The 72,089-nt window shown below is 50.4% G+C and overlaps 1 protein-coding gene across 1 annotated transcript; it reads left to right on the top strand.

Moving 5' to 3' along the window:
* The first annotated feature begins 20,769 nt into the window (after positions 1-20,769).
* LOC131264047 (zinc finger protein 853) lies at positions 20,770-66,852 on the top strand. The gene is made up of 5 exons (XM_058266337.1): positions 20,770-20,860; positions 21,017-21,088; positions 27,146-27,177; positions 64,816-65,052; positions 65,146-66,852. Exons 1-5 carry the CDS (start codon positions 20,770-20,772, stop codon positions 66,850-66,852), a joined length of 2,139 nt encoding a protein of 712 aa, XP_058122320.1.
* The last annotated feature ends 5,237 nt before the right edge of the window (positions 66,853-72,089 follow it).

The raw sequence follows: 72,089 nt of genomic DNA, 5'->3' as shown, positions 1-72,089 counted from the left end.
AAACCGTGAGTAAAAAATGACTTTCCGAAAACACACATTACTAACATCCGAATCCGCGGGTGGTGAACTTCAAGAACTGCGTCGCCAACAGCTAATCCTCAAGTAACCCCCCCCCCCCAAATAAGAAGAACTCCTTTCAACTCCAACGCTACATCTGGGGCGGACTTTGAGCTAGCAGCAACGACAGCCACGGGGAGCCAGCGAACACCAGATTGTGGGCAGATAAGCGCCCGACTCTTCCGTAGCCTCCCGAGCGGAGTTCGATATCGGTACGATATTTTCGGTTGGCAGGGACTTTATTTTTATTTATGTTTTCCATCTCAACTACCTCCTGCCCCGAGACCGGGCCGATGGAAGCTTCCAAGACCGCCGGAGGAAGCAGCAAAAGGTATAAAAACGCACATGCTGAAGAGCGCCAGAAATTGGAGGAGTTCCCATGGACACGGGCTTCCAATCTTGCGGGCGGGATTCGTATCGCTCCGGATCGCAGTCAGGAATGAAGAAGTTATGTTTTTGTAGCTTATCCGAAACTATAAAATATATACGAGCAGGCACATACACACACACACACACGCGCGCGCGCGCGAGGCGATGATGCGGAATGAGAACGGAAGAGCGCGGAGTTGGAGTTGTCTTTTCGGCGATCGACCACACCGGGGGGGATTTCTCGTTGGGCCGGAAAATAACTCCACCCCGGCTTGGTTCCATTTCCTCCGCTCTGTGCACATACACACGGGCGCACACGTTACAGCAGGTCCCATTCTGTCGTTTTATTTGTTGTCCATGCTTCATTTTTCGGCATTCGTTGCCTTCTTGGCTTTCTCGGAGGGGGCGCTGAAGTTAAAATTTAATTTCTTGATTATTTGCTCCGTTTCCTTGGTTTGGTCCGTGTGTGTGTGTGTTTGTGTTATGGTTGGAGTGTTTCTCGAGATCAGAAAATCTACCCCAACGAGATGCAGCGGCGCACCGGTCGGTAGGAGGAACGTTTTATGAGACATTCTTCACCCCCGAATACTGGAAGTCCCAGGACAGCCACGCGGGCAGGTTGGAAGATCCGAGGGAACAGAAGCATGGGAGGGCATCGAAAAGTTGCTCCCAATGAAGCGATGCTTATCTTGATCGCTACAAAAGCGGGTATAAAATACGATCGGGCCGTTCGATCGGGCGGATTCGATTGGATATTTTGTTAGCCGAATTTTAATGTCATTTCCTGTCCGCCCGGGGTTCACCGGTGAGGCTCCCGCGAGCCGGTGGTGCTTCCAAGCGCCCGGTTTCCCAGAGTATATTAGCGCCATCGTTTCGATCAACGCCGATGAGACCCGGTTTAGTGGGACCGGTATCAATCTTTGGCGACATTGATGGGAGGCAAACCCCGCACGAGAGAGGTATTCGCACACAGCCTCCAGCCTGCCGTTTAATGGGGTCCGTTTGGGTCGTGGCGACGGTGATGTCTTAATTCAATTAATTGACAAAAGTGTCGAAATGCGCCCTGGCTTTGCTGGCGCCCTCCCCTCCGATCGGAGTTGTATAAGCCCGTCCAATTCTTTTGCTTTCGTTCGCTTCGAGCTGCTATCAAATGCCCTCTCGCAAGTGCTGGGAAACTGGCGATGCGATCTTTATGTGCCGTTCGAGCCAATCGACGTGTCAATTATTGCGTACATTTGGCGATTAGCAGCGACGGCGTTCGACGGCGATCGGCCAGATTGACACTTTCTTTCGGCCGGGCCGTTTACGACGTCGGTCCGCACGATTAAGAGCCCCCCGATCTCACGCGCCCGGCCGGCGGATTACGCGCCGATGAAGGTATCGAATGCAAAGTGCGTGGGAAAAGTGCACTCCGATCGCAGTTTCAACCGGCGAAGGAACGGAGAATTGGGCAACGGAGTTATCTGGAAGGATTGAAGAATGGCGAAAGATACCTTAAGAAACACTCGGATAAAGCAACGGCGAGCTAATTTAACCGCGTGTGTCCCGTGGGTCGCATCTCCACTGGGCCACTTTCTTCGCGCCGCGCCGCGACTTAAAAGTTCATCGTTAAACAATTAAATACATGCGCATTGCCGCTGCGGGAAAACCTTCAGATGAGGGGGGTTTACTCCTTCCACCGGTATTTTAATACCTCTTACCAGTTCGCCGCATGAACTATGGTGACTATTCCCACCGAACTCCACGCGAGGACCCAACCCCGCACGGGTATTTGTGTGTTTTCGGCTGTTGTTTTGGGGTCGACCAAAAGAATTGGACACTCGTGGTTGCAAAAACCCAAAAACAAAGCAAAACCCAAAACCTCCCCAAAATCTCCCAAAAATGCCATGTAAAATAAAACAACCTCCGGTCTTGCAAAACACCAACAAACTCCCCACCAGGGGAGATAATACAAAACAAAACCAAAAAAAACAAACCTGACGAATAAAAAGACCTTCCCATTCGGGGTGGGTTGCTGGTGGGTATCTCCTCCGAAGGTGCTGCGTCGAAGGAAAAGATCCCGCCAGGGTCCGCAGAGTAGTTCCCACGTCGCGTCGGTGCGCAATCGGCAATCTTGCAAAAGAGCTTTCTTTCGCGGTCGCGCACTAATTTTACACGATCCTTATCCGCGCATGCGCAAAAAGGTGGAGAGGTCGGTCCATCCATCCATCCATCCATCCGTTCGTACCGACCGAATTGTTGAAGATCGACGCGCGAGGAAGACTTTTCAGATCCTCCAAAGTCGTCGTCACTTACCAAACCAAAATACAAAACACACCGAAAACCGACGCAAGGGGGAACGAAAAGGAGTCAGCGAATGGTTCCTGGACCCCACCGTCCGGGTCGAGTTTTTAACGGTGCCGTGCTTCAAGAGTAAGTGCTTTCGAAAGCGCAAGAAAAAAACAGGGTTAACAAAAACTTGCGAAATAAAAATCTCACCCCATCCCGATCGGCGCGTTGCGTTTGAAATCCCTCCGGAGAAAGATCCGGCCGGAAAACAAGGAAGGAAAACACCACCAGAGGAGTCATCCCGCGAGCGCATGCATTTGATATGATGGGCTCTTGAAAGGTTCTCTCACGAGAAAAGGAGGTCCTCCGAGCAGGCGATATCTCGCCGCCGAACGGTGCATTGCATGGCACACTGCGAACAACGAGGACGACGCAACAAGTGCAACATAACACGTCGTTCGCTTGTCGTTCACACCACCTCCTACGTCACCACCATTCGCTTTCCGTCGATTGTTCGCCGGTTTTGAGGCCAATTTTGGAATTGGCCCTGCCAATCGCTGGCTGACTGGACATTTTTTCGTTGCGTTCGAGGTGCAGGGCGTAGGAGCAAGGTACAGCGGACGGTGATGGCCTTTTTTATATGCTCTTCACCTTTATCAGTCTCCTTATGCTGGCTGGATCAGCCGACGGTAAAGGCGAAGTTCCACGCACGCAAAACCAATGCTGTGTGGGGTAAGAGCCGACCCTTACGAAACGGTACCGTTTGATGGTGCTGATTTCGTGTGAGGCAGGAGCAAAGTGTGCAAATACAAACCCCTCAGTTGTGCAAGTGATGAGGAATCGATGAGGTTTCAAAGTTCGACAGCTTCTACGCATCCATGCCGGCCTTCGGCACTTGACCTCTGGGTGAAGCAAACCACGATCCGGCTCCTTTGCTCTCTCTCTCTTTCTTTGTAAAAGGATGGCGGCGCTTTGCCGCAGCTCGGAGGGCTCGATATAAAGGCACTTGATTGAAGTTTCTCCCAGTTCCTTCGATCCGTTCCTCCGAACAGCCGCTTTTTGAGCTTTTGTGTGGGTCCCTCGCTGATGAAGATAACGCCAGTCGAAACACCCGCAATGACCCACCCAACATCGTCGGGTGCGCGGAGAAGGGAGAAGAGTGTCCTCGACACCATCATCATCATCATCTCTGGCGAGAGTACGCTGCGTTCAAGACAAGCTAAACCGTCGGGTGTCAAGTGCGGTGCCGAAATTGTGGGTGAAAGCTTGACGGCAATGAGAAGTGTGGTGCATTAAACTTACATTCATCACCCTGCGTCGTCATCGGAAGGCATTCCCAAAAGGAAACCCGAAAACAAACCCCACCCTAAAGAAGGGAACTTGGGGTACTAAAACCACACCAAATCAAACGGAGCCATCGACGAGCTGTCGGTTCGTGGAAGGGAAAACCCCCTCCGCGTCGGTGCAACAGTTTGGCGTTTGGGTTGTTTATAGGCTCATCAAAACGGAAGATGTCCAGAAGTGGTGGCGAAGGCCCAAAATTCCTCGATTCTCGTTCTCGGCAAACGAAGGACTCGGCTTTGGGAGTTCTCGAGCAGCGAAAAAGGCCCCGGAAGCGAGATAACCGACCCGGGTCCAGTTTTATGCTCACTTTTTTGACCCCCGGGTACAAGAACGATAAACTTACAGACAGACCGCCATTAAATTGTGCTTTGGGCTTAGTTTTTGGAGTTCCAAATAGTTTAATACGCATCCCAAGAGTTCAGGGATCATATGACGGTGTGGAGTATAGATCGAAGATGTCTAAACCTTTTTGTGCTCAGTTTTATTTTCTTCTTTTATTGCCCTAAAGCTAATTATTATTATTCTCTTATTTCTTTCAGGTACGTGTCCAACTCGAAGTTCGTCTCTTAAGATATCAATCCAATCCAACGAATGGAGGATGCAAGTCTTCAACTAAACTATCCAATAAGAACAAATTACCCTCACATCAAACAGCGCAGTTCAAACGCCACCATACCATGGACTTGATGATGAGCCTCTAGCATCTCGAATGACTAATTCAATTCACTCCCCTCCACGCCGCGGGTGATCTGCGCGCGGAAATATCATCGACCATCGGCCTTATCGGTTAATTGATATTAATATGATCGCTTCGCCGGGCAGCAAATCTCAGCCTCAGCTCGGTCTAGCTGTGCACGACAGCTTTCAGATTTCAATTGACATATTCTACCGTACCTAAGGGCTTCCACCGGAGGGTGTGCCGCGCTCCGCGACTTTTTGATGTCTTCAATGGTGATGGGAGAACTAACCGCTGCACGGAAGCACCACCATCAATTGAGTTCTCCATTGCTATCAATTAACCTTCCTTCTTGGGCGATTCTTCTTAATGCATCCGCGCTGGGCCTCCTCCACCGAGAGTGCGGGTGGGTAACTTCGTCAGGCCTGCCAGGCAATTCGTCGACCAACATCAATTCCGAGTTGGTCGTTTAGTTAACGCCGCATCCGACGGGTTGGGGGTGTGTGTACGTGTGCCCATGTTTGTGCGCCGGATCACATGTCTCCCTTTCCCACCGAACTCAGTTTCCCAGCTGTGTCTCCAACGATCCTCCACGGTCTACCACATGTGTGCTGGCGACAAACCCTACCCTCATGCTCTGCTCCACTACGCAGTCGCCCCTAGCGAAGCGTGTGATTTGAAAATAAGCATAAACCTTATGACATAAACGGTCATAATGTGGCGCACGGTGTTGAACGGGGGAGGAGTGTGATTATGGACGACTTTTGTGCGACATCTGCGATTGACGCGAAGTGTACGGCGTTGGTAACACCCGCAACAATCAAGTCTCAAGTGAAACTTTCATGCCCGGAGTTCCCGCTCGACGCAAGATTGGCATTTATATCACATCTGCCATGAGAAGTTGATGCTCGTTGACCACACGCTCAATTAGTTCGTCGTAAAACATGACGTTTATGTTTTGATTTACTTCCAGCTCTCACCACCGATTCGGGGTGGTTGTTCATTGGATTAGGCATTACTTGCTTCGACCATTTTCGCGCAAAGTCAGTTCTATGTTTGAGCAAAGCACCGAATAATCCACATCAAACCCGGTCCACTAGGGAGGTAGGATTCTCCGAGCTCCAGCTCCTTCCAACGCTCGTAACTCGATCGTCGCGAGCAAAACGACCACGACGACCGATGACGTTGGCCAGCAGCTCGCAGCAAAGAGTTCCCACGTCGCGCACACAACCGTCGCGGAATGGCGATGATTTGAGGCGCACGGACGTACATAAATATTTATACACTACAGCGCTCGGGTCGCAAACATTTTTACTACAAACGGACAAACGCACAACTTAACGAATTGATGTGGACTCGCAGGGGTGGGGATGCTGAGTTGTAGGTGGCAAGAGCAAATAGGACAGGACAGGAAACGAATGGACGGAGGGAAACAAAACTTGATTCTTGATCTCCGATCGAAATCAGAAGACACCGTCTGTATGGGGGATGGAATGTGGAGAGCAACGCGCTGTGTCTCTTCCCCGTAGCCGGTGAACTCAAGATCCAGAGATGCCACTCTCACTATCTTGCGCGGGAATTCCGCACCGAAATGCTTTCTCACCCGCACAACTTCAACATAAGGATTCCTTCCCGAACAGCTACCAGGTAGCAACGAAACGTGGAGAGGAATTTGTGGAGTGTGGAGTGGTTTTTCGGACGGCGGACTTGGTTCTGTTTGGATAGTAGGAGTATATGCTATATCGTTCCATCGACGGTTCACGTCCACGGCATATCCAAACTACCCTTCGCGGAAACCACAAACATCGGTTGATCGGTGCGCTAAATACTTTTCCGCCGAAAGCAACGGCAACGGAAGAAGAAAACAGCGATCCACTGGAACCGGACCGCTCCGAACGCTCTTCCTCGGGAGATGCTCAGCCCTTTCGAGGAATCACAAAACCACAAACCCGGACCTCGCCATGCCCCCGCTTTTACGTTCCAATGCCCTCGGCCGGGTTCGGTGCCTGTAGAATGGAGCCTCGAACCACCCTCGCTCGCTCGGTGTCGGTGGCTCACCTTCACTGAATTCGGTTCTATACCCCTGAGCTGAAGAGCATAGGTTCTTCGGTCCGTCTGTCTGTCTATGTTCTCTTCCTCTTTGGCCGTTGTCATTCCCATCGGGACGGTTGAGATTTTCTGCCCGTCGTCACACGACGCAAGTTTTTATTCCCGCGTTTCGGGTTAGGTTTCCGACGGTTCGGCCGCTCGCCGAGACAACGAGATGCCTTTAGTACTTCAGCTTCCAAGACGACGCGGTGGGCTTTTCTGCGGGGCTCGATCGTTCGTTATCCCTCGAAGCATTCCATGGCCACATACCTGCTGCTCCACGGCCTGCCTAGCTACACCCGCCGGAGCTTCTCTAGCAGACAGGCGAGTTGGTTTGTTTTGTTATTATGCCACCCGCATAAGAAGCCCTACAGTTCTTCCCGTAACCGAGAGAGGCGACGGGTGGAAGCCAAGAACCACGAGAAGTCTCATATTACCCCGTTTAGCTCACGGTTCGGCGTTTCCCCTTTCGTTCACTTGGGGGCGTCTGAATCCCACCCGCGCACCCCGCCTTCCCTCGCCGGGCCTACGTACCGGCATTGTCCGGAACCCGCCGAATGTGTCCGCCGGTATGAGATGGTCATTGCCGGACCGGTCGGGCGGGAGTGGAATTTTATACACTTGAACATCCCCCAACAACATCAACAATAACAACGATAATAACATCAACAGCAGCATAACAATCATCATCATCAACTTCGCGTCTTACGGCGTCCGTCGTCGTTGTCGAGACGTTGTCGTCGTCTTCGTCGTCAGCATCAGCAGCAGCAGCATCCAAAGTGGTCCGAAAGCTTCAATGGCAACCTTCCCGCACTGAGAGCCCCCAGCATAGGCAGTTACACGCCGACGCCACCACCACCATCACCATGCGACGTCTTCCTTCCCTCCCTCCTCATCCTCGAACGAGGCTCCGCGGAACGATTCATTTGAAACGAATTCAAATGAATATTAATTCTGATTTTCCCAAATTGGAGGAGGATTTCATTAGGTCCGATTCTTTCGGATCGCTTTCGGGTCGGTTTAGTTCGTGTGTTTTTTTTTTTTGTGTACGCTGTCTGCCCTCTTCACATCGGCAGCTCCTTTCGGTCTGCTTTTGTTTCTTGTTAGTTCGTTGTTTTGCTTCTCGTATCTTCTTAGCCTGTTAGTGAACCGTTTAAGAGCTGAATGTGGCGATCCAACTCAAGCCGACCGTTTCGTCCCATGGGAAAGGGATCTAGTTTAAATCTCAGTTCTACGCTGTGATATTCCGTTTTATTCTGCGACCCTTTTTCTGAGGAAGAATTGTAAGCGATTTTCGGACTTTATATTTTCCCCGATCCTTTCATTGGAACAATTCGGAAGAAATATGTAAACCGCTGTTTAAACTTGCCTGGAATTCCCGGTGGCGGGAACGGGAAAAAGTAGCCCGGTTTCGACAAAATATCCAGCGGGAACGATCTTATTCGTCCGATCTGTCAAAGTGAAGCTTTGTTTACGTTTTAGTTTGTTTACGTGATCTAAATTGGCGGCAGGTAAAAGTGGAATTGTGAGTCATTATCAAATATAAAGTTTATGAATGGTGTTGTTGAGTTCCTCCTCCAAAATTTTGCGTCGAAGACTACTCGCATTTTGGTTTCTCTCCAACAACATCGGCCGCATCCATATACGTTGCCCATACCGACGTTGTTGTAGCAAGCGAATGAAACTTTTCATGAAACGTTTCAATTAAGCAAATGCGTCCGTTCCCGCCGGGTCGTAGTTTCGCGTTTTTTAAACATAGCGGGAACGAAATCCGTTTTTTTCATATGGAGTTTCCCGTCGTCCAGCGGGATTCCCGCTGGACGGCGGGAATATTCGTGCGAATACCGGTGTGTCTAGCCGTCGCTTAAGAATAGACGATAAACATTTGCTGAATGTGTAAATCTACAAGCTCGAGAAATTGTCTGCACCCGTCCCGTGTGTCCACTCTTCACTAGGACACATTTTGAAAACAACCGGTGTTGTTGCCGACTGCAAAGCGTGAGCATCAACCTCTTGCTCTCGTTGGTGACGTGTGTTCATTTACCTCATTTCCTCGTCTATGGCGGTCGCTGTGGCTTTTATCGGAATGCTACCTCTGATGCTGCTGCTGTTGCTGCTGCTGGTGATGATCCTCGGGCTGTAATTTATGTAAATGATATCTTTACCCCTCGATAACCCGCATCGTCCGACACGACCGAATCGAACAGTAGTCTTTGTCGCCGGGTGGAGATCCGCACCGGATACGCCGGGCCATCCCCGCCATCGTCTGTGGTTGCTCCTCTAATCTCAACGAAGACATGGAAGAGAAGCAGAAGGAGTGAAAGAGAAGTGTGCTGCAGCGACGTCTTGAGCTACACCAAGCCATGCTCCTAGGGCTATCACGATCCGATCCGATCCGTTGCCCAACGAACACGTGTGGCCCTCGAAGACCAGGTGTTGTCCAACCGATTGGGATCGACTCCGCACGTAACTCCGAAGGAGTCGGGACAGCTTTTGTGCAGGTGCTGATTGGTTAATTAATCCCAACACCTTGGACGTACTTCCTCGCAGAGTATGGGGCTTGGATGTATGATTACTCAAATCATGAGTTTCGCATTGCTTAAGCGCTCTACTATGGCGCTTTCCTTTGCACTAATGAAGGCGTCAACTCGTATGGGTTTGGTTCACGAACGCACTTCAAGGCCACCCGTTCCCGTTAGTCCCGTGGAATATTAAAATCTCTCCCTTGTGGCTTTCAGGTGCGGTTCTAGGCCCGGTGGTAAGATTTAAATTCGGCCACAATTTATGCAACCCGCGATCGTTAACCACGTTTAGGTGGCCACTACTAGGAAGTTATCGGCAGCAGAAACACCGACGGTACATGCCACAGTTCCGTTTGCCAGCGAAGGTGCGTCCACCAGGTCCGATATACATCTTGGTTGTTGGCCATCGCGTGACGAACGCATCGAACTCGCGCTTCCACGAGGGCGTGTGATTTGGCGTGCGTTCAGATCGTTAAACGCGTTCGGTGAAGGGCAAAAGGATGATTCCATGCCCGGCACCGAGGGACCGTGGCCGGTTTTTGGCGGCAGAGGACTGTCATATGAAGTGTTTTACGATATGTGGGAGAGTGCGATATTTGTTTGCGAGGACAACTCAAACTCGGAATGTTTGTATGAATCTTTGCAACATAAATAAACATCTATCAAACACACACTCATACACACCCCTGGCCATAGGCAGGCATGCTCCCCACTGATGTACCCAAATCATAAATCATTAAACCAAACGCACCAGAATCGATCGAACAAGAATCAATTCCAGCTTGCAGTAATTTAATATCTTACCCAATTCGTGTTTCATTTTGCTTCCATCGGAATACTTTTGAACACCACAAACCGGAACGCGTATCGTCAACCACCATCGCCATCGCCATCATCATCATAATCATCTCTTATTTTATGACCCAATCGAAACAGATGGACATCAGATGGCAGTGGTCGATACTGGAAATTTTACAAATTACTTCCACCACCCGCAGAACGGTTCAAACCGTCCGTTGGAGGCGACACAAGATTCTCCTCCTCCACTCTGTGGCCGGATGGTCGAGGACGGCAGAAACAATTAAAAAACAAACCCCCCCACCCCTCCGACCACACTTCCGTACCGATAGAAAACGGTTGAGGAAGAGGAAAAAACCAACAAATCAAATTTGGATTGCAAACCAGCCAAGCGGCGGAAGTTTTCAAGCCATAAGATGCAAACGCGATCGTAGTGATTTTGTAGGTGGATTGGATGGCTAATTTTCGGGCTAATTCTTCCACCCCTTACCAGCACCACCACCCGCACACGGTCCAGTTCAGTTCAGTCACGGTGTGAGACGCCGGACCTGAAGACGGTCTCTCATTCGCGCCAAGGTTTCGCCACGAACTAATGATTTGATTGCGATCGAGAATAGTTTAGTAGGAGGCTATGGACGGGCTGGGAATGACGGAGATCAATTTGTTTGTGGAGTTGGTTTTCGTGCCGTTTTGTTTCACTGCTAGCTGCCAAGGACAAGTGCTGTTTGAAGGCTTCAAAGTGGACAGGAGCACCAACGGCAGCATACACATGTGTCAGTCGATTTCAATCTGTTGTTACGCATGACGTTGCTCGACGACGAAGTTCGATCAGTGGTGGCGGTTTTGCGCTACATCGTTTTGATTAATTTCATCTGCATGTTTTAACCGAATGGCGGTTTGAACTGACTCTTCCTTTGCCACAACCAAACAAACAAACGCTTCCGAAAGATTGATGATCAGCGGGGATAATAAATTCATAACTTCTCAACATTGTTCTACATACCGACCGGTGCAATTAATTACAATCAATACAACGATCGTTAAGGACGATGACGGTCCGGAATCGGACGGTTGATGATTCATCGCGATAAGATCGGACAAAATCGATTGCCGAAAAATCGATTTTTCAAAACCTTTTAAGAGGCGTTACCGCATGGCTGGGAAATCGAAGAAAAGAGAGAGAGAAAGACATTTTGTTTTACAACATTATCAGTAGCATGAAAATGGAAAAAAGCGCAAGCTGTTTTCTTACCTCTCCGGTTGGGTTACATTTGCGAGATGTATTTGGTTTTGTTTTGTTTTTTTAAATCGTCTCATAACGTCTCGATTGTTGGCGATTGTTTAACCAGTCGTAAAGGGCGTTCTCGTACCACGTTGGGTGGAGGTGGAGGCGACGGCTACCTGTGCTAACAATAAGGTCGGTACCTTGGAGTGGCTGGCAGGCCATCGCTTTTGCCGAAGAAAAAGCCAGCCAGTCAGCCGACATTCAAGCATACACTCAATTAATTAGGAGACGGCGAAACCGCGCGATACTTTCGAAGACGACGACGACGGAAGGGTTTCGCAAGTGAACGGAAAAGGGTCCCGGGCGGTGGCGGTGAGGCACACATGGAGGAAGCGAACACAAAAATGGATCGTTTTGAGGTTGGGCAAACGGCGAGGATCAACTCTCGTTTCTTGCGGCCCGACGCCGCCGAGGTGAACAAAAACACACCGGCACAGAAACCGGCCACCGTCAGGTTGATGCCGACAATGATGTCGATGCGGAAAAAGATAGGAAAAGAGCGAGGGGTGGAAGTGCACACACACATACACGCACACATCGTGCGACGCGCGGGGTCGAGAATATATAAAATTAATTGTTTTCGGTTTAATTATTTTGGGATCGTTCTCTTCGCGCTGCCTTCCGGGGACCCCAAAGGAAAAGCACTAGCATACCTTGCTGCTTCGTTTGCTTCTTGTTCTCGGGCACGGAGCATCAACCGAACACGGTTGCCGACAAACGATGGGCCCGCGCAAAACAGATCCCAACCCATTTGCCATTCGCCATTTGTTCGCCCTCGTTCCGGCGAGTTCTTTGCAAAAAAGTAATGAAAGTAGCGTAGAGGAGGGAGGAAAGCGAGAGAGGGGGGGGGAGGGTTGGTTGCAGAAAAGCACGCGGTTGCAGGTGCGGGAGGACAGGACCTCGCGAATGAAGAAGTCGTCGTCGCATCGCGTCGTTTTGCCATCAAAATGATGCCGCATTCGGTTCAAAGGAGGCAAAGCAAGATGCAGAATGTGTCGAAGAAGGGCCGGGATAGACGCAGGGCTACGAAAGATGGGGGAGGCGATGAGATTTCACGTAAATCGGCAAAGAATGTGGCCGTCGATTTTCGGGCTACCCTTCCCCCTCCCTGCAAGAACGGAGATATCATTAAAGCGGACAGCAACATATGGTGGTGGATGTCGAATCGATTTGCTGGCCGACGAAGGAAAACGTTTTGACAGACGAAGGGGAGGGGAAGGGGGGGGGGGAATTGGGCTGGAAGGTTGTGGGTGTGACGATGACGATGTTGATGTTGATGCGGTGTTGTTGCGACCTCTTCGTGAGAGTCACATTTTCCCCCCACCGGTCGAAACATTTACCCCTCCTTGGATTCGGTGTTTCCTTCGGGGTTTTCCTTTTCTACTCCCGCGGACGGTTCCCGAACGGTGTTTGTTTGTCCAAATACCGCAAATGTCCAGCCGAAATGGAATGGGAGATTGCATCGCTGGGTGTTGAAAGACCATCGCCAACCCTTTTGCTCCTGCCTTCCCGGCTGGAGAGGGCGAATGTTTTTCTTTTAAATAGTTGCCCAAGCGTCTCATTCTCAGACAGTTCTTTATTTTTCAACACTCCTCGCACAAAACATGTGGTGGAGGAATTCTTGAGGGCGTTTTTTTCATTATCATCATCTTCCGCCGAAGCCACGGGGAAGAGGGTGGGAGCGAGGGAATCCACCCGAAAGGCAACAAATCAAAACGGAAGATAAAATCGAGATGTTTAATGATGCGCATGCGAATCGTTGGGGAAATGGGCTGGAAGCGAAAGGGGTGGTGAGAAGCGAATAATTGGTGCATATATTTTCCAAACGTTCACCAGTACGACGGTTTTCCGTTAATCCTGATGCGCATCTGTGGGGGTTTAAAAGATAGGCTGCCCCAAACGGAGGCATTTAAAGATCTTGTTCAAAACAAACGAAGACGAACGAAACTAAGTTAAAGTTGATCCTCACAACGACCATAATTTACGTACAGAAAAATCTGCACACCACGACGTTAAGTGACGACTTTCAAAAAATCAGGAACAGTGTCAAGTGCCATTGCAAAATATTCGGCACTTCGTATTTTAGGCTCGGCTGCAGAAATCGTTCGGTTTCGCTTTATCCGATAATCCCTAAGTGGTCGAGATCGACGACACAAATCCCTTTCCACGCTCGATCGGCACACGTGCTTACGAATCAAACCCGGAAAGTAAACGGTCGATCATCATCATCATCATCATCATCTTCCACCCCTGGAGTGATGATCATCTTTACCGCATCTTTACCTTCACGAGCGGCTTACCGAATTTTTCCTTGAAGACGCCGCCATCCCGAAAGCCCCCACGATGCCGAAAAAGTGGGTAAAACTTTCAAATCAATTTTCGCTTACCCAACGGCGGGAAAACGTTTATCATCGCGTAAATCGCCACTTCGCGATCGCCCTCTCTCTCCCTCTGCCCCGTACCTCCTCCGGGCGGCTGTCGGCAATTAATCAGTGCAGCCAAATCTTGTGTTGCAGTAGGAGCCCTCTGGTCGAAGTTCAACCTCCCCGGTCTCCTCCTTCCTCGTGGGTGCGATCGGTACCGATTGTGGAGGCGCTGGATTTGTTGAACCGTCTTCGGCAGGGAGTGACCCCAGCGTGAAATTTCTCCACCCGGCATATGGGTGGTTGCGCAACCGAAGCAAATGGACCTCGGCCAAAGAATAATGAAAATAAATAAAACAAATTAACGCACACCAAACGGGCGGCCCGAAAGGGTGGATAATCAAAGCAAGATGCTGCGCGGCAGATTTCGCCACCGGATGGGTGGGAGGAGGGGGGGGGGGAGTGTTTGCGCATTTGATCGATCGATCGTCGGGAGCTGCACACGAACTTCGCCGCGAAATGTTAATTGGTTTCGAATTTCCCGTCCACACACTCTCTCGAGGGGTGAGACTTTTGTTTTGTTTGGAGGATGTCATTCACTCCAAAAAAGTTCAAAGGAGAAGACAAAATCTTCATACACCTGATGGAAGGATAAACAAGCTGCAATCCGCGGAGAAAACCCACATCTCTCCTGTTTTGCTCGCTGTCACCGAATTGTGGCATGCATTTCCAAAGTGTCCGTCTGCAGTGATCGATTTCGGGAGGACGAAATTAATTGGCGACTTGGTGGAAGGCTTCAAACATAAATAGTTTCCCAGCCGGCGAAGGATACGACCGTTTTAATGCTTTAACGAAGCAAATTTTTAACTTCTGACAGTCATCTAAATAATTGATACCCGTGCATTAACTGTCCTGGCCGCAAGGAGAACGGAACTTTACTACCAAAACGGTCCCCGATGCACGCTGCGGGAGCATTCAATTTTTACGAGCCCCGCTTAATTATCCTTCGGTCCCATCATTTTCGAGCGGGATCTCTGCTCGGGCCGAAGAATTCACCGATCGTTAGCGCGAAAGGACGGACGGACGCACACCGATAATGCACCGCCCGAAGAAAAAGTCCACTCCCAGAAGCGTGGAGCGTCTTCTGGATGGCTTCCAATTAATTAAGCAACAATTTTCGGAAGCGTTCGTTCGCCTTCGTTTTCTTTACGAAACCACACAATGGGAAGCTGTCATACCCGGGGGGGGCGGGAGACAAGAAAGTCCGCTGCATTGATCCGAGCGGAGGACATATAACAACGGGATAGTGCACCGGGGGTTGCTTTTCCCTCAATTTCATTCATCGACGGGGAATCGGGGTTCGTGATCGCGTGAGAAAAAGCCACAACCAGCAGCGGGGAACCTTTGGGAGAGAGTCAGATTCAACTTGACAGGAAATTTGGTCGCTTGTAGGAAGAGAGTCGTCGACGTGGTGTAGATTCCTGCTGAGGAAACTTTACTTCCCATTAAGCTCACCCATCCTGCCGAAGGGGTTTTAAATTCCCTGCGAACGACTGGCTGCTGTTAATTAAACGGAAATGAAGTTATAGTCGCCTTCTTTTTTCCACACCCTGTTTTCCTTCTTCCCGCCTTCCTTCTTCGTCGACAGCTTATCAAACGAGGGAGCAAACGACATCGGAAATCAATAAAACTTAGCATACAGACTCGAAAACAGCCCCACAAGAGACTCGGGAGGTTGGTACGAGACGAATAATAATGCATAGCCGCCGACCGGCGTTGTCGTTGTCGGAGGAGGAAATGTCCACCCGCCAAGACGGCTACAACGTCGTCCACGTCGTGGAAGACGACGCACAAGACCCGCGAGCCTCGGACCGAACCGCCGCTGGAGCCTAATTAATTCACGACGCTAATTTTAACCTTACCTTCGGTCCCGCGATCGCGATCTCGATCACGGTCAAAACCCTTTCGTCTGCACACGACGTCGACGTCGGTGAGGGTGCTCTGCTGAACTTGTTTTTTCCGCGTCCACCGGTTCAGATTTGATTTTCGTTCGTTCCCATCGATCGATCGAAGCAAGAGGACGCACGCGCGCGCGCGCGCTCGCACACCTAATCGTGAATCGGCGGGCGAAGGTGAAGAAAACGGTACGATCCTCCCGGTCGGGTGCGCCGGGGCGGATGCTGAATGAATTCGAACCGCAAAGGGCCATGTCGGGGCTGCCCTTCGATTATTAATGAGGCGAACGGACACAACCCGGTCCCGAAGCATCGGCAGGTGCGACCGGGCTCATAAATATGTTTCAATTGAATTATTTACAATCGCTTGCGTTCGGAAAACGAGCAACCTGAAAACACATCTCCCCTCGGACTGGGTATTCGACGTGTTTTAGGTTTTTTAAATTTATGAACCATTTTGTTAACATTGAGGTTATTTTGTGAGTTATTTTATTGCCTTGGTTTATGACAGATCATTTTTGTGATGTTCCATTTAACGCAGACTTAAAATTAATTAATATTGAGAAACATTTATCGATTGATTTCAATTCTCCTACTTCGTTTGTAAACTGCTTTTGTCTCAAGGATCTCTCGTTGTGCCTTGCAAAACCGTTTCATCATCCTTTTTCGAGCGAGGCATTAATGGAAAGACTTCTTCTTGCGGCTCTATAAAACGACATCCAAAACCGTCGCTAAACGCGTCTTGGTGACAGATCAGCGGCAAGAAGTAATAAAAGAGCTAAAAAGATCTCGATCTCCCCTCCTCCCCTCTCCTCTCCGCTTGATCTTGCCACACGACAGAGACCATCGAAGCATCATCCCTCCGCGCCAGTACTTAGTCTCGCCCCGTAGCATTTCCGCGAAATTCAAACCGAATGTGTCATTATCTGTCAACTTCCTTTCCGTCGACTCCTCCCACAGTCGCTGTTCCTTCGCGCGCGTCGCAACGGGAAACGAGAAATAAAAGAACGCAGGAGGGAAAAAAAACCGGTCAACCACATTGTGCGTGTGTGCGGAAAAGCGGTTTCCATGCGTTCGAGAGGAGGGCGCGCGCACCGCGTCTTTTTCGTCGAGCGTCGAAGCGCGGGAGGAGGAACACTCAACAATGTTGTGCCTCCGTCGAAGGGTCCGAAGGGTCCTCCGGCAATCAGCAGAAGCGGCATCCACCTCCCACCCGCCCCGTACCTCTTCGCGACCACCCCCTTACTCAACACGACAGCCAGTTGGGCCAACTGATCATCCTCTCTGACAGGTCCGCGGGGTCCGCGATATCTTTAACATCCGTTGCCGCGAGCGATATCGGAGTCCGGGGAGGGGCGGGAAGGAACCCGTCAATGGTCTTAAACCTGGTTCACCTCGCTCCAACCTCCTTCAACTCCACCACCAGCAAACCGAGATCGAATCGGATCAACCTTTGGGGGTGGAAAGGGGGAAGATTGAGTGGAGGACAAGGTGTACCTCCCGGCATGGCGAACTTTCATCACTCGAATGGCCGATTCCACGCCGATCCATCCATCCGTGGCGATCGAATCCCGAAGGCCCGAGCTTTCCTGCGTTTCCTTTTGGGCGGGTAATGAAAATGTGACTAATTGATTTGTACGTTCGTGTGAATGCTCCTCCGTCGCGGTCTTCATCATTTTCACGCAACTCTGCGGAGCCATCGTGGGTGTGTGTGTGTGTGCGTGAGTGGTTGTGCGTAGTGATTGCGATCGCGACGTCGACGACGACGACGATCGAAGCCCTTCCCAATCGAATACGATACGCGCCTTGGCGTTGGGTAAGATGGATCCGAACGTTTAACGACAATCAAGAAAACGTTTGCGCGCCCGGCTTTGGCTTTGATCTGGCGGGTTTTGGGATGATAAAACTCCTGGCCCACGGAGTTCGTAGTTCGTGGAAGCTATTTTCTAGGGTGGCCCGACGTGATTCAATAAAATTGATGGGCTTGTTGTAGAATGTCGAAGGTAATGGTTTCCCGGTCCAAACAAAACAGGTAAACTTTATACCATTTTTAACCTTCAGTTCCGAAACTCATCCGTAAGCAAGGGAATGCAGATATAAATGTCTACCTTGTTAACACTGTAATGAAGTCTAATCGATCGATATTTCCTGTCTAATAAAAAGCCATCCTCCTATATTGATTGAGTTGTTGAACCGATTAGCATAAACTAGTTTGCAACAAGCACGTCATAATTCAATTGGAAAGTTTCGCATTACTGATTCCGATTCGATAATTTTCAACCATTCCCCTTCCATTTGATTCATCGCGATGCCATTAAATTGCACATAATATTTCTTGCCCACATATGCGCGCTCGAGACAAACATCATCGGGCACGCTTTGTCCGTGTGTCATCGCATCAATCTCGGTCCGCTGCTCGGAAGAAGGTGATTCATGGTCGCGGCCCAGCGGGAGAGCGACCATTCTTCGGATGGTGCGCATTCGCGCCGTCCACCAGAGTACTGTGACTCATCTTCACGCTGGCATGTGTTCACCTGACTACGGATCTAAGATCTTGAGGCCATTTTTAATGCTTAGCGGAAAGTAATTGGAAAACCGTCCAACGATGGGTCAGGTTGTTTAAAACGGTACTGGCGTTGGGTATAAAGACCTTGTAAATAGGCGATAGGTTTAGCGAAAATTGATAAATCGATCGATCCGAACTTGGATCGCGTTGGAAACATCCACCACTCTTTGTTTGCTGATGCTCGATGTTTGTTGTCCTTTTGGTTCCATCAATTTAAACCTCATCAGGTTCATGCTCTCTATAGGCGAAGGTTTCTGCCGTCTATAGGTGGACACACATCTCACACCATCGGTAAAGTTACGAAACGTTGGCGACCTTACAATAGGCGACCCGAGGGACACACGCGATCACAAGGGACTGATACCGGAGTCTACCTTTTCGGTGAGACCACAGTTCAGTTCGGTCGTTGTAGAGCATCGGAGAGGGATGGAAGGATGTAGTTCTAGTGTATCTCCGAGGTGTCGCAAGATCTAGATGTGAGCGTTCGAACTCTGTTTGTGGTGGCAGTCTGTCTTAAAGGGTGCTTGATGGAGCAAAAAACCCATTGCAACTCCATTTCTCACATGCAAGATTCAGCTACACGCCCTTTGTAGATGATCCGCGAGTTTCGCCAAAGTTCTGGCAAGTACCATACCTTCAACATGCCCTCCAGATGTGACCCTCGGAGCAGCAGAACTAAGTCTGAGTTGGTTGGTCGAGCCCTCGAGCATAAGAAACTCATGAAAAACAAATTCCAATAGCCGCGCATACATTGATGCATAGAGTACCTAACCTTCCGAAACGCGAGCATATGAGCCTGAGCCACCGCGCAAAAGCCGCGAGGGGGACAAAAGTGGAACCTGCACATACAAGGGAAGTAGGATCGCTCCTAAAAAGCAACGTTGTGTTGGGTCTTGCCTTCGGAAAACAAGAACCGATCTGCAATGCAGCGCAGAACAGCGGACGTGAGACCGCGGGCTCACCGTGGTGACGGTTTCGCAACCTTCCAGACGAAGACGTCGATTGTCGTCGTGCTCGGTTCTTCGTAGGCGACAGTTACCTTTTTTTTTTGTTTTATTCTCCACCCTACGACGCTTGGTTCACTCTTTTATGGGCCTCCAGTACCTCCAACTCCACCCGCCGGAGGAATTCATGCACGAAACGCAACGAATCCGCCACATGTGTTCGGTGTCTGCGCGAGAACTTCTTGTGCTGTTGGCGAAGGTGGCGTTGGAGGAGGATGCAATCTCCACCTGCAGGGTTGCCTTCTTTGCGTCCGTTAGTAGGAATGCACTTGCCACTTGGAAGCTGGAACGCGATCCGCTTACGGAAGGCACCGCACGCACAGAAGCCTGCTTGCCTCAAGGGAGGACCACCGCTCACTCCCTACCATGTCCTCTTCTATCTCTTACGGTCAGTAGCAACGAATCGAGGCAGTAGCCATCGATGGTATCAATTGCTGATCGCTTGCGGCGATGGCTTGCAGCAGCAGCACCGCACGACCGGAGTGTGCACCAGCATCATCACCAACATCATCATCATCATCATCATCATCCACGTAGCCACGATTGTGGGTGAAGAAGAGGCCTCTGTTTCCCAACCCTACAACACCCATCCTTCGAGGCAGACAAACAGGTTTATTAGCTTGCCGAGAGTCGCCGTTGTCGCGCCGGACGCTAAAAAGAGGCTTGTTGCAAGTGGTTCAAGCTCTCGCGCACAAGAAGATCGTGCCCGATTTGCTAGCTTTTCTTTCACCTCGCTCCCTCCCGGGAGGCCCTGCTCCGTTCGCCTCAAGACATTGGTCTCGAACGGTTAGCGATTAGTTGGCAGGTTGGAAATTAATATGAAATGGTGTGTAGACGTGCGCAATGCCATCGCGTCCTCGCGTCTTTCCCCTTTCGGTCTGGCTCTTCTTCTGGCCCCGGGGTGGAGTGCAGCATCCAGCATGATGCTCCAGCCCTTTGCCCCACGCCACTTCTTCTGCCGTTAAAAAGATGCAGGTGGCGCACGCACATCCGCTTCGCGTCTTCGCAACTCCAGACGGTAGAAAAAAGGGTGAATGAAAATCCTGCTTGTAGGGGACGGTCGGTGGGGTAGGGTGGAGAGTCGGCTAAGGGGCAGATCGAGTGCATTTACGATTGCGTGCGTCGCTTCGAGTGCGGAGTGGCGAACCGTGCACCACATCCTGCGAGCCTGCAGTCGTCTTGGTCGTAATGACGGGAAAGGTATTCGCGGTGGTGATGGTGGTGGTGGTGTTGTGGGAGTGTCACCCAACCCTAACCGAGATGGAGCTCACCATCTTTATGGCTTTATACCGCGAACCGGCGAAGGAATTGGTGTAGATGTTTATAACCAAATCGGTATGGTAATTGTCGAGCCATTTGCCGACCGACGTCGACGAGCCACGATGACATTCGAACGATTAGTCGACTCTTGAGACTTACAAGTCTGTGTGTCTAGAGGCTCGGCGGTGGCAGAATGTAGCCATCGATGTATGCAATGCCGAAACCGCATGCTCGTGATCAGGTGTGCCCCATGATTCTGGCTTACCACGGATCGTTACCCGATAATGAACCGCTCGAAACACAAAGTATCTGCGATCGAACGTTGGTAAACGGACAGGATGTTCCACGAGCCACCGCTCGATTGCCGCTCGTTAGTTTTATGCAGCTCTAGGAGTTAAGGAGAATGTAATTATATTAACAGCCTCAACTAATCTTCTGTATTTCTCTCTGCTCCCTTCCAGGTATGTTCCAGTTCCAGCATTGGGACAAGTGTCTGCGGGAAAGCCAATCTTACCATTGCGATGAGTACTCGCGTAAGTTATACTACTTTATTCCTAGAACACGCCAGGACTTCGCTTAATCGGGGCCAATAAAACCGCCTCGGGGAAGGCTAATTTTCCAACCACGAGCCCACGAATCGATTCCACGCTCGCGGACTCAATGATTCCCGGTGTCAAAAGACTCATAACTTGGGCGGCTTTACGGCTAACCCCTAGAGGAGCAAACACTTCCTCCAGAAATAAGAAAAAGACAGCCTAAGTCCCGGATAGATCGCTGAGATCGCAATGTAAACTACTCCCCCGTAATAAAACGGCTCCGGAATGACTACATTAAACGCGTCACTTGAGGCTAATGTCCCCAAGGGAGGGAGGAGAGAGGGGGGACAAAAAGTGCAGCATTAGTGTCTACCAGGTGCAGGTGGGAAGGTAGAAGGAGACGTAGGGGATCATTTCTTCTTTCCTACCCTCGAACTCGAGAGCGCCGCCTTTACGAGCCCAAGGGTGTCTAAGTAAAATCGTGAATAAAACGAGTAAATTGAATTGAATGACATTATTAGCCGCGATGTTGCGCCGGAGATGGCCACGAGGGCCAGGAATTCAGCGGTGGGTTTCTCCTGTGTGTCCGCCGTGGCAAAGAGTGTGCGAAAGAGCGAGGACGACGACGTCGACGACGCTGGCTTTGGTTTACACTTTTCTCCAGAGTGCATTTGGCGTTTGTCGGTTTGTCTGATGCCCTGAACCAGTTTTCTCATCTCATCGCACTACTTTATCGCAAATCCCTTCATTCCCGCTTCGTCTCCCCGTTCTTCCGCCCTTACTGTGGATGGCGGGATCGAGGAAAGGGGGGGTTGAAAAGCGAGCGCTAATTTAACGGATGTTGACAGTTGAAATCAGATTAATTTATTGATGCCCCCTCTCTGAGGCCCTCGGGGGGTGTGTGTGTGTGTGCGCGCGCAATCGGCCTTTTCGTTCGGCTGTCGTCGCCTGGTGGCTGGTGACGGATTTTTTCACCCTCCGCTACCCCTCCGTTTCCACCCGGTTCGCGCAACCCGGGAAGCGAAGAGAAGGGAGCGCTTTCGAAGGGCGCCTCGTCCACCGCAAGCCACGTAATCGAAATGATACGCTTGAAAACGGCGCAGTTTTGCATTTTCGGACGCCTTCGGAAGGAGGGGCGGGAAGAAGTGTGTACCCTCCATCAGGTGCAGGTTGTTGTCGGGTTGTGAAAAATGGTTACCTTCCAGCCCTCGGCCTGGCATCCTGTGCTTATCCGGTTTTTGGTCAGCGCGAAACAAATCTCTGCCCTTTGTCGAACGACGGCTTACTGGCCGCAGGTACCGCAGGATAAGGACCGATTGGCTCAGGGGGGGAAGAAAAAGCGCCGTGTGAAATAGTCCAATAAATAAAAGTGAGCTTAATCCATACAAATGTCGGTCCGGGGCTCCGGTTTTGTGGAACCCATTTCGCCGCACTTGCTCGAAATAATTGGAAGCGAATTGTGATAAAATTGAATTGAATGTTATTTTAGCATATTTATCACACTCGACACTGCCATAGTCAAATGGCGCCCCCGAAACGAAACGCTTTTATGTACCGGCGCCAAAAACGCCGTCGACGCAGTGCGTAGAAATCGTTTTCCACAGAACGGCTTGCTCCCTTCGTTTTTTGGCTTGGCGTTTGGCAAAAATCTCGCCGGTCCGTTAACCGGTCGATTACCGATGACAGGCACGTCCCGGTAGTTGTCTGCATTGATCTCGGCGTTCGTTACATCACGCTCGGGCCGGATATCCTTCAGAGTGTCCTCCACGCCGAGTGGAAATGGTCACAGACCCGCATCGAACGACGTTACGAATGGGTTGACGTTCAGTGTCGACGGGGAGGAAATCCCACGCATCTTCTTTCGGGGGTTCTGTTAACACTAGATCCGCTGCGAAGGCGATGTATTCTGGGCGCGTATCTGTATCTATCTGGAAGGCGAACGCTTGGATGGGGCAAGGAACTCCAAGACGCTCGGTTGTCAGTGTGGAGTAATTGTTTTTACTACTTCTTCTCCGTGAACGGCGTCGAAGTTTCTGATCTTTGTCTCTCCCTCTATCTATCTCTGCAGCGTCTCACAAATCGTCAGCAATCGGCGGGCCTTAGATGAATCCTTTTCGAGGTCGAGGTCCTCCCTCGATTTCCCTTCCACTAACACCCGGAGACATGCCGAACTAAAGGGGGGGGGAAAAGGCGAACAGCGAATAAAACCATCGAACGATTTTCGAAAATTCGCATCACGAAACAGACCAACATTCTCTGTTTGCAGATGTGTTTGCTGGCTTGCCTTCAACCGAGAATCCTTTTATTGTTTCATAGTTTCTCCCACTCCCCAACACCCCTCGTTTGTCCCCTTGTGGGGTGGATGGTGGGCGTTTGGCTGATGCTTAATTTGAATTTATTATCCAACCAATAGTCATCATCGTCACCGGCAGCGATGCGGCATGACTCGTGGCAACCGGCAACGCTATAACCCTATCGCCTCGTGCCTCCCAACTCCCTTATCCATGGAGACACCAACACGGCAGTCCCCCCGAATGTTCCGTTGGAAGGGACCGCTTTTTTCTTTACATATTTTTTCGATTTCTTTCCCGCAAGTCTGGTTGAATCCGTAGCTCATTTCATAGTTGTCACATGGTTTGCTCGGTTGAATATGGAAATGGGGTGGGGTAGGAGGGCGTTGTGCGGCAAAGGATTACATCGAGGAGCGTGTGAGAAAAAGAAAGGTCACCGTCGTCATCGACACCGGCATACAGTTCGTGTTCAAGTGGAAAACATCGGGGCGGATGCTGGTCATCGCATCGATGGGGGAAACGCGGGTTGTGGGTGGTTCAATCCGTTGCCATTCCATTCATCGATACCGCAGTGTCATCGCACAGGCTCCCCCCGTCCAGTCCCCCTCGACTTTGCCAAACCCTTGCCCCACGCAACCCCATCGACCCCAACTTTTTTTTTTCTTCCATATTTCTTCGCCAACATCTTGACGTTCCATCGAGAGCACGTGTTTTTCGGGGTGGCCGCGTTGCGTACGGCGCGTGTGGAGCTCGGGCGGCGGCGATGGCGACGACGTGTGATGAAAACCGAAACGAATTGTTATTCGGCGCAGAAACAGCATCGCCATGAACCGTCGGACGGGGTCGGGGTTGTCGAAGGAAGAGAGAGAGAGACAGGGATACAACAATTGACAGATGCTTAGTATCACTTTATGGTTGCGTGCGTATCTTTCTAAGGGTGTGTGTGTGTGTGTCTATGCTAGCGATTATATGAGCGAACATAAATCAGACGGAAAAAGGGGGCTGATGAGATAAACGAGCTTGGGTGAGGAATGTGAATTTATCAAATTAAATTCTTTAACTTTTCCTGCGAAGCAAGATTGGTTTATGAGTGCTTAAAACAATTATCCACGAGGAAGAATTTAAAACCATTTGCATACGCTGATTAATGTATTTTTTAATTTATTTAAAACAAGAAGCGTGTGATATATTTTTCCCACATCGGCGCGCTACCGCTGAACTCAATCCACTCATGCCAGACAGGTTGGCTTATTTTTTGCGATGACGTCGAACGCTCAAGCCTCAAGCGCACAACGGAGGCTTCGTCGAAGTAAAAAGCTTCCCATCCCCATCCGGTGACGCATTCGCAGTCTCGGACCATCACCCACTACAAACCGCAAGCTTCATCTTATCTTTCAAGCTCGCTTCCTGCTCCGTTGCTTCCACTCACAAAGACACACACGCGCGCAAGAAACACTAGCAGGAAACCCTTTTTGTAGGCTACCACGAGGTCGTTCTGCGCGCCTAAGATTAACCGTTTCGATGTCGTAAAACTGTTTTCAGCTTTCTTTCCCACAGACACCGGCACCGGGGGCTTCGCCTGAAGAAGCAGCCCGATGGTTGATGGGGCCCGATGGTGGCCTGTGGTTTATGGGGCTGGGAATGAAAAATAGGATCTGCTTTTCGGGGGTGCCTGGTTCGTCCGCCTTCGTCCCTCGGTTTGTGGGATTTATGGAGAACCTTTCGCAAGCCATTCCTTCCACAAGCCGGACGGAGCGGGGTGGTGGCGCTGTTGGTTGGTTTTAGTTTTACTCAGTTGTGTGTGTGTTTTGTTTTTTTACTGCAATAATCCTCTTCACTCTCGCGGGGATGCGGATGGGAAAAACTAAATTCCCGACCGGCTGGAGGCGAATATCTTATCGCTAAGTGGAACTTTCGTTTTACGAAAACGAAACACGTTCGCCGAAGAAAACAACACATTTTCGAAAGGGACCAAATTGAATCGGAGCCAGAATAGGGGAAGAAAGGCTAACCGCACGGTCACAAAATCGCGTCACCACCGCGTGGATAGCGGACGATAGTGCGTGCGAGCTAATGAAATTAGTCAAAAACGTTTTGGGTGGTATTTTTGACGTTGACCGCCAGCAGGGTGTCCGGTGGCGAAACCGTTGGTTCCAGGACGTGTGGATGATATTTTTAGGAACAAAAACAAATTTAAACGCGACGTAGTTTCGTACGAAAATATAACACTTTACAGTGGCGGAAGACCCGCCACGGAACGGGCTGCAATTAAGCCACCATAAAGCCGTGCAATTATGATACTAAAACTAACCATCAACACCTTCCCCGAGAGCCACAAATTATAGTTGTGTGGCTCCGAAGCGGGCCTTCCCGAGTAGCGGAAAAGAAGTAAAATAAACTAGCCAATCCGCGTGACGGAACCGAGCAGCCGCACCACCTTCGCAAGCCCGATGGAAATCATCGCGAAAATTATTCTTCCATTGTAGCGGGCCACAACATCTCGTGCTGCCTTCACTTGCGCCGGGCCCGGGCTTAATGTTCCATACGCCACACACTTGTCTCGGACGGTGTGTTGAATGTTCACTGAAGACTTTTGCTCGTCTCTTCCGAGGTCTCGTTTTTCTTCCTTTACTGAAACCACTGTTTTTTGCGCCACTTTTTGCTGAGTTTTGGCAAAGCCTCTTGCCCGTCGCCGTCGTCGTCGATCAAAGAACCAGCAAACGACCGCGAACGACCCATTCACTCATCATATGGTTGAGTTCTTCCTTACGTCGAACTCCTAGAGACTCCCTCGTGGGGTTAGGTTTTTGTTTCCTTTTTTTTTTGTTGTTTGCGTTGGCCGGAGTGCGGTTTTCGGTTCATTAATTCCATCCAGTCTCCTCTCGTTGAATTCCCTTCTGCCACGTAGCTTCTTGAGGAGGGGGCTCGGTGGGGGTGGGGGGTGGAAGTCTTACAAATTCGCCTCTATTATAAACACGTCCACCGACACGACAACGACGTCTCGTAGTGGGAGTAGTGGGAAAAATATTCAATCGTTGAAAGGAGAGGCGAAACACAAAAACCTACCGCTGAACGAGCATCGTTCGCATAAAAAGCATAACTTGACGATGCTCCCTGTATGCGCGAACGAAGAGGGTAGGAGTAAGGGCACCCTCTACAAACATTAAGAACCCGAACCAGAAGCCCAAAAAACGATCGCCCGCGTGAGGGGGAAAGCAAAACAAACCACTTAACGAGTCACCAGAGACGCAACTAGCGATTGGCGAAATAAGCCTAATAATAATGCAAAAACGGCAGCAAAAAATGTACAACCGTCTTTCGCATCTCCGGCAGCCAGCATCCTTCTTGAAAACCCCGGCAGCACAGTTCTTGTGCCAACGATTTTGGCCCCCTTAACGTGTACGGCACGTAAGTACCAGAACTCGAGCACCCGTGCAAGCCCAGTGTGGAAAAACAAGCCCAGCAAAACCTAAAACATACGGCACAACAGATGGTAGATTTATGTTGCGATACACTTGCTCTTGCCGTCGCCGCGGTGTGTGTATGTGTGTATGTGGTGTTTTATTTTATATTTTTAATCCATCCACGAGTTGAGGGCAAGTGAGTAAGGGACCAAAAAAAGGTTTAAGCATAAAATTATGGTTTGCGTAAATAATTTCGTCTGAAGAGCAGCATCCCAAACGACGACCCAAACTGTCCGGCGTGCGTTACACTGTGTTTGTAATTCTAATACTGTTCTCTCAAGCTCTTATATATATTTTAGGTATCGTCTTTGTAAGTGTTATTGCGCTGAAGGTACGTTACCAACAGCCGATTAAGCATTACTTCCTGCGGACTTTAATCCATTGCGATCGCCCTAGACCTTCGCTAATCCCCAGCTTTGGCTCAGATTGTTCTATCGCGCGCTGTACGAGGCGTTTCACACCGATTATGGATGATAGAACGACGAACCTCAGCACCGCGAGATCATAATCGATCCGATGATTTGGTGTGGAGTGTAAAACAAATAAAACCTCGCTAAAAACCCGAACGCGAGCAAGCCGCTGGGTCTCGAGCCCATATCGAGCGACAAAACCGCATCCATAAAATGGCCAGATACCCACCCGGGTGACCACAGATCATGTCCGGCCCCCTCCCCGAGCTCGTTGTGGTGTCGTATGAAAATGGCAATAAAACGTGGGTCAGTTTTTCACTCCAACGAGTGGGGGTAGGTAGGACCTGTTTTGCCCGGTACCGAGGAGAGGGTGGGCTCCCTTTTTCGCACCCACCCCCTCCATTTCCTTAAGGAAAAAAATAACATACATTTTTTTATCCCATTCACGCTCGATTCGTCAGCCGTTTTTTGATCGCCGCGCAGCTAATCAAACATTCGTACGACCTTGTCAACCCTGCGGAGCACGATCGCGCGGGCAGCTGCAAGCTATGGCGAAGGGTTGCAAAGGGAACGAGGGGATGAGGGTTGGGAGGGAGGGAGGGATAGATGGAAACAGATCGACAGGTGAAACAAAACTGTCGTGCTCGAAACGCCGAGGGTCGTTCCTTGAGTGAATTGATCGAACACATCCAAAAACGTACACACACACACACACGGTGGCGGGAGGGAAAAGGACGGTCGGTTCCGTTTCTGTTTCGTGTCGCTAACTGTCGCGTGTATGTTGGTGGCCAACCTGCGGTTTCGAGGTTTCCGAGCCTAGGATTGTTGTTGAGCGCAAGCGGCGGCGGCCAAACAACCCGATCCGATCGAGCGCGCCGCCGAAAGAATGACAAAAGGGGACCTTAATTGGACAGGTGTGTGTGTAGGGGGGATGAACGGGGAACGGGGACCGCCCAGTGGTAAAATCATTCGCGTATGCGCACGCGCCCGTATGCGCGCTAATGAGTGGCCTTTTATTGGCCCACGGCGCGATAGAATTCCGGCAGAAAAAAAATGGTTGGAAAAAGGGGGGTGGGTAGGATTGTGGGGTTGTTTCAACGGAGTGATCTACGGCCACGGGGGTGGTCTGGGTTGCGCCCGCGGGGGGTTTGGTGAGTCGCTTGTATTTTTCGCTTTATTTGACCAGATTGCATGCTGCCGCTCGCTTGGTTGCGCCAAATTTATAACTATTATCATATTATTGTTGCACGATTCCTCCCGCAAGGCGACCTCCCGAAGACAAACCATCACAACGGCATGGTGCATTGCATTGTGTGTGTGCGTGCGAAAACATAATCGAACGACGCCGAGGCTCGAGGCGAAGAGGCACGCTGAGCTTCCCTTGTACCGTTTTTTCTCGTCTCGACGATTTTCGTGTTGTTTTATTTTGCACCCCACCCCCGCCGCTCTTTTCCTTCCACGAGCGGAAAAAATGCCGAAAAACCTGAAAACTAGACGCACGCCATTTTTGACCCCAATTTGTGTCGCTCGCGCGTCAAAGCGCCGCAGCGCAACCTGTTCAACCCCTCGGGAAGCCTTTTCCTAGCGCTCGCAATCGGAGAGGGATGCCCGCCGGAGAGGAAAGAAACCCAAAAATGCTATACTCCTTCGCTATACGAAATTCGTAGATACACACATCAATCTATTGTTGACACCCGCGGACAAACACCGGAGAGCGAGAGGGAACCATGAGGGTTGCGTTTGGGGCGGCGGAAAACAACGAAAAGGAAAGCGCCTCAGCCGCGGGCCGACTTGATGTTCCTTTTTTCACACCGGGCTCGGCTCGAGGGGATTGAAGCGTGTTCTTTTTTTTGTTATTTGGTATCTTTCCTTTTATTATTATTTTGAAGGATTAATAAATTCAATACACCTTCACTCGCGGCGGCTTCGTCCGGGTTGATCGACGTGCCTATGGCCGGTGGCAGTTTTTTTTTTGTGCGTATGCCGTTGTGTGATGCTGGTGGGTCAGTCTTGCCTTCCGCCCCTCCCCGAGCCCTCTTTCGTGATGTCCATCGACGAACGGTCAATCTCTTTCTTAGAGAAACCAAAACAACAGGTGTTTGATTAATCGAAGATAAAAAGGAACGCCAGTGGAACAACAACAAGCCGAGCCGACTTCGAAGCGACGTTCATCAGAGTGGGCCTCCTCCTGCTTCTTCCTCTTCCGCTGCTCTTTCTACCCTGCTCTATTGCTTTCCGCCTCTCTTTCACCTAACGAACGCCACAGCAACAGGTTGCGGGTGGATGTCTTGTTTCGCGGTCATTCTCCCAGCCCGACCGCGACCGAAAAACCTGCTGCCGGACCCGGGAGCGAAACCAGTTCGGAGGGAGAGAAAGGCGCAGATGAAGATGATGGTTAGTTTATGCCCTGGCCGCTGCCACCGCCACCGCCACCGCAACCGTTGTCGCCATCCTCATCATCATCATCATCGTCTTCGCATTGTCCTCGTCGTCGTCCGATGCCGTTTTCCTTTTGCTCTTCGATTCGTAAACGCTTTGTTTACAAACCGGGATACAGTTGTACCGACGAATTGTCCATGCTTTTACTACACACACACACACACTCATGCACAGCATCATCTTCTTTTTGTTCGAACGGTCCACTTGTGATGCTGCCCGAACCAGCATCGGTGCCATCATAAAAGCTTACATAAACCCAACCGCACCGAAACCCGGGGGGAGGTTCGTCGCTTGATCACGGATGGGTGAAGTCTTTCGATTTTGATTTCAACTCCCGCATCGTCGTGGAGAAGCTTCATCGCCTGCGCACCGGTATGTTTGCGTCCACGCCGGTGCAATAAAGCGCTCTAACAATTTCATTAGCCTACATCGATTTGCCATTTTTCGAAATGAAGATTTCTAATTTAACATTTTACAATTTAGTGTGGCAGCACATAAATGGTAGCGCTGTACGAAGTGTCACGGCTTTCCGGTAAATTTCCAACTTTTTTGCAGCTTTCAAACCCCGTTGAAACTTCTGTCGAAAGCAGCTAGTATTATATAAAAATGGGGGACGAAGGGTTGGAAATATCGAATTTCACACCTTCCTATTGTCGAGCCGAGATTGCTCCTTTTATGCTCGTTTGCGTCGCTCGTGCTTGTCGCAAAAGCGTTAGAGGACCCACACCAAACAAAAAAAAACGCATAATAAGACAATTCGAAATTAACTAGTCCGAAAACGGAGAACCTGTTAGCTTGTTTGCCATAAAAGGCCCTACACATTCGCTCCGTTCGCTTCTCCGCAGGATCGGTTTTAGGTTCGGCCTAAGGCAGGCAAAAACAACACTTCAGTGCAGAAGAGTTGCTGCGCTCTTTCGTGTGTGCGTGCGCAAGGAATGAAAACGGGGGAGGACTTGACAAAACACAACCGTGGTAACCGCCTGGAGCCCAAGCAGGCGAGTAATATTATTAATATATCATTATTATTGGGTCGAGCCAGCGCTTCGTCAATCGGTTTTTTCGTTTTATTTTGCTTTTGGCACAAAGAAATCTATCGCAGCGGTTTCCAAATGGGGGGCGGAAAACACTCGAGTTGGGGGTGTAAAAACTCGACGCCGCAACTCGCGAGGAATCGCCGAAGGGGAGGTAAGGCTTTCGAAGGCTCACAGTGGCACAACCCAACAAGGCCTTCTTGGCTGGACTAGCGGCCAAGAGAACGCGGGAGGTTCGATGCCATAGATGGATTGTTGATTTTTTTTCCTACTCCACACCTCTCCTTGGCCTCTCCACATCCAATGCCTCTTCCTATCGGACGGATTTGACTTGAGATCGCACAGTTCATGGTCCTGCGTTTCAACTGTTTAGCTTTTTATTCCCTACTCCACCGGGGGTGCTTATTGGTGTGCTTAGTTCATTCCTCCTACACTCTCGTCACCAATCCTCAACAACCAACCCCCTCAGCCATCCCTTGCGTCCTCACGGACCATCATCAACACCCGCACACCAGCCACAGGCCGCCGGGCCTTATCCCGATGGCATCTTCCCCCCCCCCCCCCCCCACCCAAGTGGATAATGCTCATCTTCTTCTTTTGCTTTACCGTCCCACTTTTCCACCATGCCGCACCCCCGCCCCACCTCCTAGGCACCGGGAAGCCCCGCGTAGACAGGTTCGCTTCGTATCATCGCTCAGCTTGGCTCATCACATTCTTCATTCTTCGTACATAATGGTACGGGTTTAATTTTTTTGTCAGTGTGTCCTCCTATAGCCGGTGGATGGTAGTGTTTTCTTCTTTCCTGTTTCATTTTTCTTGCGTTTTTCTTCGCGTTCTCCTCCACAGTTTTCAAATATATTTTCCCCTTTTATTTTATTACACCCTCGCATAGGCAACGCCGCACACCCGGTTTTCTTTCATCCTTTCGTCTTAACCTTCGGCACAAAACGAAACTAGCCGCGGAAAGATCTTTCAGGCTCATAAGAAGAGTTGGAATGCCGAGGCTTCAAATCGTTCTTTTATTGGTGATCATTCGATGTTTTTTCGTTATTGACTTTTTTGTTTTTAAGGTTTCTTTGGCTCCATGAAGTTTATGAACTTTCAAGGATTGAATGCGGCAAGGACTTTTTAGGTTAAGGTTGAACTGTTCGAAGCTTCAAACAAAATGAAAAAAAATGTGTGATCGAATTTAAATGCGGTTTTACTTTTTCTCATCTCTTTTTTTCGAAACAAGCATCATGCCCATGAACATAAACTTCTCAAAACCAACACTGTAAAAGAATGAAGTATTACGTAGTTGTTTTTAAACACATTTCGAGAGTGTTTTTTCTCTGCTGCACTTGTTGCTGAGCAAACGTGCTGTTTATTCAAACTATTGTTTTTCTTTTCTGTTTCTCCTCCTCCGATTGACGCAATAGCAACATCAGAAGCGGGAAGATGCTGTTGAGTATACGTATCGTGAACAGGTGAATGGAAGTAAAAGTAAGAGCAAACAGAAAACCACAAAAACAGGGCTCCTTCGGGAAGGCGTTCCTAGTAGGAGATTTGATATAATAAAAATCATAAACTAGCAAACGAAAATAAGGAACATTGTTTTAAACTCCTTCGATAAAACGTACCATATTCGTGTCTTCTGAAGGTAAAAATGGTTCGTGAATTGTACCTGTTTCACAACTATGTACAGACAAAACAAACTAAACCAAAGAAGCAATGCGAGTTCTTATGCTCTACTCCTGTTTTTGCCTGGTTTCTGTTCGTTTTTTGTTTACGGAGATGATCATGACGGTGAGCTAAGAAACGGTGTTCTTCGGCGCTAGGACAGCTCCGTTCTCTGAGCTTGAACCTCAATCTAGCATCCATTCTTTCACGTGTTCTCACCCTTCTTTCTTCGGTTTAGCGCACCGTGTGGAGGATACTTTCGTTGTTTATTGTTGTTTTATCGTTTTGTTTCCACTTCAGTTTGCTTGCTTTCCGTTTTGAAACGGAGACAGCAGCATCGCTGACCAACAGTTTTGGTTGTACCTGCCCCATGTAACCCTTTCGGAAAAATGATGACGCGTTTTCTTCCTCTCCCTCTCCCTCACTCGTATCGCATATCGCATGTCGCCCCCGCGGTCAACTCAGAAGGTTCGTCGTCTATCCTGAGTCTCCCATTCCCAGAGACAAACAAATGCTCGATGATGGATGAAGAATGGAACGGGACACAAGTGTATGTATGAATATGGGGAGGGGGGTTGGGTGGTCGATTGCCTAGGTAGCATCTGGTTTTCAAGCGCATCTGTCCGCTGGGCAGCAAGAAAAAGCATTATAAAAGATGAGAAGCCACAGCACGGGAAGGCCCCCGAAGGTGGATTAGCATATTTATTGCGTTTTAATAAAAATTTATGTTTCAGATAATCATTGGGACAGATTCCTGCAGTCGCGATCGCCCCAACCAATTCCCTCTGTGTCGCCCCCGCTGACTCACTCCATCCGGTTCTCGAGAGCAGCTCGTACGCATGCCACATCCCGGGACCCTTCTTAACGGACCTAGGTTTTGCGGTCGAGTACATGGTCCTTTCTTTTATTAATTACATGGGCATTTAATTTATGTGCCGTCCGGGTCAAACGACTGTGAATGTTTTTCTTCCGGCCTGGTTTATCCGATTCTCCCCGCCTTGGTGAGGGTGGCCCTTCAACCCTTGCAACCCTCCCGGTCAATGGACAAGGGAAGAAATTCATCATAGTCTTCCTCTGCGCAGCGAAGGTCAGCCTCTAGTGTGTTGGCACATTGGCAATATGGTTGAGAGCCAGCATCCACCCACCACCGGGCCACGGTTGTGCAATAAACTGGTGTCCGTCCGACGCGGGCCAAAGACCTGCTTCACGATACCTGCCGTTTAAAGACCTTACGTTATCGGGCTTCCCCGCTGCGATAGGAAAAATGTGACGTTTGTCACCGGTTTTGACAAACGTAGCATGATCGCACAAGGTGCACAAACACACACACCGACACACACACACAAACACAAGCAGGCACATAAAGTAGTAGGAGAGTTTATCCTCAACGAATTCCAACAACACATTCGCCTCGGGCCATGGATAATCGGAATCGTTTCGGTGGGAGATGGAAAAGAAGAGAAAAAAACATTAAAAGCCCAGCACGGGAATCCCAGTTTTCCATTCACAAATTTCGACCCCGCGGAGGGAATCAGAGTTCGCGAGGACTTTGTGTACCGCATTGCAAAAGGTTGCGCGGAAAGAAAGAAAGAAGAAAACGACGGGAGATGGAAAGAAACGGAGATGAAAACCTGCACAAAAAAAAGCAGCAGAAACAACCTCCGAAGCCTCGGGAAGGTTTCGCCAACGGGTTTCGCTTTGCGCGCCGAAATTTGATTAGTTAAACTTGTCAAAACTGTAATACTCTACCTTTCAATCATTTGATCGATAACTTTCCAGCACTAATTTCGCTCCCTTCACCTCCCGTTCGCCTCACCCGTGGGCCTTTTTCCTCACCTTCGTCTGCTTTGTGTGGGCTAATTTTTCCTTCCACTTTCTCGCCCGCAAGAGTGGGTGATCTGCTTTGGTGCTTCTGAATCATTTTTCGAACGCGCTCGGTGTTGGTGCGGCAAAGGAAATAGTTCAACCGTTGGTCGCGACGCTTGTTTGGAGTTTATGTTGCTTTATTTTTTGCTCACTCACCTTTTCTTGTTCATGTTTCTCTGTGTGGAAGATGGCAACCCGGTCTGTGGTTGAATGTGTTGTGGTTGTTGTTGTCTTTTTTTTTCTTTTTTTCCTTTTTTTTGTTAGGAAAATTATTTCCCAGCCCACCCAAACGACCTCCGCCCCTCCCGTCCGTCCCGCGTGCAACGTCCCGTCCTAGGGAAATGATCGTTTTCGGGGATCTCGACAGGGCTGTCGGGGTGGAGTGGGTTATGGTGGCGTAAGTAAATTAATTTTTCATCAGCTACGCTCATCTCGACTCGCCCATTCGTTGCTGCCGGTGGTGCTACGATTGATTGTGGTGGCCTCGAACAATCGCTCGGTTTATATTTGTTGCGGTCCAATGTTGCTGATGATCGTTGGCTGCTTCTTTGCTTTCCTTTCAAGCAGAAGGGTACGTCCTTCGGGGGTGGCTTGGGGTTTGCGCGTGTGGAGTGAAGTTCATACATGGACCATAAGTAGATCTGCTACTTCGCTCCCCCTAGCCTCCTCCTCCGTTCCATACCGTAGCGAAACATAATACTCTTCGACCGTGCACCGTAAAATAGATCACTAATCGGCCTCCAGCATCCTTTCGCCCGGCAAGATGGCATCAGATTGTTGTGGACCGGCCAGTTTTGGAGATCGGCTACACATATGGAATTGAATTATTATTACTTCTGTTTTCTGTTTTTGGAGGCATTCGGGAAAAGCTTCTTGTAAAGCTTTCCGCCGAATCAAATAAAAACCTTTAAAAATGATCATCGTCTGCACAAGCCAACACACTTCCACACAAAACGATACACTCACCACGCCACACGGAAATTCCCTTCGTTACGAAATCGAGAGTGAAGGGGGTGGATGTTTTCGGAAGCCCAACCGAAACGGCCCAAAATGGAGAAAAATGGAGCAAAAATCAATCAAAAAATCAATTCACCACCTCCGGTACGGCGATTGGCGTGCTCTGCGCAGACCGTTTTGGCTGCCCGCCCACCTTCGCGATTTCCACCTTCGCCACATGATTCACCGGGTTCGATTTAAACGATTTTTTATTAACCTCTACCCATTGCTATTCCGTAATCGGGCCGAAGTTTAACTCCCAGTCGGTTTCTTTGGATTTTGTTTCTATTTATTTGGGGCTAGGTGTTTGATTCAAAATCAATCTGAAATTGCAATCAAAAGCAAACAACAGTTTGCCAGCCGATTACCGAGACCTAACCATTTCAATTTGGCTGGGAAATTTACTGGTGCCCCTTTCGATCGGTTTGCAAAAATCGACAAGATAAAGGTCGTTAGCTACCTATTTTTTCCCCGTTCAGGAAGCTTTAGAGCACTCGTTCAAGCGCTTGATGGCTCTTCAATGCTGCTTCTGCTAACACCCGGAAATCTAATGCTCTTCTCGGCGAAGAAAAAAAAAACCACCCCTTGGGCTGTCCACCAACCACTTTCCGTGGTTCTCGGGGGAGTACGTGCGTCTCGGGCCATGTACGGTGGTATATTCTTTCGACCTTCTTTCGCGCGTTTTACACTCGGTCGAGCCTCTCGATCTGAAGGTACGAAAGAAGGGGAAAAAAAAGATCTAACATCGTCGACAAATTGTAATGACGGTGGCGCAGAAGCTGCGGGCTTCAGAACACCCCACCAACCCCTTGTACGTCGCAAACGTGACGATCGCCCGGAGTGGCGCGCGAACGGTCAGGCGAGCGAGAAAAATGACCAGATACAAATCATCGTTCGCCTCGCGTTTATTGCCGGTTTCGATATTTCCGCATGTGGTCAGATTTTCGCGCCATGTGTGCGTGTGTGTGTGTGCCTAGTTGTGCGTGGTTTTTCTCGCCACCACTGTCCGGCCGGGGCCCGGGTTCTTATTATTAGCGAATTAGAAATGAATTTGCTGCGAATGAACGTTTTCGCTGGCGTCAGCAGTGCCATTGAAATTAACTGCCTCGTCTCTTCGAGCTGGGGGGCCGTTGGTGGCATGATTCTTGCTACCATTTTTTTCTAACTCTTCTTTTTCCATTCTTCACCGGACCAAACCCCACCGCCCGTTCTAGGGTAGGTTGTGTCCTTCGCACAGAAGCGAATCGCTCCCACAACATGCAAGTCAACGACGGCCATCGATTGGAAACAACAAAGTTTCCGATTGGATTTATGGCCAATTATCGGGTTTGGGAAGCAGCTGTTCACTCAAATTGAACTGCACGCAAAGCAAAAGGGATTTATGGAGCGTTCGATTAACACGCCGTAGCCCTTAGACGATGTTGTGGGAAAAATCACAAACACACAAAATAAAAACAAAACTTAAATATTTGAAAACGAATCTTTTGCAGAAGATTCTCCGTTTGTCGGACGAGCGGACCTCGGGTCTGCTTTCGAAACGTCCTATTAATCATCCTAAAAGCTCACCCAGATAAAACGAAAAAACCATCCACACCCCGAGCTGCTTTTCTCACGGATGAACTAAAAGTTTATATCCTGCGGCAATTAATCTTCGGGCCGAAAAATGTGGGTCAGGAAGCCATTGAAGCTGTCAGCGGCTATAGCTTCATTTTTCATTTAGGTAGCAAGAATCGTTTGACTACGTTTTTGTCTCTTCTCCACTGTGACATTTAAGCATCGTGTTGACAACATTTAAAAATATAAGTTTGTCGAGCTGCAAGCTTCCGCCCTCTGGAGGAAAAGCTCGTTTTTCTACCGCCGTCGGAGCCAAAGTGCTTCCTCCCCCCAGTCACTAATTTCCAATGAGTCATTAAATCGGGGCCACAGTTCGGGAAATGGTGCAAAATTGGAGCAAAATGGTCTTTCCGGCCCTTCTCGGTGCCCGCCCACACACCCTCTCGATTTTGGGCGGTGAATAACTCATACCCCGATTGCCCCACGACGGCTAGGAAGGGCTCCGTTTCAGTCGCGTCGGTTAAATTTTAACCTATCTCGGGTGGTTTAGTTTTTCGCCTGTTTTCGCTTCTCCCCAGTTAAATTTTCATTTCGTTTCCTTCCACGTGCTTTCCTATTTTGGCTGCCAACGAACAGCCCCAAAAGACGCTCTTCCCAGCTGAAGGAAATGGAGAAAAAATAACCTCAAGCCGGCGAGTGAAGCCCGCAGGTGATGAATCTCAATATAGCGTGAAATTTTTAATACTTCCCTTACGCGCCGGGCGCACGAGAGCAATAAGCTGTACGGTGGAGTGGCCATAATTTGCCGCTGCCTGCCGGCCTCACGCTGCATCAAATCGGCTGCCCGAAAAGGCGGCGACGATGGACACCGCGAACAGAAAACACATCACCGGGGAGCACAAAACAAAAAAGTAAAAGAAAATACACCTATCCACCCACGAAACAACAAAGCGAAAACGAAACGAACAAGAGCAACTAGCCCATAAGAAGACGCTAGTAGTGAAGAATTAGGAATGGGTGGAAAAAGTAAAGCGTTTTCTGTGTGCCCACGGGGTGGCGTTAGTTTTTTTGCTCTCCGAAAATTTCCGTTTCGTTGGACGGAAAACGAAATAATCGATTTTGGTGAGATGGGTGGCGAGGGGAGGGGAGGGTTTTGGGCGATGGCATGGCAGGTAGGAAGGCCCCCGAAATGGAGCCTCATCGTCGTCGATGATGACGACAGCGACAAGCGAGAGACGATGGCCACGATGCCGCTAATAGAGGAAATCATTAAAATTAGATAAATAATTCAAGAAAACAAAACAACAAAAAATCGCGCTCGGAACCGGCGAACCGTGCGGTGTTGGTGGGCAAGGGGGGGAAGAAATATGTAGCAACAAACCACATCACACAGAAAAGAACGCGAGTGAAGGCGGAATGGGGAGGAACTGTGGCGAGTTAACAATTAAGAAGAAAACGCCGCGACGCGTCCGGTGGAGGAGGAATCTTTGTCGACAGAAATGTTGTGGTATTTTATAATCCTTCGCATCCTCACACGAGCGCGCTCTCAGGAATCGAGGTTCCCTGTCCACCCACTGCCAACGCACCGCTCGTTCCACCCGCGTGGCAATCGGGCAGCATAAAACGGAAGCGATCGAACGAACGGGCGAGGGGTTTGGTCGGGAACTCATAGGCGGCGGTGGCGGAGGTCATAAAACTGTCCCATACAGGAAGCAGCACACACGACGGCCACAAACGGCGTGCCAAGTCGTACGCCGCGAAACAAAACTCTCGAGAGAAAAACGAAAAAGATAAAAAAGGTAGTAGTAATGTTTCCCCATGTGAAGCCGACGCGTCGCGTCCATCAAACCGCGAAGGGAGGCTTGGGACCGTGAGGAGAGGGACATATTCCATACATTCACACATGCCACACACACACACACCACATATGGGGCGAATTTCATGGCCCTAATTTAACAAGTAGTTATATAAATATATTTTTTAATTACATTTAATATCGCATGCTCAGGTGCAGTAAACACTGGATCGGCCTGGCTACCGGAGCGCCATTACCGGACTCGTCGCCTCGGCGGGGAGAGGGGTTTGCGGGTGCTGGCGACGCTATATGGCCTCGTTTTTTTTTCTTTTTTGAGGTTCGCGTAAAGCCTCCTCACCTCCCAGGTGCTTGGACGCTCTCGGGGGAGGCCAGAGTTTCCGTTTGTTTGCCCGCCTTTGTGGGAGTGGAGCTTTGCGTGATCTCGTTCTAAAGAACGTCGATGTAGAATGGGTTGTTACTTTTGTATTTTTTATTTTTTTCGTGTATGCATTTTACTTTCCTTCGATTCGGTTGATTTGTGTAGGACGAGTGTGCGTGAATACACGCACACACATCTGCACGATGGCTGACGGCTAAGAGCCCGAAACAGGAGAAGGACGGCATTCCGGTTCGGGAAAACTATGCCTGCTATTTCCTGTTCCAATGGCCAACGGCATTATGATGCATTCCTTCCTGCGCTCGCTCGTTGTGCAAGTGAGAAAGTCGTCCAGGAGGCTGATAAAGTTTCGTCTCTCGATGGCTGACAAAAGAAAACAGTTGAATCTTACGAAAAGAAAAAGGATCTTCTACAAAAAAATACATTGATCAACTCAATTTATCAGAAACTAAACCTCTTTAACTAAAATTGTGAGAAAAAAAGTTAAACCTTTCTAGCAAAGCAAATATATGGTTTCTTTAAAACTTTATTTTCAAAGCGAACTCAAAACACTATCATAAAATGTCGTGACAAACTCATTAGCCTTCAAATGCATCGGATGAAGTCGTACGGTACCTAAATGAAAGCTATTTCCTCATAATCTCCCGCGCAATAAATTCCCTGGAGGATTTGAAGTAAAACAAAATCGTCCCCTTCAAAGTTGCCACCAGCGTTTCAGACGAATGCTGATTACAATATCTTTAAAGCGCACTCAAAGATGCCGGCGATGCATCGGACCTTTCCATCCCTCGGTGCCGTTAGTTTTCCGGAGACAAAGTAGAATTCCACTGCTTTTATCGGACAAAAAGCTTTTTTTTCAGCACCGTTTCCCAAGCCAGGCTCCGCCACCTTCGAGTAACAGGTCAGCTGTCCGCCACCTCGCTCCTCCAGCACACGTTGACGTTAATAGTTTCAAGTATTAGATTTAATTGCACTTGACACCTGGTGTGACAGATGTGATTGCGTCGGTCCGGTTCGTGCGCCGACCCCCGGAAAGATTTCCGGATGCCCAAGACGTCCCCAACCATGGGCACCGACACGCACTCGGAAGGTGTTCCGCCCTTATGGTAATAAAGAGAACTCTGGAGAAGACTCACCGGCTCCAATCAAGCGCAACAGACTCGTGGGATCTAATGAGATGTGATGGAGCTGAAGGGGAGGAGGTGGTTATTCAAAGACACACACACACGTGCACACACCTGTCACCCTAAAAGATTGGCAAACGTGTCGTGCTCGGAAAATCCCCCCCCCCTCCAAGGTGTGGTGGACGGGTTGGGAGGCCTCTCGACAAACCGGCAAAGAGTTCGAGTCAATGATTTATGGTCGAGGGATGGCAATAAATTTCAAATTTTTTCGTCCCATCCGCCCCAATCGTCGCTGTCGTCCTCTTCAGTGGTTCTGTGACGTCGGTGAGCGTCGATCGCGGTGGACACTAAGTAGCCGACCGCCTTCCACGACCGGCCCAGTGCCGGGAGAAGGGGTAGATTTTTCCCACCGGACCAAAAGCGGGAGGGCACATCCTCGAGAGTTAATCGTTCGGGCGGGGGACGCACATTAAATCTATGTCACACGGCACGCCAACAAGCAACCACGACACGGTGAGAACGCTCGGGGGATGCTGTCGGGTTTTCGGGCCTTTCGGGGGTTTGTCGGAATTGGGTGGTGAAAGTTTCCCGCCGTCGGACTTTTTATCCGTTTGTTTCTTGGTTTGGTTGATTCGTTTTTTTTTAGTTTGGTTGAGTTGCGAACCACTTCTTGGAGGAGGTTCGCTTGGGCGCGAGCTTTTCTGTCGCAGACGGAAAGGAAACTATCATTCGATGAGATTGGCCACTTCCCGGAACCATTTGACACGTTATATGGTGGGACTGCCTATTTTTTTTCCCTCTCCCCACACGGCCGTTATCGAGTGGAGGAAGAAAAAAAAAGCACAGGGAGTTGAGGTCGCTTGACCCCGCTCATTATCGCCATCCGCCGAGCCGGTACAAAGCGTTGGCCGACACTCGGGACGAACGCTCCGGGTTGGTATGGTAAACGGCACTTTTCGTGAAAAATCTTTCACCATCAGCCGGGCGCGTCTGTGTTTATCGCTCAATACTGGCGTCTTCCGCCCGGCGGGTCACAATTCAATCGCGCCCCAATCGCGAGACTGTACCCCCCCCCCACCTTTTCCCTCTCTTCCATGCTCTTCTACGCCTCGGTTTAATAATATCGCGATGACTTAAGGTACCGAAGGAAGGAAAGCAACTCCCGAAAAAAAAACACACACACACCGATTTGTGGTTGAAAAAACAATTTCCGCTTCCTGATCAGCTGCTGCTGCTGCAATCGCACGATCACATGATCATCATCAGCGTCAGCCAAAAACGGTTCGGTTAATGCAGGTTACGTTCGACCCGTACGTCCAAAATCAACACCGGCCATCTTGAGATCCATCTCGACGCCCGCCCTCGGGCTCACTAATCGCAGGTGGTGCCGAGACCGGTCCGATCATCACCCAAATATTGGCACCATGGCGTGCGTGCAGGACTCACGGGGAGTGCGCGCCGTTGTTGGGGTTTTTGGGTTGGGTTGCGTTGGAGCTGACCCCTCCGGAGGCGGATGTTGCGGTTACGCGGTTACGCAAGGTTTCCCTGCTGCGTGCGATTGTTTTTCGTTCGGGACGGTCCAATCTAACCTTCTTTTTTCAGCTTCATCCATCGTCATCGCCTCCCGTTGGGTCGAGCAATCGAGCGATGGAGCGTCTCATCTCGTGACTCATGAACGGTACGACTCCCCGGATTGGTGTTTGCATTTGTTCCTCTCCACCTCTTCCGTGCACACCATAATTTTGTGCCATTTTTATCAAACTGTTAAACAATGCAGCTGGTAACACCTCCACCTGATGGGGAGGTGAGTCGTGAGTTTTACACTTCATTCAAGAAAGATGGTGAAGAGCAGCAAAACCTCTCCTGCTTATGAAACGTCGACCAGGGTACACGGGGTTACGACGAAGGGATGGGAAAAAAGATGTGCGCGCGTTATGAGTTCACTTAAAATAATCGATCGAAAAAATCAAGGTCCGGATAAATCGATCGATCGAGTCCGATTACACATCGCCCAAAACCCAAACCCCGGCCGACCTGCGCTTCGAACGCCATCTGTTGCCCCGTGATGTGATGTGATTTTTTCCCTCGGAAAACATTCAATCATCGCTGGCTTCCCCCTCTTTTGCCGCTGGAGGGGTCACCAGCGCGTGGCGTTGGGAGGGCAGGCCCCGGACGATGGTGTCTGCTCGCCTTTCCCCGTGCGCTCCCAAACAATTACTGTTCGTTGTTGGTGTTGCTGTTTGGGGTTTACACTTTTTTCCTTCATCACATTTTCATTAAATTATTGCAATCGAATCACAACATTTTTCGATCAAGCAATGAGATGTACGCCCCAAAGCGCAACATCTAACCACCAATCCTCCCTCCGTCGTCCCTCTCACCCCTTGCCCGGCCTCGGATGCCGCGCGGTTGGGTTCCGAAATAATTTTTTGATCGTCCAATTACGTCGATTATCGGCGCCAATTATCGCGGGTGGTGGTAGTACGGTTGGTAATGGTTTATAGAATTACATAAAAAAAAGTAACACCCTGTAACGTGGCTGATCGAAATTTGTTTGCCTGAAGGGAGCGTACGGGAGAGCAGGGGGTGAAGAGTCGGATCCGAACGGATTGCATTGCGAGTGCCTGCCCGGTGACAGATGTTTAGGATGGGCATGATGGAAGAGGACATCGGTCGTTTCTTTTTCGTTCTCCTCTCCTTGAACATGTCTCGACGTCAAACTGATCGCCGGACGGACGTTTGAAATGAGCGACAGGTGCCTGTGTCGAAGGACTGAAGCGTCGCTCGTGTTCTAAACGTCATAGATTCCAAAGGCCTAACCTCAAACGGTGGAAAATAAGACAAGGCTTCGATCGATGCATGCGAGCGGGACCTTTTGGCGGGAACTTATTATATCATCCTCCAACCAGCTTGGGTCGACTTTGCGACCGATCCTTCCACCGGCGAGACTTCCTCGTTTTGATTAGATTCTAAAATCGCAACCCACACGAAGGTTGGCCACCTTCGCCACTGGAATAAAAAGACGGTACGCGTTCGCGTGTAAACCGCACCGGAATAAATGAATGCATAAACAATCGATGCGCGCACAAACCTTTCTTATACGTGGCCCTCCTGCGATGGTTGGTTCTGCAGTAGAAAACAGTCTGTGTGTCGGTAGCAAAGAAATAGTTGAAATTCCAACGCAAAACATTCGCGCAGGCCGGATGGGTAAATATTTTGAAAGAGGATTGAGTTCTGTGTTTCCCCCCCAAACGCCCAGGATAATATTTCTTCCTTTGTGACTTCAAAGAAAACCCGCCCGATTGACCCACAGATTCTCGATCGATCAATTGTTTTCTTATTTTGTGCCATTAACAGCATAACTCAAATCGGGTAGAAAATGTTCGGACGCTTTTGTGCGGCGGGCGGAGTCTTGCAAGACAAAAACGTCCGAGCTCCGACTTCGGATGCCTTAAGGTTGGGACCTCGAAGAAAAAAGAGAGGCATTCAACAGCTTCAGGCCGCCAAACCGTCCGTCAAAAAACCCGCTTTTGTTGTCCGGCGCGTCATCCGCGCGTCCACCGTGGTCAAACAACAGAAATAAAAACCGCCTTGGACTCCCCGAAAAAACACCCCTGTTCGAATTGCATTCTGGCGACCGGTATTCTGCCCTTTTGCCGCTTCTGCCTCTCACGGTCGCGCGAGGATACAGCGACGAAATCCTTGCGTTTGCGCAAGAATTCGGATTCGCATTCGCGGTTCGATGGCAAACCATTTCTCAACCGGTCGGTCATCAATCAGCCTCGGATTCGCACCCCGGCAGCGGGCGATTGTTGTTGTCCCGAGCCCTTGAGCTGCCTGCCGACTCCGCTCGCACTCAATACCATCCTCCTCCGACAACTACCTTCACCTGTACGCCTCATGGGGCTTTTTTCGCACGCTTCACACCGTACAGCCTCCTCGGAGATGGGTTTCAATAATGTCGCAGTAAGGAATGGCGGGGACCACGAGAGGGGAGAGACAAACGTCGCTCGCCTCGAAAGTGACGAACAAAAAGCCCCACGAGATCCTCCCACCGAGGCATGCAAAAGCTGAGAGCCTGCGCCTGCTGCCGTCGCGGAATCGATTTCAAATAAAGTGGGAAGCCACCATGAGACAGCAAGTGGCCGGTTGCGATGCATTACGTGGCGATGCATGCCGCCTGCACCTTTGACAAAAGGGATAAAGCCGTCGACTACCGGTAGCCCTACGCCGTCTCGGTCGTCAGAGTTGAAGAGTCACCATGTTTCGCAAACTTCCGTCGATCGTCGTCTTCTGCAGCGGCTACTGAGTTTCAACAATTCAAACATTCATTTACTGGACGCGCACCCAGTCTCCTGCAGCACTTGAAGAGAAACGCTTTGAGGAGCACCTTCTTCTGAGTAGGAAGCACCCTCCCGAAAGCCAAACAGTCCAACTAATCAAAGCCGTTTAGAAAGGTGGCGCTTCTTCGGCGCTACGAGATGGCGGCAACCGGCTACCGCAAAATGGCAAACATGCTTCTGCAAACACAAAACCAAACAGTCCCCGCACGCTGTACCCCGAAATGGCTGCCTTCCGAAAGAGTGGCGGGTGTGGCTTCCGGGAACATACAGCCCACCACACAAACACACATTCACGCTCAAGTTTGGAACTCACCACCTAATCGACTCCAAACGGGGCGAGGTGTTGATTTGATGTTGGAGTTCGCCGCGACTTCCATATCTGCCAGCATCGACAAAATAAATAGCAGCCGAATATAGGGTGGCAGTAGGAGAGGAGCGAAAAAAAACTCCTCCACGCCATCGAACGTGTTTGGCTAGTGATAAGAACGCTTATCATATTGCAAATAAAATACACGCCGCTGGACATCGGCCGTTCATCATGGGGTGCGATTTTTATGCGCACTGCACCTACATATCGGGAAGCGTTCGATTACGAAATGGCGCCAAGTTACACCCGTGAAGTCCGAAACCGCATGCACCACCTGATGGGGGACGCTGCAAAGTGGGATCTCCGCACCTTTTTTGGGGGAATGAGGGCACAAGTTTAAAGGGGAGCTCAATCCATAGCATCACCACGCCTTGAATGATGGTTCTTGTAAGCTTTCCAACGCCCTCTAAGCATTCTACAAACGAGCGGCCAATTTGTAGTCCCTCCTGATAGCGCGCGGTAGTTAAACACCTATCCAGTTGCTGCGGTGTGTGTAACCCGGGTGCTCAATCAACGTAATTACCATATCATCCATAATCTCACTATCCCATTCCACGCTAAATCTCACCGGTAACGCTTAAAGATTGCCGCGCGGGAAACGCAGATCCCTCAGCGATGCCTTCGAACATAGTGCAAGTTTCTTGCAGCAAACCGCAAGCGCGGACCGCAAAGCGCCCGATCAGTCCCTTCCAAACCCCGGGACCTTCGGAAGCGTGAAGAAATTTGCGGCAACCGTTCGCCGCGGCTAATCATCGCATTACTCTTGCCCGGCATCCACCACACAGAGGTACCACCTTTTCTGGTACGGTACGCGTCCGGTTCGCGCCTCCATCGTTGGTCTCGCAAAGTGAAGCCTATTTCCTCGCCTCGGGTCTTCGGTTGATGCGGCCGGATTCTGCAGATTGGCGCTACTCGATAAGCATGTACTCGGCAGCTTGCAAAAGCCTGCCCTTGGACCGGGTGGAATTAAGGGCCACTCGAACCATGGGCTGCGAAAGGTGGCAGCGAAGGTTAAAAGTTGGCAGAACTTATGCGCTCCCGAGCGTTTGGCTTGTGTGACGTTGCGGAAGCCCTGTCCGTTCGGGTCAATTGTAACAAATAGTAGCAAATTGAGCGGATTGCGGGACTTATTCAAAGGAGTACCTAATTTGACTTATTTACCCTCGGGAGATGTAAAACTTGAGGCATTCCAGAAACGACCTTCGGGAGAAATAGGTGAAAAATTATTCATCACTTTAATGGAACTTTCTTTCATCCTTTCTTTCCAGGTGAGTCGCGGTATCCAGAATTGAATGGACTAAATCAAAAAGGCATCACAACGACGCTCCTAGTTGATTTCAGTAAGTCCTGAACTTCAGAATCCCTCCAAACTTAAAGGTATTTGGACGCTAACTCTATTCCAAACGATCGACAAACCTGTTTTAAAAGTCCACTGTGCCAAACACAGACCCCTTAGAGCTTCCACTGTTTGCGTTCTTCTGAAAATCTTAAGCAAACACCAGCCACCAGAGTCCATAACCACCACAAACCACCGGCTTCAGGCAAAAAGTACCCGGCTCACCAACGAGATATTTATCAATTTTCACGCCATCTGAAGCAATCCGGCGCGATTCGTTCGTGCTTTGGCGACGGATTACAAAAAGCTCCGGCAACACCTAGGCACCAACCCCGCCTTCCGCCCCGAACCGAGCCAATGGACGGTAGTTAATTAATGTACATTAAATAATCGATAATTGATTGTGTACCTTTTTCGGGCGCACATACGCCGGGGCGCCAGTTTGCCTAGCGCTCATGAGTTGGTGGTCTCGGTCTCGGTGGCCAAGCAGACGGCGAGTTTGTGAGCTGAGCCGAATCGAAGCGGGCCGTGTGTCACCACACTTATCTCGTCGTTGTCGTTAAAATTTATGTCCCACACGACGCGACCACGACACGATGGTCGGCTTGCCAGCAGAAGCAGCATCCACAGGCAGAAGCTTGACCGTTCGTTGCACACGACGCCACACATTGTTACGTCCATCATGGGACCCGCGGGTGCGGATTTGCCGGGCTTAGGCCGAACTAGGAATCCGAAGATATGCGGGATCCTTGCGGGCGGTTTCTCGCCGGTTTCTTCGGCGGATCCCTGACGGGGTACCGTTTCCACCGCAAGCAGCACTTGATTACCGGCCCGGCGATTATTCGCTTATGGCGGTATTTGGATAATTATCTCTCCCTTTCGCTCGCCGCTGTCTAAACACCGCGGACTCGCGGTATCCTGCGAGGAAGCTCGCCACGGATGTGGCCATAATTAGCGAAACGGCCAACCGGGGGCCGCCAAGACTTCAAAAAGCCGTTGGGGTTCACGGGCGGCAATAAACTCCCTGCCCTAGCGCACGCGTTCCCGCTTTGCATGCCGGGAGCCTCCACGCAGCACCACGTCCTCAGAGTCCGACGGTGGTTATCTATTCCTAGTGGTGGGTTGGAAATTCCGCACAAATCCATCCATCAATGTATCTCCCTCTCCCCTGTTGGCTCATCTGCCCCCCAGGGAAGCTGACGAAGGGTAGCCGGATGAAATTCCACCCGCAGGAAATTTGTCTTCCACACACACACACACACATGCACCGCACCGGACCGGTTCGGAGCAGGTGAGTTAATTAACTTATAAACCGACGCCATCGCGTGAGCCATCCGAGAGGCTTCTGGTGGTGTTTGGAAAAATCCCCCCAGGTTTCCCGGGACCCGGGATGCCATTGTGGTCCTCGCCACCCCGCCGTTGCCCGTTTACATTGTGTTTGTGCAACCGCGCGGCGATGGTGAATGAAAATTCGGGAGCCCCCGGGAGCCGAGGAGCCCGTCGAGGAACCGAACAATAAAACCCGCCAACACACAATGCCGCAAAACCAATCGGATGTGTTATGCGGGGTGCACAGGGCGGGAGGGAACACTCCTCAGATTACGGCAACCCGCGTTCGCGTACCCATTTTGAAAGCATCCTTTCACCCGGCGAGCATCCGGAGCAAATCGATCCAACGATGGATGGACAAAAATCATACAATTAATCAAATCCGTACTTAATTACAGGCGCGCAACCGAACGGGGTAATCACCGCGCAAAAAGAAGGTACCCGGGGGTCGGTTGGGGAGCTCATTTGCGCCCGGATTCAAAACCCCGTTGGGAGGGGGGAAGTCGGGCCTCTCGCCCGCGGGGAGGCTGGCCACGCCATCGCGCCGTCATGGTCATTTGCCTTCCGGTTCGCGCGGTTACGACGTAACGCGCGAGCGGATTATGTGGACCAACGCTCACCAGGATCGCGTCGGGGTCCAACGCCATTGTTCACCGCAAGGAGGAGGCGATTACCGGCCCCATCGGGGGGATGTAAGCGCACCCGGTCGCGTTTTCCCGCTACCAGCAAACGGGCGGATTTTTCGATCAACATCGATCATATTGTGACGCGGCGTGCTGGCTCCATGAGGTGCCTTTGTTTGGGGCCAACGAAGTCATCCAAATCAAGCGTCGATTATCAATCATGGCAGGTGCGAGGTGCGGGCGAACGGGTGGGACATCGTGTGGAAAAGCACGTGCTCGCACGGGGGAAAGGCTAATGGCGTACAGCATGGGGAGAAAAACAGCTCAACTCCTAGCTCCCGACGACGACGACGACGACTCCCCCTTCGGCTTTGGCCCGAGGTGGTAGAAGAAATTATCGTATTTAAACGTCAAATGATTAATTTGACCAAGGTGTTGACCACCACCGCCACCACCATTGGCAGCCATTGCCTTCATCATCATCAACATCATCGCCGAGGTTCAATCAGTCAAAATCGGGTGGTTGCGCCTAGGTTTAGACGTGGCACTCCACTTCTCGCCGCTAACGCGTTAACGAATGAGCATTGCCATTTCCCGCCCCGCACCTTCCCTCGATTGTTCGGAGGATAAGACACTCGCACACATGTACACAAACTCCCAAATACTCCTCGCTAGTCGTCGCTCATCAGTCCACAAAACCGCCATCCGGAGGATTAGCGGGGCCTTTATGATGACGCTAATTTGGCTGTAAGCTTTTATAATCCGCTCGTAAACCGGGCTCAGCTGAACCGCGCACTCTCCGATGCGTTCATTGTCCCCCTTGGTTCCTCCCTCCCTCCCTCCCTGCATTTGGGGTCATTTGAGCGGATATTTCTCATCCCATTGCGGGGGGTTCCATCTTAGAAGGGGGCGCTTTTCGGAGTTTCTGAGGGCCGAAAGGGTCGTCAAGTTGCGTGGTGATTACTGCCAGGTCCCCCCCATCTTGGAACCCTTCTCTTCAGCCAGGGCCAGAGGTTCAGAAGAGGTCCCGCAAAGGTCCCCCGGGGGTCCTCGGACTAAGCCGCTCGTACCTGAACCTAACAGGTGTAAATCCTGTGACCCTTGCCCGAGCATCGGTTCGAACTCGTAACGAATCGAAGCCGCGGAGCGAACCCACTACGGTGTGGTGGCCTTCGGACGGCAAATAAGTTGTCGAAAATGTTGTATTTCGTCTCGTCGCTCGCCGCTGTTTCGGTTTCCTCGTGGTTTTGGATTCGCGCAACTGCAACACTCGAATGTTGTTGTGTGCAATCAACCCAAAACCCAACCCCTTCTTCGAGTCGAGGAGCGATCGGATCGATTGGAAGGCGAAAAAACCACTTGCCCCCTTTGCTGGAATGGTGATTTCGTCCGGATCACAATGTATCATCGATCAATCATCACGGTGGAAGAGGCGTGTAGCGAAATCCGTCGCCAGGGACGCTGACTTCAAATTCATTTAGACGTTTGTTGGGGTGGCGAAACGTCAATCCGTGTCGATAAAAAAAAAAACATGCAACTAAGTTAATACAACTGGAAAGGTCTGAAATCCGATGTGCTGGATTATTGGACGATGTTTCCCGAGGGTCAGGGACATTTTGGACAAAAAATTCGTTAGAAAGTTGACAAAATTTGACATTAGGCAAGAAGGCCAAACACAAACGTCATCATTTTACCACATAATGTCATAACCGTACATCAATCGAGATGCGTTCTACTTTTGCTCGTGGGTTGGAAAATGAAACAAATAAAGGAAAGCGTAACTTTTCTGCCTACCCACCTACAACCCCCCGATTGCCTTCGGTAATGTTCTGTCCAAAACATTTGCGATTTCTATTTGCCATTACTGATCGTTTATACAAATATGTTCTCGTCGCAAACGATCGTCTTCTGCCGTTTTTTCCGGCGCTCGATGCGGGTGCAGTTTGCAATTGCACTTCACCACACAAAATCCATTAGCGCAGACGTGCTTCACTACATCCACCCACCCCACCTCCCATTCTCGGCTGCCGGGTTTTCCGGTACAAACACCATCGGATCGGGTTCGATTTTCCTTCCCCTTCGCAGCCCTTTGTTTGATTTTACCCTCCCACCCCGTCCTTGTCCGTTTGTTTCCACGACAAAATTCTTCTCCGATGTAAATCACGCTGGCGCACAGGCGTCTCGTGCTAGGTAAATATGCACATGGTACCACTGCATCCCCTGGCGACACAAGATCCACCTCCATCTACAATAAATACACACACACACACAAAGAGAGACAAACTCCCAACAATTCCATCTTTTTCCTGCCCAGCTTGCCAATTATTAAAATACCATTGACGATGAGATGGCGTGCCCCTTTTTGCTTACATGAATCTCTTCGCCTGTTTACATGTGTGTGTCTGCATCGTCTAATGGGTGTCGTGTGTGGTGTGTGGCTGCACCTGATCAGTGCAATCTGCACTTCTCGTGCAAGTAGGGGCTTGACTCAATCTTGTGTGTTTTTGTTCCTCTCATTTCGTTGAGCTTGCTCAGCTCGAAACTGCATCCAATGCAACCTTCTCGGCAGCTCCTAGTCAATGGTATTGTGCGGTCGTTTTTGTTGTCTTTAATCCTCCCCCTCATGTGTCTTCTAGTGTTCCGTTTTGTTCCACCGCTAATGCAATAGCGTCTCGGTGCAATCGCTTACGAGACTCGCGTCTTTTGCGCAGCGAAACGTTGGAAAAAGCCGTGGAAAAGTAAAAACCCAAATCGACACGCGATAAAGGGATGGTGAGACAAGTTTGTGGTGGTGGTGGTGTCGTTGACAAAACAATAATAAATTTGCATGCATTTTAGTTGGGCCCGTCGCACCCGCATGCTCTCCCGTTCCCGCAATCAATCGCTGCTTGTCGATGCAATAGAGAACCGATAGCAAAGGGACGCCCCACCACAGGATTAGCGACTTTCGAGCCGGGTTAAAGAAAGTGCATCGGGCGTATTTATTTGGCGCTGTGAGCAGCAGTGTTTTCGCGTGCCACCTCCCATTTTTCACGGACGATGGAAACCGACGCCCGGAATGCCTTTCTAAAACGTTATCCTCGATCGGGTGGGAAGAAATGCTACTTATTAATACTAATCCACCTGGAGGGGTGGCTTTACTTTGTCCTTATCGGCGCTGATTAGTCGCGACATGGGTTGGAAAATCGCGCTAAACACTAATTGTGGGAAAATGTTTATCGTGGGATTAAATGAATATAAATATTTTCTTGTCCCTTTTTTGCTGGTTCTTGGTCTTAAGATAGGTAAAAGTTGGTCAGCCAACAGGTCGACCGCGGGATAGTTAATTTATTGAGGTATTAATCCATTGTACTGGCGTTCCTCGGTCTGCGAAGTCAAACCTTAAACTTCGTCCACTACCCTAAAGATTTCTTCCCTCACCGATGGTTTTGTTTTGTCCGCTTTTGCTTCACCTTAGTTTTTGCAAATATAAACCAGTCCAATGTGGGACCGCCCTAGCATCGTCGGACAAAATCCCGTTGCACTCCCTCCTGTCTCCATCAAGCAGACGAGATTCTTCGAGGCCAGAATGTGTCGCGCGAAGCTGCCCACAAGATTAACGATCTTCCATTAGATTTATTGGCATTAATCGGTTCCGATAATGGTTAAATTTAGACAGCTTCTCCGCGCAAACGATTTGCGGTACCTTTCAGGCGTACAACGCCAGGTTGATGGAGGAGGGTTGGCGTGGTTGGTGGCGCGCGGGTGGCGATTGAATTCCAAATTCCAGCCAGCCACTCCACCGAAACCCGTCGCAACGGTGCATACCCGGCTTTTCCTACGCGTGGTTTTTCAATGTGTCCCGCGATGGAGGAGAGTTTGTTGACTTATTTGGAGGTGTTGAACATATTTAGCATTTGTGTTGTGCTATTTTCTCTCCCGCGACACTCTGTCACATAGCATCGGGTCGTCTTTTCCGTCCGCTCCCACCTTCGAATGCAAATAATTCCGGCCCCGGAGACAGTTTGTCGCTGAACCATCCACGTCGTCGTCGTCGTCGTCGGCCTAAGTGTGACTTGTTGCCATTTCTTTTTCGTTTTTCTTCCTCTTAAGGTACTTCAAAAATTCCACCCATCCGAGTGAGTAGAGGCGTTAATAAAAAAAAGCAACACCCTTCTATCGATCGCGTTTACCAGGCGTGTTCGAGCGTCGATTGTTCGCTTCTTTGTCGCGCGAGCGACGATCTGCGAATTTCTCCCTGGTTGCCCGCAGCAGACTGAAGTACTGATCCATGGTATGTGCATCCCCCGAATGGGAACTACACTACACCCGGCCCGAGCTCGGCTTTAAATTAATTAAGTTCTATTAATAATTAAACCGGCTTGCACCAGGAGTCGGTGGGGGAGGTGAGGCGGTGAGGCTCCACGGAAGGTGGCGAAGCAAGCGGACACATCTCCAAGACACTCTCGCCTTGTGCGCGGGCACGTTGTAGGACGTTTGTCAAAGTCCATCCGAGGAGGCCGGCGGAGAGTCAGACTGAACCCGGGCTCGATGGCGATGTTGTTGTCGTCGTCTGCTAGAATCAATTCACCACGATCGAGTCTTGATTCCGATCGAACCCGACCCGCCCGGAAGGAGGGCGTAATGTATGATATTTAGCGCAGCTAATGACGAGCATCCGTTGCTGACGGAGGAGAAACGGCAGATGTAGAGAGCACAGGTGCAGGTGCTTAAGGAACCGATGTCCGCAGGGAAGGCCACACACGGTAGATCATTACAATTCTCGGTTCTACCGAGACAATTAGAAGAGACGTGCATTGTCCTCCCGGTAGGAGTCGCGTCCAGGGAATTCCACAAGACGCTGGTAAATGGCAGCAAAACCATCCGGAACTATAATTAGTCCTCAATGGCATACTCTGGCCGTGCATAATTATGTCCACGTAAAGGCAAGGCAATGACATTTTGCCAGTGACGCTCCTTCCCTCCCCGTTTTGGAGCACGCACTCCGCAGTAATCTCTCGCCATATCGCAGACGTCTGACATGGCCTCACTACAGCGTCACCAAAATCGCAAAGAATGGATCCCACGAATCCGATCCTGCCGTCGCAGATTGTAGACTCTGTGCGGAGTAGGTTGAGGTGTATGGTAAAGACATTCATCTTTTGCGCTGGCGACAACGCCGCGTTGAGAACGAAGTGCGCCGCCTAAACAAAGGAGCGAGAACGTATTCTCCACCCGCAACGAAAAATGCAACGGAGATGCATCCAACGTCGAAGTCTGCAGCCATGGGTGGAGTATGTGTATTTCATGTGCACAGTGTTTTTTCCCTCGTCTGTCTTTACGTCTTCCCTCCTTTCGACGACAGCACAAAGGACACCGAAGACGCAGACATTGGAGGAGCGGTTGACACAAGGCACGGCTACAGCGTTCGCCTCTGGACCGGAGTGCAGTTTTATAATAAAGCATAATTTGTACCACCGTGAAGGTGCACCTGTTTTAACTCTTTGCGAGACTCCTTCCGATGGCAAAACCCACTCGGCCCGGGTCTCAAGATATCGAGCCAGCATTACAAGGCCTTCCGACGTCGTTCGTTGGTGGACGGGATTTTTCACTCCCTCCTCCGAGATGCACCACTTGCTTTGTCTTTTCGACTCTTCTACTGGGTTTATCGTTTGCAAAAGGCCGTATCCTCCGTCTGGCCGGATAGCCAGCTCTGAAATGCACTTTTGCTTTTCGTGCTTCGTCTGATTTCCAGTTCTTGGGATACATTGGGGACAGATTGTCTGTAAGATGGGTCTTCCTGGTCTTGTCGTTCTGTTTCTTCTTTAGCCGTTTCCAGCAAAATTCTGATTATGAGACATTGAATGAAGCAGAAGATCGTTCCAAATGTGTGTGTTCTAATTCTTGCAATGTTAGACATATCATAATCATATGTCAATATGACACCACCAGAGTCCACGGCCCGACTCCTGCTAAAGGTTCCCCAAAAGTTTGGTGGCGTACACGAAGCACAGCAAGTCCCGCCTGATGCCACCCGGAGCCGATCCGTTCCGAATCTTTAGCGTTTGCAAATCGCACACGGAAAAAACGGTCTGCTGATTCCAACCATCATTCTCGTGTGCCGGCATTCCACCGACGCGCGAACACAAAGCACAAGTATGCGCCAGTGCGGAATTCGTTTCTTCTGTCCCCGAATGGAGGCGGGAGATCGTGACTGAAGCAGGGAAGGCACACTGGGGTGGAAGGGGGCAAGATCGACCATAGATGATCGTCGCTTGCGCGTGAATCATCGTGACTCATCATCGTCTCCCGAGCGCCTTCAACCCGAACGCGCCGGACACCATGTTTGAACCTTCATGTTTTGCTCGCAAACTGCTGACGGAGGAAAGACAAGTAAAACTTCACGACTTCGTGAAGAACCGGTCGGAGGATCCTTGCGTGGCGTGGGCGGAAGGAGCGGGATGTGTGAGAGAAATTGACTTGCCAGAATTAATCTACGTCACCGGGAGGTTGACTTTTCGGTGGGAAAAGCATCCCGAACGATCCGCATACTCCCGCATAACCGCATTCGCAGACGGACCTCCACCGATCGTGCGCATCTGTGTACGGACCCTTCTTGGCCGCTTCGGGGTCTTGTCGTGCTGTCAGGACACCGATTCCCCTGTGCCCCGATTAACTCTCCCCCACTCCCCACTGCTGCTGTTCGGATCCCGACTGGTGAAGACGTAAATTGAATCTAGCGTGCATACTAATTGCACTTGCCACATGAATAATCTCATCTCGTCATTAATTAATTTCGAACACGCAGAACGCACTCGCTTACCCTGCCAGTATCACCATCCCTCCCCTCCCCCGCTTCCCTCAAACTTCCAACTGGCAACAGCTGGCGTGGAGGAGGCAGGAATTCGGCGTTTTCCTTCTCGGCAAAACCCCTAGTTTGCGCCGCTCAACACTGTAATGGAACATTTCCTCCCGTCCCGCGGGCGAAGATTAGCAGATAAGACCTTTTCCTCATCCGGCATCCGCGACGGGACGATCGCACGCGGACGACTTGATGATCAATTAAGCCCGGGTAACCGAGCTGCTGCCGAGGGAAATTAAGTCTTTTGACATTTGAAACATCCACCGGGACCGAGCGAGCGAGCGAGCAAGAGCGCGCGGACACATTTGGAAATGAGGCTGGCTGGCACCCACCACCCCCGGGGAAAGGAAAATTTGTCGTGCGTGTGCGTGTGTGTGTGTGTGTGTGGGTTGGGTTTTCTTTTCGTTCCGTTTTCCTCCCATTGAGACGATGGGACAACAAGGCTCATCTAGCCGCTCGGCTTCGGAGCAGTTCGCGGATGGTTAAGCCCATGCGAAAGGTGGTAGTTTGTGGCTTCACGCTCGAAAGGACACGAAACACAAGAAGGAAAACCCCGTGGCACCGTGGCGTGGCCGTGCGGCTTCGCGAGCAGATGTTTAGTGGCTTGTTAAAGACGATCACGGCCGATCGCGGCCACCAACCTTCTCGCAGACGCCGGCTGCTGGCGCCATCGCTCAGATGCGCAAATAATAAATATAATCAGCGCCCTAACCATACGGTGCGCCAGCCGGCGAGCGAAGAAAACGGGGCTAATGTTTGTCACCCTCGGCGGCAAGGTGAGAACTGTAACGCAAAAGGGGGTTTTCCGCGTCTTCTCGATGCATTCGATCGTTTTTCGATCGTGCCCAAAGCAACCCCGTGATGATAAAGGGTGCCCCTCGACGTCCATTAGGGATGCGTTCTGGTCGTGGGTACGCGGAAGTAACGATGGTGATTAACGAATCGTGACCACTCGCTTCTGCAATCGAGCTGAGGGTGTTGGGCCTTGGCATCGGCGGCGCAAACCAATGACGAGGTAAAAGGTGATCCCAAGATCGTGCGAGATCGTTTCGGACGACACTTTGTTGGTCGTAAAACTGACACTTATGATATGTAATTACCTTCGTTATATGTTCATGTTTTTTTTACTAGAACTTGTCTGCAACACATTCTGCTCAAATTTTGAAGGTTTTTTTAATGTCTCTAAACTTATATTCAAAATGGGTTCTTGTTTCTTAAACTTGTTCTATCATTTTTTATTAATTTTAGTTTCTTTCATTTGTACTTCGTTTCGTTCTGATAAATTGCCAAAAGAGAAACAAAACCCCCACGGTAGCTGGCGAGTTCTTTGGCAACGCGCCTACCGTCCTACTCGGTCGGCCCCTTCCCGTTCCACTCGTGCAGCAGCAACGCCCCCTTGCTCCACTTCCGGTGCTCCGCCCCATTTTTCGTTTCGCATTTCGGTACCAACCACCTACTTATTTCTTTTGTTCTTTTTTTTACTTTCCACTCCACTTCCACCCTGACCTGTGTTTCGTCTGGTTGCCTGTGGATGTAGGATTTTTCGCCCGGGATTTTAGTGTTGTGCATGGAGTGTACGTGTTTTTTTGTTTTGACTCCCTTGGACACTTTTTTCGCCACTACCCGCCGGTTTTCCTAGAGGCCGCCGCAGACGCTGAGCGCCGATTGCCCGACTTTTGACGCCAGGCGAAACTGAGCGACTTTGGGGGGTGGTAGGGAAATGGAAGAAAAACAAAACACACTACATCACGCGGCAGTTTCGTCCGCATGCGGAGATGGAGCTGAAATTGAAAAGAAAAACAAAAGGATCAAAGCAGGGCAGTGGAAGGAAAAGAAGAGAAGACAACAGAGGAGACACGAGCAAAAAAAAAACGATAGCCCACAACGACGATGCACAAGGCCACACAGGCCAGGTCCACGTATGTACGTGCATCGCGGGGTGGTGAAGACAGGGGGCGCCCGGACCGGAGGATGACAAGAAGCAAATATTTTTATTTATTGTTTTATGTTTTATGCTTTTATCTTTCGTTGCTGCTGCTGCTGCTGCTTGTGGGGTTTGTGTCTGATGGGACGCCCTTTCCCCAAAAGGGATTGAAGGGGGAAGGAGAGGTGAGGTGCACCTACAGGAGCAACGTCCTGTCGCACTTCTTCTGCGCGTCCCCCGCCCAAAAGTAAACCCTGTAACAATCGTCGGTCGAGTTATTTCAACTCTTTCGCATTCGAACCACCCTTACGTTTTCCACTCCCCTGTCTTCGGGGTGGCATTCGCGAACGTGTGTGTACGTGGTGTGAGCGTGTGTACCAAGGACCGAGGACATGGGCTACAGCCCTTTTTCCCCCCTCACCACGAACCGTTGTGCTTTGCTGAAATCATCTTCTCTTATTGATCATATTGTCTGCAATGCGCTGCTGGTGCAATTTTCGCGTCCATCCATGTGTGTGTGTTTCGGTGCTGGCCAGGGTCGGGATTTTGGCTCCCCCTCTACTCGCGGCACTTTATGCTACTTTTATTACACTTCGCCCGGGCAAAATTTGGCCAAATCCCGTGCTGCTAACCACCTTTTATATCCTTGGAGTGACAATTGGTTGAGTCGAACGCACGAACGAACGAACCAAAAAAAAACGATTTGTACCAGCGTTCCGTGTTTGTATGTGTGTCACGACGATTGTAAAGAAATAAAAAAATCGAGCATAAGATGCCCCGCACGAAGATTCTCCCTCCCCCAGAGCCTCGAGGACACCCTCGCGAGCCGTTCCCAAGCACGAACGAATCGTGATTTTATTATTTACATCGCGAATTGTTCGGCGTTTGCAGCCGCATATCAACATATGCTCACCAGTCTGCAGTGGCCGTGGTGTACTGACACACACACACCAGTAGTGGATATATATGCCTTTGAATGGGTGCTTGCGGTGGCAATGATGGCGAATTTATTTTCAATAAATTTTACAACCCCTCGGTAGGATTTTATATCGCTAACAAATCAGCCGATGAATAATTTACCCAGTCTCCCTCTCTCTCCCTCTTTCTCTCTCTCTCTGCTATTGTACGATCAAAGGCGGTGGAACAGTAAATTTTGATGACTTTCGCAGTCTAAACTGTCGGGAGGATTCTCTCCCTTGATCGGTGAATGCAGCAAAACGACAAAAGACCGTTCAAGGAAAATTGTCGTTTTTGAGAAATAAAATCCAGATTACTCAAGTATCCAACCCGAAGAAATGAGTTGCACAGTCAATATTCCTCATTTGGACAAAAAACACTCCCAAGTGCAATAAATGGACATGAAAACACCCGTTTTTGAAATGCAGGTCGAGTAACCGTGGCCAATGGGATTCGTTGCGGCAAGCGGATAAACAACCGTAAGGAGAATTGTCGCACAGTTGATTGGGATTTTCATCAGTCATAAACATTGATTGAATCCTTAAGGTTCTGCGTTGTGACCGTTATCGTAAAATGCGGCATCATGGGACGCGGATGGATTGGAGCGTAACGGCATCCTCTGCGATTTCTTTCGCTTCATGGACGATTAATTTAGTCCCAGCTCGAGTAAGTGGCCACGGGATGCAACCGAAACGCGCACTAGTGCGGAAAATATGTTTACAGGCATTTCGTTTGTTCGTTGTCGAGAACAATTTATTGACTTCTCGCCCGAGATCAACGCCTCTGCGGCTGCGAAAATGCTGCAGCCGGTCGCAGACAGAGAGTCACTAATCAAATTTAGCGCTCGCCTGCGCTGGCGTTTTATTAATTAAATCTTCTGCTATCGTTGCATCGTGATGCCTGGGGAGTGAAAATTTCCCCCCCAAACGGCGGGGAGAAAGCCTTGCCGGTGCCGTTAGAAGTTCGGGCTGAAGTAGTAGATCACATTTTCGGCCCGAAACGGTTGCGCATAAATCAAATTCCGTCCTTGTCGACAGTCCACCGGGGCGAACCCGAGGCTGACTGCTTTATGACAAGGACGCTCTCGAGATGAGTTTGGGCCGGTTTGACAAAAAAAAAGGAAAACTTTCTAGGTGCCACCGGGCAGCGAGTGGAAAACGGCGAAAAATCTCGTTCGGCCAACTCGGTCCACAACGATCACCCTTTCTCTCGTGCTTTCCCGTCCCTAGACCGCCTCCCAACAACGTCGCACCGGCTGCTAAGGCCACATTTGGTGCCAAAAACTAGCCTGGCGAAAGCGAAAGCAATAAAATTAAAAATATATCGTCCTTAACATTCAACTTTGGCTGTCAACAGAACAACCGTCCTCCGGACCGTTGTCCCGCGGCACTTGTCTTGGTCATCCAGTAAACGAATCTTTTCGGTCGGATCTCATTTACTCACTCACTCACTCGCTCATGGATTATCTCGCCGCTCGCCCCATGTGGGTTTGGTCGATAGTCATTAAATGGAGGCGCATGGTCACCCACGGAAATGTTCGCCCATTCCCACTACAACGATGATGAAGATGGTCGTATTTATGTGTACAAAAGCGTGGAGGAGAAATAAAACACCTCCTCCTTTTGTCCAATAAAATTATAAAAACTGTTCCCACAAGCCGCCCAAACTTGGACGGATGGATGTTTCAAGGCAAGACGAAATGGATGTTTTTCTTTTAATTCTTCTCCACCACAACGGCTCATGTTACGAAATGGAACTTTGCAATTCGTTTGTCGTGTGAAATCCTTTCTTTCTTCCCATTCTTCATCGCTCGAGCTCAAGTTCACTGTTTGTAGTATCAAGATCGAAGCAAAAGCTCTGAGAATATCAGCATGATAGAATGAAAAAAAGCATACTAATAACTCTGGAGAAAAGAAGTGGTTAATTTTTGCCACCCATCGCCATCATCGTAATCATCTTGTTCGAACTTGAGGTCAGGGGCAACGCGCCAATGGCTCGCCGGCTCGCCCGGGACGCAATAAATCAAAATGCAAATGGTCCCCCGGGAATGATAAATCTCGACCGAACCACGTCGCGCCCCGCTTCCGATTCCCGGTTTTCATCCGTTTCCAAGTTGGTGGAAAACCCCTTTTAACTTGTGGAGAAAGAATCTTCAATATTCAAAGGTTTTCTGCTTGCAGTGGGTTTTTCTCGCCACCGAAAATAGACCGTTTTTGTCCGAAATGTTTTACAACCAGCTCCGGTTTCCCTGCTGATAGTTGCTGTTTCGATTATAATTTTCCACCGAGCAGGAAAAAATCTCGGTTGCGTTGCGCTTCGTTTTGTATCGAGAAAAACACAACGCAAGAAATGTTTCGGTCACTTTTGCTCCATTCTCATTTTTCTTCTCCAGCTTCCGGTTCGAGCTTCCTGTCGTTTTGTTACTGGTGTTGGGGTTTTGATTTTTCCAGACCATAATGCTATTATACACAAAGCAGCCCCGAACCCTAATTCATTCGTTACTGTTCTTGCTTTCTTCACTTCACATTTTCCGTAACACAAACGGACAGCAGTAGTCGACCGGAACGATTTTCCAGTACCCTATTTTTTCACACAAACACACTGCATGGCCTTTGGATCAAGATGGTCAAACATTCTTTTTTTATCATGCTTCTCTTGTAGTACAAGAAGGAAAGGAGATATCCTCTCGCCAACGCCAATCTCCGAAACACATTACGGTATTGTGTGACGTTTGTTTTTATTTTTTTCCGCACATTTTCCCACTTCCTGACAAACGCGGGTTTCTTGTTGGGTTCCCTGGGAGCTTTCTATACTATCCTTTTCCTGGAAAGTGCTTCTTGTTCCCCCATTTGGCAATGTGACAAATGCAAATGTGAGCAAATTTCTTGGCAAACCTTTCAGCGGGTTCTGAATCCTGTTTGAAAGGAGCTTTTTGTGAAACCTTTCTTGATGAAATTAAATAAAATCATTATAAAATTGTATGTTCTACATGAGAATGGAAATATTTCTTCGAAAAAAAATCCGGTTTGGAACGTTAAAAATGGAAAACTCATTAATAAAAATCAAAACAAAAATCTATCCTTAATAAAGTACCGCATTGACACGAGCAACCGTCCTTCCTCTGTTCTCCCCCGTGCTCCACCATTCCGAATGGGGCCACTTGCACCTTTTCACTCAATTTGCCAATCGCTCAAAAAACCCGGTATGCCCTCCGCAGTCATTATTCATCCCGGAGTTCATCCACGGAGACACAATCAAGATCGATGCAGATTTTCCAGGTCGGGTGCGAGGACGGGGCAAAGGGTCGGGGTCGACCAGCATGCACCAGCACCAACGTCATCGTGCAAAAACGCATCAGCATACATCATCCTCATTCGTGGCGATGCGCTCGTTCGGGAAAGGAGCAGTAAAAAGGAAAAATTACTTTGTGCTCCCTCCCCCCGGAAAGATAAACTGTCGCGAGCGCGGGGGTGTTGTTGGGGTGTCCAGCGTGTCGGGTGTTTGTGTGCGTGTGTAACAGTGGGCCGAAAAATATTACGCCCGAGAAGAAGGAAGAAAGCACCCTTCCAACCCTCCCCCACCCATCGTCCCCGTTTTGGGTCGTTTATCAAAAAGCATTATAATTTCCAGTTGCTGGTTGGTGGAAGAGGTGAGTGTGAGGGGTAAGGGAGAAGCATTGACAGCATCCAACACGAACGGAGTTCCGCTGCGTTGCCGCAAGGGTCCGCTACCAGGAGGGCACCACTTCTGTGCCGGCGTAACGTAACGTAACGTACGAACGTGTAATTATCTCCGGTGGTTCGTTCGCAACGTTCGTCCCCCCAGTCCCATCGCCCCGTCCCGACCGAGGCCCCGGAGGGATGGGTACACCACATCAACCTGTCGCGCCCGGTTCGATTGGCAACCCACGAAAGCGGGGAAGCACAACCTCGACGCCGCCGGAGACAATGCGCCTTCGAAGTGGTTGGCCACTTTATCAACGCCAGCATCGACAGCATCGAATTTGTATGCTTCGTGCAAGGCCTCGGCCGCATCCCTTTCCTCGGCTCTTCCCCAGCTCGGCCGGCGGACACCATTGCGTTTTATTATTATTTTTGGGGCTTTTGAACTCGCAGCATCGCATTTCGTGGCCTCTTCGGCGCTGGTAGCGCCCAACGATGATCACGCACCTTTTATGTACCCGCGGGCTGTTTTTGCCCATCCTCCCACATACACACACACACACGCGCGCTCTTGGGTGCGGCTACCACCACAGCGATCCACCGGCAGACACCCACCCAGATTCCAGAAGCCACGAAAGAGCGTGGAACGCAAGAAAGGAAGGCGGAGTGCGCCGTTCGCTTGGGCTGAAGGATGAAAAATGGAGGACTCCCGAGTGGAGATGTGGCAGAAGAAAATGATCGACACCCGGAGGGACCGCGCGGCCTTCATTTTTTCCCGCACGCCCAAAACAGTAGACGGCGACGCCAGTCCTTTTGTGCCTCCTCGACATCTGCACTTTTCTTGTATCGGCTGTTTTTCCCTGTTTTTTGTTTTGTTTCGTCGCTCAAAACATTTTATCGGGTATTCACCCAATCCCGGCGTCGTCTTCGGGAGGGTGGTTGATAATTCCCTCCCCCTCCCCACCCGGAAAACAACGTACCCATCGCGTGTGAGTGAAAGGCACTTGTAAGAGTGATCGCGCGCAAGCAAATTATCGACCCGAACCCGATCGTTTGCGCCAAAAGCGAAAAAAAAGGATCCGAAGACACCGACCGGATTGGGGCGAATATTCTCAAACCGCGCCCGGGTCCAGCGGTAATGATCCTTGAAGTGGTTTCGAAAATATTTGCTGGGAGAATTTCCCAATCACTCGATCGATTGATTGTTTGAACGGCGTCCGGTGGTTGTTGTTGTTGCTGATGGTGTCGGGTGCGACTTCTTCGGCACCGGCGCCCAAATTATGCTGCCGAACTCGAGAACCCGTTGGCAAAGTGGGGTGAGGGGGAAGGCCAGCAAAGAAGCGCGGGGGAACCGCTTAAGCCTTCGAGTGTCAAGTGCAATCGAAGGCAGCGGACGAAGCGCCAACGCAGCAACATATTGCCACGATAAAGCTTCTTACGATAATATTTGACTTCGAAACATTCGTAAATCATTAGGGGTAAGGGGGGGGGGGGGGGGATGAAGAAGGTGTTGATGTTGATGGAGAGGCTCCGGGGCAAATGGGTTTTTAAAGGTTGTACGTCTACCTGTTTGACGAAGAGGAAGCGGCACTCGGTCTGGGTCGAATCGATGGGAAACCATTTTCTAGTTATGTGGGAGTACACCTCCGTGTCGGTCTTCGACGACGTGTAGCGCATCTTTCTTCAGCCCCACCACCACCACCACCACCACCGTGGGCACATTAAACACGGCATCATACGAAACATTAGAGTGCCATCGAGATAAATGCACATGGCGGGAGACGGGTTGTTTGCGTTGGGAGATTTATTTGACTGACTGACTCCGAACGTTGTTTGAACGGCGCGCCGTGGTTTGTGTTGGGTGCAAATTTGTGAAACGTGACTCTGCATTAAGCCGTCCTTGCCGGTGTTTTGCTAATGATCAGGTGTTTCGCATGTTTTCCGGCAAGTGTACTTTGTTGCTTCTTTTCGATTGCTGGATAATGGGAACTCAAACATGTATTATACCGTAGTGCTTTGAAAAGCCTTTGATCCGCAATGTGGCAATCACTGAGCTAGAAGCTTTCAAATCAATATGTTTATTTTTTGAGTTCACCTGAAATGTAACCAATTTTAAAAAGCATACAAAAATGATATGGGAAAAATTCTTTGCCGGTCTAGGAAGAACAGTGCTATTTTATTGGAATAAACGGGACCCCTTTTGGACCAAAACGAGTTCCCCTTCGGTATTTCCCAAAACCACCATCACCTTACCACTGTGATAAACACCAGGGAAAAACTTCATCCGAAATCATTGAAATCATAAATCGAATAATCCAAAGTCTATAGCCACCCTCATTCGAATCGCCGACCAATAAGGAGCCACCGACAGCCGATTGGAAATCCCAACGGACTCCGGAGCTCCCGAGGCCGATATAAATCTGGCAACGTTAACTGATTCCACCGTTTATCGTAAGCCGTAAGGTTTTCGGCTGCCAGAAGAAAAGAGATGCGTTTTCTCACTTAATTAACCGGTTTGTCCACCCCCCCCGCTGGCCGCATCGACGAACCGCCTTTTATCATGCGACGCCATGTCAAGTGTTCGCGTCCCGCCTGTCGCCGCTCCTTCCGCGTTGGTGGGACGTAATTAAAAATGCGCCGCCATCGCCGCCGACAGCCGATGATTGAAGCGACCACACTCGCGCCGTTACCGAAACAACGACGACCTCAAACCCCGTGCAGGGAGAATATCTTAATTATTTAAATTCCCACCATTAAAATATTGGCCTAATTCTCTAATTTACCACCCTGCTCGACAAACACCGGGCACAAGGGGGAAAGCTGGTGTTCGGGATCGGAAACAGAATCGATCGGGCCTGGAGAAGAAGCTTGAAACATTTCGGTCGGCTGGTGTAGAAAGTGTTCGATAATGGCGTTGCTTTCCTCGTTCATTCAATCATCGAGAGATTTCTTTATGTCTCACACACACACATACACACCTGTCTTCCGGAGGAACCGTTCGGTCCGTTTGAGCGATGCCGAACATAGGTTCAATTTGGGTTTTTTTATGAGTCCTTAATTTGTCCTCCCCCCCGGGTCCCCAAAGTCGCCGTGGTGAATCTCTTCACAACGAAACAATCAACCTAATGAGAATGTTCGATCTAATCTGGTCGCCATTGACCGGACATCCTTTCGGTTGCTGCCACAACCGCGGGCCCGAATAATGATGCTCGTTCGGGCGGACATTTATCGACATCGTCGATTTCCCGCCCGAACGCGACGTATCGAATGCTGGGTTTACTAATCCGTTCGCTTGTGCCGTGTTTCTCTTCCGCAGATCGATGCCCTTGATTTTCACTTGATCCACCGGCGCTGCAGCAGAACGACAGACCTAATGACTATGGCGGATGGCAGTTATGACCCAATGGGGCACATCCAAACGGGTCGTCCACACGCGTACTACCTGTGCCAGGCGGCAGCGGTCGCGCTGGAGCAGCAGCAGCAGCAGGAGCAGCACCATCACCGCCATCATCACCAACAGCAGCAGCAGCAGCAGCAACAGCAGCAGGAACACGCGGAGCAGGTAGATTCACAACCTCAGCAATCGGAGCAGCAGCAGCAGCTGGAGCGACGAGAGCAGGCCGATACGCCTCCGTCGACCGATCAGTCGAACCCGGTCCGGTCGCGCCCATCCTCGGACGATGGACACGAGAACAACAACAACCTGCCCGCGGCCGCCAACAACAATCTGTTCTGCTCGGAGCAGAAGAAGCACAAGCGGAAACGGCTGTCGGCGGTGCTGGACAAGCTGCACAACGGCGGCACGGTGGTCAACCACAACAACAACAATGTCGGCGAGGGTCAGCCGTTTAAGGTCAAGTGTGGCGATTCGCGCTCGAGCGCCGAAGACTCCGCCGAGGACTCGGTGTTTCCGTACTCCGCTAGTCCGCGCATCAGCGTCAGCCCGTTGCGCCTGTCCGAGGTCGATGAGAATGTGCCACAGCAGATGACGAAGAAGGTGCAGCGCGCCCAGCACCAGGCGCTGCCGGTGGGCGGCCACGACCAGCAGCTTCCGTCACCTTCGCAGCAGCATCAGGCCAAGCTGAATGCGCTCCAGCAGGCGATGGTGCCACTGCAGCCCTCCCACAACAAGCAGGACGATTCGCAGAGCATGTACAAGCAGCTGCAGTATTTCAACCCGCTGGCCCTGTTCAACTACCTGCCCGAGCCGACGAAGCTCCTCTACCAGGAGTTTGCCGCCCGCCAGCGAAGCCATTCCGACTCCGACCTCCAGCAGCAGCAGCAACTGGAGCAGCAGAAGCTGCAGCAGCTGGACCAGCGGAGTCTTCAGTCACCGACGCAGGCCGGGCCGAAGAAGAAACGGGCCAGCCATGGGAGCGCGGGAACCGGCGGCCGGGGTTCGCAGAAGCGTCCTCAGGCGGCAAGCAGACGGAACAGCAATGCGAGTAGCAGCAGCGGAAGTGCCCCACTCGACCCGCAGGAACATCCGCTCGATCTGTCCATGAAGTCGACCGGCAGCGGCAGCCGGCCCTCGCTGCACGCCGAGTCGCCGACTCTCCTGACGACTGTGATCAAGGAGGAGCCCGTGATCAAGGACGAGTCTCCTCCGCCGCCCCCCATGCCCGGCTCCCCGTTCCCATCGGGAATGATCGTCAAACGCGAGCACTTCCCCGAGCTGCGCCAATCGCCCGCCTTCGAGCATCTCACCAACGGTGCCGGCCTGTCGGTGGTTCCGTCGATGACCGGCCCGGGTGGCTTCAACCTGAACGTGTCGCCCGTCGTCGAGGCCATGCCACCCGGGTCCGACGTGGCTTACATGTGTCCCGTGTGCGGGCAGCTGTTCTCCCTGCAAGACCGACTCGCGAAGCATATGGCGTCCCGGCACAAGAGCCGCACCGGTGCCACCGACATCACCAAGTCGTACATGTGCGAGGTGTGCCAGCGGTCGTTCGCCCGCTCGGACATGCTGACGCGCCACATGCGCCTCCACACCGGCGTTAAGCCGTACTCGTGCAAGGTGTGCGGGCAGATCTTCTCGCGATCGGACCATCTCTCCACGCACCAGCGGACGCACACCGGCGAGAAGCCGTACAAGTGTCCGCAGTGCCCGTACGCCGCCTGCCGCCGGGACATGATCACGCGGCATATGCGCACCCACACCCGGCACGAAATACAGCGCGGTGGCGGCGGTGGTGGTGGTGGATCGAACGGTGGCAGTACCAGCCCACTGATGGACCAGAAGTCACTCCTGCTACCGCTGGTGAACCTCAGCACGGGCCGGGGCCTCAAGAAGGAGGGTGCGTTCGGAGGTGTCAGCGCCAACTACGCCCTGGAAGCGACGACTGAATCGTAGGCCCGAGCCGAGCGTCCAGTCCACCCCAGGTGGCCCGGCCAGCGCGGGTTTCGCGTGCATTCCTGAAGACTTTCATTTGATTTCAGCTTCAACACAAGGCTCACTTTGATTTAACGTTTGCTTAACACACAAAAATGGTAGTTCCTGGTAGTAGACGCGTGTTTTCAACATACTATTTAGTTCGTTTTTACTTTACGATTTGTGTATTTGTGCGTGCGTGCGTGTGTCGTTGCCTGGAGGAGGAAGGAGTGGACCAGAAACCTCAGCCCAACTAGACTAGAGCTAGGCATTTTGCGAGTCGGCAAATAGATATTAGGTGCCAGATGGGGCCATCCAAAACCATGGAGTAACTAGTTTAGTATACGGTATACTGAAACCTGTAGGTTCCATATGTAAGCCGGGACGGGTTCGGTCACCAGTGTTGTGCCGGTGTGTGTGCGGAAATCTCGATGGTTGTGATTATTTTGTGTCTCCCCAACAAGTGCACAACATCGGTGACCAGAACCGAAGCCGTTCCCAGTTTTAAGTCAACACAAGAGGAGGACTTCCTGAAAGAACCGTGGAGGCGTAGGAGCGTGTGTGCGAGTTACGTTTTGCATTTTAACTTACGCGTGCTAGTCTGTAGAGATTTCAATGGAGGGACTCGCCGACTCGGTGAGCCCGAACGGTCCTTGACTCTTTTCACCTTCTCCCCCCGTTCGTAACGCAAGAGGTGTACCGTACGGCTTCGCCATACATTCCCCGGGACTGTGTTTTATTCCTCACCACGAAGGTGCAAACATCAACGGTTTCAAAGCTAGAATAGACAGCGATTGAACGATTTCAAACTGACCGTGTTAGTGGATAACGCATATACATCCGTAGCTCATGGGAGTTTAAAAACTAACATAACCTGACAAACACACAACAGTAGAACAGATGAACATGAGTAGGACGAGAAAGTAGCAATGAGTACGCCTTACCAAACCGTGTGCCTTAATTCGGTGGAAACTTCACGTACAGACTCTCACTTACACACCTAGAGCAGAGACAGTTAGAACTAGGAAATCCAACACCAAGCACAATAGTGCAGCATCCTGGAAAAAAAGCCGGAGAAAATTGTAGAATCCGTAGAGTGTAGTCCAAATTTTTACACCCGACAAACAAAGATGGTAGATGGGATAGAACTTTATGAAACACACACAACACCATTAGATTAGGATCGGAACCGAAAAGCAAACACACCACAAACAAAAAAGCACCAGATACGAGCGGATATCGACTCGCCCGGAAGTCTTTCCTCCCGACAAAGGAAAAAGCTAACACAGTGTCTTTGATGGAACACGAACGGAAAATAGTGCACGCGCATCTTACCAGCCAGCATTATCCTTTTGCAGCTCTCTGTAAAAAAAACAACTTCCCGATCCATTCCCGTTTTTCCCTTTCCCGGTGGGCAAAGTAAATCGGAACGCTCCCGTTCAGGAGCCATCGTTCAACGGATTTCTTGGCTTCGTTGGCTTTTCAAGAAACGCCATTACGCCAACGTTCAAAACCCCCGCAGGTTCCTTACCCCGCCGGAACACGCAGAGAGAGAGAGAGGCAGTAAAAGATTTCACAAACTACCGCATGATCTTAATTTAAATTTGCAATCATGCAAATTGAATATTAAACCTACCTACTCCGCTTCTGCAAACCATCGTCAAGTCAGGATTTCTTAGCCTTCACTTTATGCACACTGCATTGTGTGCTTCTGCCCCTTTGCCTTTGTTTTCATACTTTCAGGGTGCCGGGTTTTTTTTCTGTTTTTTGTAACTTCTTGTAGAAAGACGGATCCTTTCCCCTTGCCCCAGGTGCCCCAGCAAGTCCTACCGGCTAGCAAGTTTTCATTTAACCACCCGCTAAACCATAAAACCGTGCACTGAGCGCCACCCGCGATGATGTTTGGTGGCACGCGGGACGCGCCATAATGGACATAATTAGCGTTTTCCTTGCCGTTTGGTGCATAAGCCTGCCCGGGAACCTGAGCGTGCATAGTTATTACCACCCTCATGCGAGGTTCTGGGGGAATCGGCGAGGAATGCTGGACCGGAACTAGGCCCACGCGAACACGAACCCCCTTATTCGAAGGCCTATAGTAATGAGCTCCTTGTTGAATGTTGGGGGAGCATGCAAAACTTTGAGAACCTTGAATTCATCCTTTGTGGATTTATTGTTTGCGAACTTAGACTGACATGTTTCGGTTCTGATTCATACGAAAAGTCGTTGGCCATTAGTTCGATGTATGACGACTCTGCTTTCAACCATTCCCGATGCCTTTCGGGGATCTCTCGTTTCGGACTAACAACCGCTGAACAAACCGCCGACGTGGTCACATCACGACACCGTCCAGTTCAGGCCGCGAGGTCGCGTTGAAAGCACCTCCATATAAGCTCGTGGGTTTGTGTGTGAGTGTATGGCGCAGGCAGGCCAGCCAACAACAGCCGCAATCTGCATTGCACCCAACCGGGCTTGTTGCAGTATAAATTTGGCGTGAGTCAGTGCCTTCATGTCCAAAGGAACCCAGAGTCCCAGAGTCGGTGGAGCTTTTTTCGTTTCGCCTTTCGCCTGTGTGGTGGTGAAACAATTTCCTCGCCTTTTTGTATTAGTCTTTCATAACTGCAAGTCCCCCGAGCCGGTATGTGTGTGTTTGGGGAGGGAGGGAAACTAAATGGTAAGCCCCCGCCACACTTAATGTCTACCATCCGATTGGAAAAACGAGGACCCAACCGACCACCACAGGGCCAGGCATGCAATCGAGCCCCATGCCTTGGCAAGTAACACCGATACACCGAAGCGGAAGCCTCCTGTGCACTATCCTTTGTCTTTTCCACACCCCCAAGCTCACCTCCCTGGCAATCAGTGGGTGGACAATGAAACGGTACCGGGTCCTTTCAGTCGCGGAAGAGTTTTACCGAACGGAAAGAGAAAGGATCTCTTTAGCGACGGTGTGTTGAGTTTTATACCGTCGGGACGGTTGGCTTTGTCCTTTGCCATACCAGGACTGGGAAACAAAACTATCTTTCCGCCCATCTCCCATCCCACTCTCGTTCCTTCCATGGAGACTCGGGATCGTTCGCCCGAAAACGTCGGGTGAATTATGGCTTTTCAGGCAAAAAGCTTACACTTTAGGCAGGCGAGAGAGATATGGCTCGGGTGCCCTGGGAATGAATGGCCTCGTGACTAGAGGTCCCACACGCTTTTTACCCGTCGCTTACAGGATAGAGGCGCACCGTGTAGGAAGCAGAGGCCGTTTGGTGCAATTCAGAAGGAGAGAGCATTGTGCGAAAGTGCATTACGGTGACGCCATACGCCACGGTCGGCACTTTCACGTTCTCCGGAAGTACGATGATCAGCGGTTCTGCCTATGTACGGTGTCCCCAGAACCTCCCGTCTGCTGTGTAGCATAGGTCTGCCCGGAATGGTCAATGTTTCGGGGTGGAAAATTATCCGCGAACCAGTTCTGAGTTCTATCCCTCTCTTCGCGTGGTAAAAGCCGGTTGGAATGTGCTCCCAAACGCATCATACAACACGAAACGTACGGTCAGGCCGGAGACCTTGGCGCCAAAGATATGGCAGTGCGTACCGGAAGGGCCACGTGGACAGCGATCCTGGGAGGTCGTTTGTGGAGGTGAATAAATGCTCCAACTTTTTCCCGTAATTACTTCGACCGACCGGGCGGACGATGACGCTGGCGACGATTTTGCCAAGTCCCTCCCGTTAGCAGGGCGATCCAAAGGGTTCGCTTGGGATGTTTTTTTTGTTTTCGAGGCAGGACTCCTATCCGTAGCCGAGATATGGGACAATGCCAGAACTCCAATGGATTCCCTGACAGCGCAACGTCAACGCAACGGCGACCAGGCAACGTTAACTAGCAGACTCTTCTGGGCCAAAAAGGAAATTGCATTTTTGGCTGCGTCCCCCAAGGGGGGGCCTTTCGAACGCCGACCGGTGGACACCGTTGGACGCCCCGAAAATTCCCGCAGAGATGCGCAAAAAAGAACTCGTACGCCGCACACACTCCGTTTCGTCCAAGATTGGGGAGTTTCGTGATTGTTTTAGGATGATTTGCGACCATTGCGCACTAAACAGTTTATCGGTAGGGCAGCGTTTAACTAAAGGATGGAAGTGCGGCCGGGGACCTCAGCTCTGCCGCATAGCGTTCGGTCACTGTTGGTTCCCTCTGGGATTCTCGAATACGTAGACGCTCTAAAGCGATTTCCGGTGCGAAGAGCGTTTTCACCGTACCTTGCGAACTCTGGTCCATAGTGATGTGTCACCATGTCAGCAGTTTTTTTTCTTCCTTGGCGAAAAGTATAATAACTACGCCACGGCGTTCAGGAATCGCTTTAGATTTTATTGCTGTGGGAATGGATTGAACTCTTGCCAGAGAGGGAGTACTTTGTTGACGCATTTGGAAAGGCGCAAGATCCTTTCCAGGCGATCATCATTTCTCTCGCGAGCCTCAAACTCCTCGTGATCCTCTGCCAGCCGAACGCATCTGGATCTTCGGTAGCGTATCTGCCAATTATTTACCAATCTGCTTTAGAGCACGTCGGCACACCCAGCATTTAGTCGTCGGGTAACCCCCCGTCGCACTCCTAGCCTAGCTTTCCTCCCACAATCCGCAAGACGGTCTTCAAGGTTTTATAACCCATTTCCGGTTATTATGGTGCCGGGAGGGAGTGAAGCGGTGCCTGGAGGGGAGCAAAAAAAATGCCAGTAGACGAGGTTCGGGGCCAGACCTTGATGGAATGAGACAGATATTTGCCCACCGGACATTGGGGTCCACTTGGGAAGATGCGGGTTCTTTGCCACGAGACGTTCTTCGTCGGCGCAGATCGCTAATGATACCCCGGTCGATAATCGTCTGATTATGTTCCCGTTGATTTCCCCTTTTTCGTGGCGTCATGCTCGAGGGGACCAACCAGCAGACCCCCGGTGCTCCCCCAAACAAGGTGGTATTTATGCACAACACTTGACCATTCCTGCACGCATCGGCAGCGCATGATGGAACCATCTCCATCCAGAGGTGGAGGGCGCGGGGGGTCGGAGACATACGAACACACACTCACGAACACACCCGGGTCGCACTCGCCATGGAGACGATCGCGTTTTCGAACGGAATCGATCTAGTTTCTTCGCTCTATCCACCCGTACCTGTTACACGGGACACGAAACTTGTTTACATTTCAGCTGTCTCCCACGGCTGTTTGGTGCGA

Source organism: Anopheles coustani, chromosome 2 (assembly GCF_943734705.1).
Source record: "Anopheles coustani chromosome 2, idAnoCousDA_361_x.2, whole genome shotgun sequence".
Classification (NCBI taxonomy): Eukaryota; Metazoa; Arthropoda; class Insecta; order Diptera; family Culicidae; genus Anopheles; species Anopheles coustani.
This window is presented reverse-complemented; position numbering and strand designations above follow the sequence as displayed.

What these genes read in the sequence shown, in the direction of transcription:
- LOC131264047 (XM_058266337.1), top strand. Translation starts at nt 20,770, where the DNA reads ATGCCGAAACCGCATGCTCGTGATCAGGTGTGCCCCATGATTCTGGCT. An exon ending in TGAACCGCTCGAAACACAAA is followed by an intron (nt 20,861 to 21,016) that starts GTATCTGCGATC and finishes GCTCCCTTCCAG; the next exon opens with GTATGTTCCAGTTCCAGCAT. An exon ending in CCATTGCGATGAGTACTCGC is followed by an intron (nt 21,089 to 27,145) that starts GTAAGTTATACT and finishes TATATATTTTAG; the next exon opens with GTATCGTCTTTGTAAGTGTT.